This window comes from Arctopsyche grandis, chromosome 2 (genome assembly GCF_051622035.1).
Source record: "Arctopsyche grandis isolate Sample6627 chromosome 2, ASM5162203v2, whole genome shotgun sequence".
Taxonomy (NCBI): Eukaryota; Metazoa; Arthropoda; class Insecta; order Trichoptera; family Hydropsychidae; genus Arctopsyche; species Arctopsyche grandis.
Genome location: NC_135356.1, coordinates 11,955,177 through 12,027,265, shown reverse-complemented (window position 1 = coordinate 12,027,265; position 72,089 = coordinate 11,955,177). Strand labels below are relative to the sequence as shown.

Genomic DNA, 72,089 nt, shown 5'->3' with positions numbered 1-72,089 from the left:
TCTTATATTCCTCAAATACATAGATTACTATATGTAAAAAACGAATCAATGAAGCGATGTTTTTTACTTTATAAAATTTTCGGATGTGTTTTATTTAATCTTAGAAATTTATGGATGCGAACCGAAAATTTAAATAATGTAGCCAAAATCCCAAAATTAGTACGCCAACATGGGTGTATATTTTGCGTGAAACATCGGGAGAGTTTGCAAATCGCAATTGAACGTTTATGAGATATGAAAACATGCAATTGAACTTTTTTTTCTTATACATTTCAAATCCCGGTGCTAGCACCGGGATCCCGGGATCGGAAATTCCCAGCACCGCAATCCCGGTGCTGAAGTAACCTTCCGGGATTGGAAGCAATCGAAAACGTCTGCACATATGTAACTAGAACAGCGTTCATCAAAATTACAAAAGGACAAAAAGGTGTGTGTATTGAAATTACATCACGTGTCCTCAATAAATTCTACAATATCATAAGAAGGATGTCTTATGACAATAAAATGAGAAAGATGGCATGTCTTTCCATACATTCGCCACAAATTTAACAGCAGAACTCTGCCTAAGAGCCTCAGACTAAGAAAGAAATGAAAACATAGCACCTTTGGGATGGCGGTACTTCAAATGTGTATACCATCGTCAGGCAATGTGGAAAAATATATACGATTATCAAAAATAATCACCAAATTATCAATTAGAATATAAAAAACGAACGAAAAGAGAGGAGACGTCAACCGAGAAATTGCTAAAGAACACATAGGAGAATTCCTCGTTGGCGAAGGACAGCTAGAAACACCGGTTTTCTAACATGGAGAACCTTAAAAAGAGACTTAACTAATAAAAATTATCCTCGAAATGTGACAAAAATTTACACAATAGGGTAATAAAAGATAATAATCTCTCAGAAGAGTCAATGCACGAAATCATTCACCTATTCGGCAATGAAAGAAATCCGACTCCTGAATGCAATTCGTGGCACAAAAACATCAATTTCAAATATCGACGACTCTATCAACGAATATAACTTGTTAAAAATAAATCGTTGATACAAGTTTTAGTATTTTGGAAAATGTGAAATATTACCAAACACAAAAATGATTTGCGAATCTCCAGTTATTGGGCGCTGACAGACCTGAGAGATAACTGCTAGGATTTCTGGACTCGGCTCGACCCGGCCGGGTAATGACTTAAAACCCGGCTCCGGATGCACTAGCGAAACGCTCAGAAATTATATTAAAAAAGTTATTGAAGCTCTTTGCATTCGCCATAAATTTAACAGCAGAACTCTGCCCACGCTGTAGAAGCAGATCTTTGGGATGGCGGTACTTCAAATGTGTATACCCTCGTCAGGCAATGTGGAAAAATATAAACGTTTATTAAAATTAATCACCAATTATCATTTAGAATATAGTAAACGAACGAAAAGAGAGGAGACGTCAACCGAGAAATTGCCAAAGAACACATAGGATAATTCCTTGTTGGCGAAGGACAGCTAGAAACACCGGTTTTCTAACATGGAGAATCTTAAAAAGAGACTTAACTAATAAAAATTATCTTCGAAATGTGACTACAATTTTCACGAAAGGGTAATAAAAGATAATAATCTCTCAGAAAAGATAATAATCTCCCTCCCCAGCATTAGCTTCAGAGAAATCTACGAATAGTGGAATGCAGACGTAAACAATACGGCGTACTGAAATTTCGCTAAATTTAGAATTTCACCCATATATTATTTTTATATACTGATATACTGTAATATATTTGTATTTCTTTATTATATGTTTTTTACCTCCTTCTATAATTTTTTTCCAGAATCGTATAATGAAACAAGAATTCAAAATTTGGAAATTTTTGATTTTAATTTGGGACCCGAATCCACCGGGTTTTCAAAATTGTGGACCCGGATACGTCGGGTTTTGAAAACCCGGATTTTCAGAAACCCTAATATCTACCGCCATGACAATGACAGATTGTCTCAGGATCTAGATCCGATAATAATCGACAGTATTTTGGTTGGCTAAGCACCAGGATTCTGGCGACAATATATATTGTCTCAGGATCTAAAAAATGGTATAAACATATTTTGGGAAGTGTGACGTATAATCAAACACAAGAAACTGCCGCCATGACTGAAAAAAGACACTGTCGCAAAATACCACGAGTAGGCTAGACCAGGGACGAACGTAACAGTCATCATTAGTCACCGGAGCCTGAGGGGGCCGTGTATTGTTCAAAGGTTGTAAATGCATTGTTTAAGGTTTGCCGAACAATGAATAGCACTGTGACTATCCTACCTGTAGTCATCATATTTCGATTATGTATGAACATATGTAAATATCTAGGTAGATATATAGAAGAATCCCAGGCCCTGGAACGATAATGTAGAGCCCTATGATAAATTAAAAATAGATATTAGTATTTTTAATATGTCGAAGATATATCAAAACTATTAGAAAAATACCTCTAAACATAAAAATATGAATAAATAAAGCACTTAATGACTTTGATGATATATGTAAGTCCTTGAATTGCATATCTTCTTGATATCAGACACAATATTGGTAGGTTGTATTCTACATAATATCTGGTATGCTGTCGAGCCTGTCCCTGCACTTTGACTTCGTTGCAGCATAATAAGAAAATCGCGCTTCGCATAAATACATAGGTTGTAGAAAACGGAAGTAAAACAATAATGGCTTGTTTTAAAAAATTGGGGTACTCTTCTGACAAACTCAACTCACCCAGAAATCATTTAAAGGCTGATCTTTGTATTTTTGTTTCAAATCAGTCACTAATTAAATTAATTAGATTTTTAAGGCGCTTAAGCCTACTGGTTTAGCTGTCCCGAATAATGGATTCTGAACCCAGGAATCATACTTACGGAAAATATTGCAAGAGTTGTTTTCATGTTATACATATACATAGCCCATAGGTGTTGTAAAAATAGTTTGGAAACTTCTTTAACTTTCTCTATTGACTCAGATGTATGTTTTAAAAATCGCGCCTGTCAGTTGATTTAAATTATTGTAAGAAGACGGCCGATGAGAAGAAACAATAGTGGATTTTCTTGCCATACAAGGATGAAAACAGCGAGAATTCAAAACATACGTAGGTACATACACACAGGGAAAAATACCCTATTTACATATGTATGTAAATAAATTTTTGTGCATAACCAACACCTTCGTCTCAATCACCCTATCCCCATAATGTAAAATACAATATCTATTACACAGAAGAATAACATTGAACCACCACAAAAAAAGAGAATTACCGCAATCCTTAACCTACATACATACAATAAAATCGTCGTTGTATTGAATTGTATTATAATATATTAAACACATGAAAATCCTTATGGAATGAAAAAGAAATTTCCAACAGTTACATTTACAAGCCATCCGATGGATGATTTATTATTATTTTTCTGAGAAATTGACGAAAACTTGTAACATTTCAAACTCAATTTTATTTCATTGTGTACTAATAGATGGGAAAAAATATCATCGTTCATCATAATTCACTTCATAAATACATCATAAAACATGGCCACTAGTATTATATAATTGAATAGATGTAATATTTATATTAGAAGATACCAGTTAGGACAGAACGTCATTGACCGAAAAGAAAGGAAACAAAGACCGCGTGATTGCCGACGAACATAATAGTGTAGGTTCGTTCGCGCCAAAATGTCCTCGCCGAATGAGTAAGCCGTATCTAACGGCCAATAGGATCGCCTAACTCATCGACAGCAGCCCTCGTCAGCAGAAGGCCAGCCTCATCCAGCAGGGAGTCGTGCCGAGGCTGCTCCAGCTGCTGCAGCTGCCCGACTCCACGCCCCAACACCTTCCTCTCGACGCGGCCATCACAATAGGTTCTCTAGCCAAAATGTTGCATCGTTGGTCGACCTCGGAGTCGTGGGTGTTTTGATCGAAACCCTTCGACCGAATACCGATGCGTGCTCATGTGCCCTTTGTTCAGACTACTTGTCTGATGGTCGGCTTTCGTGGCCTTACGACCCACGATTTGGCCGATGTTTTTTGGTGCTGACCACCCTGGTCAGCGTACACGACTTGTTCGCCAACGGTCGCCGCGTAAACATTGGTGTTTACGTGGCCCACGTTCTCGTCACCGAGTCCCGATCAGCTCGGCCTTGATCGGCTGACGATACTGGAAGTACAGCTTCAGTATACGTCTGGTGAGAAGTGAGGAAACCTTGGATCGTCCACTTTGTGCAATCTACTATTAGAATTTCCCCCTGCTAAAGAACCAGTGCTTGATCAAGGTGTTGTAGAAATGTTGCGGGGACGTGAAGAGGGGGCTTCCACAATCGGAGAGAAAGACGCAGGACTGTTTTAGAAGTCGTTTATGACATTTTGGCGCGAATGAGAGATCAGGTGATTAGCGCTCGTAAACCATCGGTCCACGAGCGCCACCCACCTAATCTCTATGTTACACTAGTAGCACAAACGTGTCCTTCAAATGTGTTGTCCTATTCAGAGAACAGAGACGGCTCAAAAGAAGGATCTGATCAGACTGGTTTAAAAAACCAAAAAATGAGCTCAAAACCGTCATGTATGTACTAAATTATCCAAAGCGTCCTGCATACATCTTAACAGATTGTGATGTATGCAGGATGAAGATTTTTTTTCACATTAAAATTGTGCATTCTTTTGTAAAAGTGAAATAGGTTTGAACTAAAAAACACTTTGTGTGTGGGTGTTAAAATGTGGCCATCGAAAACGTCTGCACATAACTAGAACAGCGTTCATCAATATTACAAAAGGACAAAAAGGTTAGTGTATTGAAATTACATCACGTGTCCTCAATAAATTCTACAATATCATAAAAAGGATGTCCACTGATGAAATTATTAATATCGATCCAGCAATACGATAACACAGAGAAAGACATCAAAGAAATTGTCATTTTTCGGCTAGGGTGCACTGGCGAAATGCTCATAAATTATATTAAAAAAGTTATTGAAGCTCTTTGGATTCGCCATAAATTTAACAGCAGAACGCTGCCCACGCTGTAGAGGCAGACTAAGAAAGAAATGAAAAAATAACACCTTTGGGATGGCGGTACTTCAAATGTGTATACCATCGTCAGGCAATGTGGAAAAATATAAACGATTATTAAAACTAATCACCAATTACACTGAGCAACAAAAAATCACGTTTTTGAGTTACCAGAGCGGAGACTAGCCAATCTTTACTAAGTTTGGATATATTTTTGTATATATGGTTGTATCGCGTAATATGTTAGGTGCAAGCGAGATGGCATATAATCCACCTCACAGATCGGTCGGACTACATGCCATGACATATTAAGATGACAGACACAACTCAAATAATAGTGTCTTTAATCTCTGAATCTGGAACTTGATATAAGGTTCGAAGAATTCAATTTTTTTAAAACTGTTTCTTTTATATCTTCCCCTTTTATTATGATGACAAATTAAAATTTCATAGTACTACAAAATGGATTAAAATCATTTTCAGTTTTGAGATTAATTAACTGGGCTAACGTAAAATATGCATTATTAGAAATTAATCACGATCAAGTACTTAATTTGCATTTTAATAATATTTCGGTTCAAAAATTTTGGTCGGAAATATACGTTGACAATGAAACCAATATAAAGATTTGGCAACAATTGTTTTATTAATATTATCTATATTTCCCACTACCGTATATTGCGAAAGATCATTCAGTGTAATTGCACAAAATTTAGAAACCAGCTGACAGACGCAAACTTAGAAGCAGCAATGCGGCTTGCACTGGAAGAAAGGACTATTGAGCAATTTCCACTGCAAAATGTTAAAATTTCTTTTATTTTATGAACAAATTGATCCATTTTTTTTGTAACTTTAATTTATTTGATTAAATTTGGTGCGGCCACTAGACATTTCCATGGGATTACTATTATCACCTGTGCGGCCACGGTAAAATTTTGCCTGAGAATCCCGACATACGATGGGTCAGGTACCTCGGAGGTAGGCAGGACGACTACCAGCTACTAATTGAGAAACTCACAAAACGCTACGGCAATTCGACGTCCGTATATCAATTTTACGAGAAGGCCCGAGGGGAAGCACGAAATCTGTCGACGAGGTTGTGTGCAGCAATGCGTGGCGCAAAAATTATGTAATTTCATGTCCTCAATAAATTTTTCAATATCATAAGAAGGATGGAATGTCTTTCCATACATTCGCCCCTTTTTTGTCAAAGGGACTGTCAAAAGGGAAAAATCAAATAAATGTGAAACTTGTTTAAAGTCGTTTGCTCAACAATAGGACCTCACGATAAACAAAACAAATCACATTGGATAAAAACCATACGAATGTGACATTTGCTTAACCCTTTGTGTCCCAGTGGTGCCGTGGAATGACCACAATTTCAATATTTTTCCCTAGTGTCCCAGTGGTTCGATTTCGACACCACTTCGATTTTAGCGTTACCAGAGAAAAAAAAAAAAAGAGGTTGGGCCACAAAGGGTTAAAGTCGTTTAATAAAAATTCAAACCTTCGGAAACACAAAAAAGTAATACATATAAAATAATGCATCTAGCTTTATTGACTCAGATGAAGAATTTATTCGCAGAAGGGCCAAAGAAGCATTCTAAGACGATTGTATCGTAAAAATAACAAAAATTACGATTTGTACATCCATAAGCTCAGCTGACCCAGGTCCCCTTTTTTGTCAAAGGGACTATGCATCAGGATCAGTACCTGATTGCTCTGCAAAATGTGTTTTTGCCTTCAATAGTAGACATTACGACTGCAGGTACAGCATACCATTTTATGCAAAATAATGCACCTTGGTACATAAAAACGAAAGTAAAAAACTTCCTGGCCTTCCATAATATCCGGTTACTTCCTTGGCCAGGCAAATCACCAGACCTAAAGCCTATCGAAAATGTCTGAAGCTTTTTAAATTTAAAATAAAGAGTACTTTAACGTTGAGATTATGTGGGTGGCGGTAGATAGATAATAAAAGTATTGCAAAATCTGTCAATGGAAAAAAAGCCGCGTACTGGGCAGATTGTCACAAAACAAACTTACGGTAAACAATTTGTCAGAAGTACATTCGCGTAGCACATGCTTTAATATTGCAGTCACACCGACATTTAGAAATTATATTAAAAAAGTTATTGAAGCTCTTTGCATTCGCCATAAATTTAACAGCAGAACTCTGCCCACGCTGTAGAAGCAGACCTTTGGGATGGCGGTACTTCAAATGTGTATACCATCGTCAGGCAACGGTAAGTACTTTATTTTAATTATTTCTTGTATATTATATATTAAATATTATTATTTTATATTATATGTATATTAAATATATGTAAATCCTTATTGATTCGAAAAAATTTTCCTCAACCCCAAAATTGTTGTTTTTCAACTATTTGCTTACTAGTAATAGTATATATCTGAAATTTATTGTATTCCACAAGGATATCCTAATGAATCGAACGCGAAAAAATTCAAAAATACTCATGGATATGTATATGATTTATTGGTCAAAAATACGCGCCTCATGGCCAACGCTTGCGCATATAATGTCGGTCGTTCCCACAAAACCCACATTATATTAAAAAATTTGATTATACATATGTATAATCAAAAAAAGGATCTGATCAGACTGGTTTTAAAAAACAAAAAAGAGCGCAAAACCGTCATGTATGTACAAAATTATCCAAAGCATCCCGCAAACATCGGGCGAAACATGTAGAAAAAAGTGTTATTTTTACCATTATATTTTTACCGTTATGCACTAGCAAAATTAACTGTTAGCCGTCAAAACTAGCCGACCAAGGACGACAATTGGAGAACACTATTTAAAAATTTAAATAGGTTGACTGGAGCAAATGGGATGGTAGAGGTTCCACGGGCAACTTAAAGCCGCGATCATGTGTCACCAAGACGAAAGGTGGGGAGTGATGAGGCGACCCCAAAGAGACATTGGAGCTGTCACTCAGTCATTCGGTCCTGACTCACAGAAGCGGGCGCCAATGTCATATTCGATAAAGAACAACGCCACGGTAATCGGGACCGACGGCGAAGTAAAACCAGAAGCTCAAAAAATAGGAGGACTTCCAGTCATTCAGTCATGACTGGTGGAGGAGGAACAACCTGGTTCCCTCGAAACCCACATTATAATAAAAAATTTGAATATACATATAATCAAAATTATTATTTTGAATAAAAATACCAATAATTTTATCTTACTACCGCCATCTATGTATAAAACTAAAGACTACATAGACGTCACCAAGATTTCAAATTTGCAAACTTCAAACGCGTCTTAAACGATATTCTATCTCTATCGTAATGGCGGAGGATCCATTTACTTAAATTGATGACCAAAATGAGTAATGTGTCAAAGTATGAAAACGATCTGATAAGAGGCAAATTTTTTCCAGAATTGGAATCGTAAGTGAAACGTAAATGAGGTTTGTAAATTGATCTGATCACACTGGTTTAAAAAAAAAAACCGTCTTGTATGTATTACATTATCCAAAGCATCCCGCATAGATCTTAACAGATTGTGATTATGATTGCGATCGCATGAGTTTTTTTTTTTTTCAAAAAAATTAAATATATTTTTAATTATTAATAATTCCGCAGCTCTACTGATTCTGAAAATGAATGAATCGATAATAATCAATTCCCAAGTAATAACTCTTTATATGATTTTGACAACGAACCTGAAATTATTATTGATAATGTAACGTAGAGATTAGGTGGGTGGTGCTCGTGGACCAATGGCTTACGAGCGCTGATCACCTGATCTCTCGCTCGCGCCAAAATGTCCTCGCCTAATGAATAAGCCGTATGTAACGGCCAATGGGATCGCCCCACTCATCGACCAATAGTTTACATGTATGTGTATTGTGCCCAACGGGTATAAATATGGGGCGCTCTCGGTCTGGAAAGCATTCCGACCTGGAGCGCCAACGAGAGCAGACCAATAAACCGCTACTACAACTTCCTGCGTCTTTCTCTCCGATTCTGGAAGCCCCCACCTCACGTCCACGCAACATTGGTGTCAGTCAAGTGGAATCGGAGATGAGCAGAGCAACGAAGAAATAGAAATAGTCGGCGACCGAAGAGATCTGACGACAGCTGAGCTACTTCGTGCCATGGACAGAATGCCATGTGCCATGCATTGCATTTGGCGGCATTCAAAGGCGAGAGAGGACCACCCAGCGAGCTTACATTGGCGGGCAACGATTGGTGACATACCGTGTCAAATGGTTGTCGACACCGGTGCAGAGATTTTTCGACACCGGTGCAGAGGTCAAGATCAAGTGCATGAGCAAATCATAATCATAATCAAGTGAAATTTCGCCGTGGCCGATATCCATGACGAAGTCCTGCTAGGAGTGGACTTCGTGCGGAAAATCGGAGTTTTCGAAATTTCAACGAAAAAGTCATGAAACCAGTTGTTTCAGAATATTGTTGTTACTACATACTGTGTGTAGATAAAGTAAACAGTATCCAGAGATAGAACACTTGGGAACCGCAGGAGAAAATTCCTGAGGATTGGCGTCAGGAGGTTGCTGTCTGAGGATATCATAAAACAACCAATCATTCCTTAGTTTTTATTTAAGACTCAATCTGCTTTCGGTCTCAAACATCCAAAGCATCCCGCATACATCTTAACAGATTATGATTATGATTGCGATCGGATGAATTTTTAATTCAAAAAAATTAAATATTTTAATTATTAATAAATTATCAATTCCGTTGATCGGAATTACGATTCTATTATAATTTAATAGATGCAATATTTATATCAGAAGAGATCGTCTGAAGATGCCAGTTAGAAATCAGAATACTATAGAGCCATGAAGAAAAAAATTAACTTTGAGACACATGGTTGAGTGAAAATAATCACTTCGTGATTTTTTTTCATCAAAAATCAAATCAAAAATCAAATCAAAAATCATTCCGGTTATGAATCACAAAATTCGTAACCGAAAAGACAAAAATGTTGTGAAAACGATTATTTCAACGCCCTGAACATATTTAGATGAAAATTTATATTTGTATTCTTTTTTGGTCGGAATTCGTAAGCCGGAAGTAGAACTTTTGTCTTGTGTAAGTTGTCCTACATTTGTGTTCAATTTGTATTGAAAATGCTCATTGCCGGTATGTGTGAACGTGTAAGTACATACATACATATGTATGTTCGATTATCGAATTTTGTTTTTTATCCTTCTTATATTCCTCAAATACATAGATTACTATATGTAAAAAACGAATCAATGAAGCGATGTTTTTTACTTTATAAAATTTTCGGATGTGTTTTATTTAATCTTAGAAATTTATGGATGCGAACCGAAAATTTAAATAATGTAGCCAAAATCCCAAAATTAGTACGCCAACATGGGTGTATATTTTGCGTGAAACATCGGGAGAGTTTGCAAATCGCAATTGAACGTTTATGAGATATGAAAACATGCAATTGAACTTTTTTTTCTTATACATTTCAAATCCCGGTGCTAGCACCGGGATCCCGGGATCGGAAATTCCCAGCACCGCAATCCCGGTGCTGAAGTAACCTTCCGGGATTGGAAGCAATCGAAAACGTCTGCACATATGTAACTAGAACAGCGTTCATCAAAATTACAAAAGGACAAAAAGGTGTGTGTATTGAAATTACATCACGTGTCCTCAATAAATTCTACAATATCATAAGAAGGATGTCTTATGACAATAAAATGAGAAAGATGGCATGTCTTTCCATACATTCGCCACAAATTTAACAGCAGAACTCTGCCTAAGAGCCTCAGACTAAGAAAGAAATGAAAACATAGCACCTTTGGGATGGCGGTACTTCAAATGTGTATACCATCGTCAGGCAATGTGGAAAAATATATACGATTATCAAAAATAATCACCAAATTATCAATTAGAATATAAAAAACGAACGAAAAGAGAGGAGACGTCAACCGAGAAATTGCTAAAGAACACATAGGAGAATTCCTCGTTGGCGAAGGACAGCTAGAAACACCGGTTTTCTAACATGGAGAACCTTAAAAAGAGACTTAACTAATAAAAATTATCCTCGAAATGTGACAAAAATTTACACAATAGGGTAATAAAAGATAATAATCTCTCAGAAGAGTCAATGCACGAAATCATTCACCTATTCGGCAATGAAAGAAATCCGACTCCTGAATGCAATTCGTGGCACAAAAACATCAATTTCAAATATCGACGACTCTATCAACGAATATAACTTGTTAAAAATAAATCGTTGATACAAGTTTTAGTATTTTGGAAAATGTGAAATATTACCAAACACAAAAATGATTTGCGAATCTCCAGTTATTGGGCGCTGACAGACCTGAGAGATAACTGCTAGGATTTCTGGACTCGGCTCGACCCGGCCGGGTAATGACTTAAAACCCGGCTCCGGATGCACTAGCGAAACGCTCAGAAATTATATTAAAAAAGTTATTGAAGCTCTTTGCATTCGCCATAAATTTAACAGCAGAACTCTGCCCACGCTGTAGAAGCAGATCTTTGGGATGGCGGTACTTCAAATGTGTATACCCTCGTCAGGCAATGTGGAAAAATATAAACGTTTATTAAAATTAATCACCAATTATCATTTAGAATATAGTAAACGAACGAAAAGAGAGGAGACGTCAACCGAGAAATTGCCAAAGAACACATAGGATAATTCCTTGTTGGCGAAGGACAGCTAGAAACACCGGTTTTCTAACATGGAGAATCTTAAAAAGAGACTTAACTAATAAAAATTATCTTCGAAATGTGACTACAATTTTCACGAAAGGGTAATAAAAGATAATAATCTCTCAGAAAAGATAATAATCTCCCTCCCCAGCATTAGCTTCAGAGAAATCTACGAATAGTGGAATGCAGACGTAAACAATACGGCGTACTGAAATTTCGCTAAATTTAGAATTTCACCCATATATTATTTTTATATACTGATATACTGTAATATATTTGTATTTCTTTATTATATGTTTTTTACCTCCTTCTATAATTTTTTTCCAGAATCGTATAATGAAACAAGAATTCAAAATTTGGAAATTTTTGATTTTAATTTGGGACCCGAATCCACCGGGTTTTCAAAATTGTGGACCCGGATACGTCGGGTTTTGAAAACCCGGATTTTCAGAAACCCTAATATCTACCGCCATGACAATGACAGATTGTCTCAGGATCTAGATCCGATAATAATCGACAGTATTTTGGTTGGCTAAGCACCAGGATTCTGGCGACAATATATATTGTCTCAGGATCTAAAAAATGGTATAAACATATTTTGGGAAGTGTGACGTATAATCAAACACAAGAAACTGCCGCCATGACTGAAAAAAGACACTGTCGCAAAATACCACGAGTAGGCTAGACCAGGGACGAACGTAACAGTCATCATTAGTCACCGGAGCCTGAGGGGGCCGTGTATTGTTCAAAGGTTGTAAATGCATTGTTTAAGGTTTGCCGAACAATGAATAGCACTGTGACTATCCTACCTGTAGTCATCATATTTCGATTATGTATGAACATATGTAAATATCTAGGTAGATATATAGAAGAATCCCAGGCCCTGGAACGATAATGTAGAGCCCTATGATAAATTAAAAATAGATATTAGTATTTTTAATATGTCGAAGATATATCAAAACTATTAGAAAAATACCTCTAAACATAAAAATATGAATAAATAAAGCACTTAATGACTTTGATGATATATGTAAGTCCTTGAATTGCATATCTTCTTGATATCAGACACAATATTGGTAGGTTGTATTCTACATAATATCTGGTATGCTGTCGAGCCTGTCCCTGCACTTTGACTTCGTTGCAGCATAATAAGAAAATCGCGCTTCGCATAAATACATAGGTTGTAGAAAACGGAAGTAAAACAATAATGGCTTGTTTTAAAAAATTGGGGTACTCTTCTGACAAACTCAACTCACCCAGAAATCATTTAAAGGCTGATCTTTGTATTTTTGTTTCAAATCAGTCACTAATTAAATTAATTAGATTTTTAAGGCGCTTAAGCCTACTGGTTTAGCTGTCCCGAATAATGGATTCTGAACCCAGGAATCATACTTACGGAAAATATTGCAAGAGTTGTTTTCATGTTATACATATACATAGCCCATAGGTGTTGTAAAAATAGTTTGGAAACTTCTTTAACTTTCTCTATTGACTCAGATGTATGTTTTAAAAATCGCGCCTGTCAGTTGATTTAAATTATTGTAAGAAGACGGCCGATGAGAAGAAACAATAGTGGATTTTCTTGCCATACAAGGATGAAAACAGCGAGAATTCAAAACATACGTAGGTACATACACACAGGGAAAAATACCCTATTTACATATGTATGTAAATAAATTTTTGTGCATAACCAACACCTTCGTCTCAATCACCCTATCCCCATAATGTAAAATACAATATCTATTACACAGAAGAATAACATTGAACCACCACAAAAAAAGAGAATTACCGCAATCCTTAACCTACATACATACAATAAAATCGTCGTTGTATTGAATTGTATTATAATATATTAAACACATGAAAATCCTTATGGAATGAAAAAGAAATTTCCAACAGTTACATTTACAAGCCATCCGATGGATGATTTATTATTATTTTTCTGAGAAATTGACGAAAACTTGTAACATTTCAAACTCAATTTTATTTCATTGTGTACTAATAGATGGGAAAAAATATCATCGTTCATCATAATTCACTTCATAAATACATCATAAAACATGGCCACTAGTATTATATAATTGAATAGATGTAATATTTATATTAGAAGATACCAGTTAGGACAGAACGTCATTGACCGAAAAGAAAGGAAACAAAGACCGCGTGATTGCCGACGAACATAATAGTGTAGGTTCGTTCGCGCCAAAATGTCCTCGCCGAATGAGTAAGCCGTATCTAACGGCCAATAGGATCGCCTAACTCATCGACAGCAGCCCTCGTCAGCAGAAGGCCAGCCTCATCCAGCAGGGAGTCGTGCCGAGGCTGCTCCAGCTGCTGCAGCTGCCCGACTCCACGCCCCAACACCTTCCTCTCGACGCGGCCATCACAATAGGTTCTCTAGCCAAAATGTTGCATCGTTGGTCGACCTCGGAGTCGTGGGTGTTTTGATCGAAACCCTTCGACCGAATACCGATGCGTGCTCATGTGCCCTTTGTTCAGACTACTTGTCTGATGGTCGGCTTTCGTGGCCTTACGACCCACGATTTGGCCGATGTTTTTTGGTGCTGACCACCCTGGTCAGCGTACACGACTTGTTCGCCAACGGTCGCCGCGTAAACATTGGTGTTTACGTGGCCCACGTTCTCGTCACCGAGTCCCGATCAGCTCGGCCTTGATCGGCTGACGATACTGGAAGTACAGCTTCAGTATACGTCTGGTGAGAAGTGAGGAAACCTTGGATCGTCCACTTTGTGCAATCTACTATTAGAATTTCCCCCTGCTAAAGAACCAGTGCTTGATCAAGGTGTTGTAGAAATGTTGCGGGGACGTGAAGAGGGGGCTTCCACAATCGGAGAGAAAGACGCAGGACTGTTTTAGAAGTCGTTTATGACATTTTGGCGCGAATGAGAGATCAGGTGATTAGCGCTCGTAAACCATCGGTCCACGAGCGCCACCCACCTAATCTCTATGTTACACTAGTAGCACAAACGTGTCCTTCAAATGTGTTGTCCTATTCAGAGAACAGAGACGGCTCAAAAGAAGGATCTGATCAGACTGGTTTAAAAAACCAAAAAATGAGCTCAAAACCGTCATGTATGTACTAAATTATCCAAAGCGTCCTGCATACATCTTAACAGATTGTGATGTATGCAGGATGAAGATTTTTTTTCACATTAAAATTGTGCATTCTTTTGTAAAAGTGAAATAGGTTTGAACTAAAAAACACTTTGTGTGTGGGTGTTAAAATGTGGCCATCGAAAACGTCTGCACATAACTAGAACAGCGTTCATCAATATTACAAAAGGACAAAAAGGTTAGTGTATTGAAATTACATCACGTGTCCTCAATAAATTCTACAATATCATAAAAAGGATGTCCACTGATGAAATTATTAATATCGATCCAGCAATACGATAACACAGAGAAAGACATCAAAGAAATTGTCATTTTTCGGCTAGGGTGCACTGGCGAAATGCTCATAAATTATATTAAAAAAGTTATTGAAGCTCTTTGGATTCGCCATAAATTTAACAGCAGAACGCTGCCCACGCTGTAGAGGCAGACTAAGAAAGAAATGAAAAAATAACACCTTTGGGATGGCGGTACTTCAAATGTGTATACCATCGTCAGGCAATGTGGAAAAATATAAACGATTATTAAAACTAATCACCAATTACACTGAGCAACAAAAAATCACGTTTTTGAGTTACCAGAGCGGAGACTAGCCAATCTTTACTAAGTTTGGATATATTTTTGTATATATGGTTGTATCGCGTAATATGTTAGGTGCAAGCGAGATGGCATATAATCCACCTCACAGATCGGTCGGACTACATGCCATGACATATTAAGATGACAGACACAACTCAAATAATAGTGTCTTTAATCTCTGAATCTGGAACTTGATATAAGGTTCGAAGAATTCAATTTTTTTAAAACTGTTTCTTTTATATCTTCCCCTTTTATTATGATGACAAATTAAAATTTCATAGTACTACAAAATGGATTAAAATCATTTTCAGTTTTGAGATTAATTAACTGGGCTAACGTAAAATATGCATTATTAGAAATTAATCACGATCAAGTACTTAATTTGCATTTTAATAATATTTCGGTTCAAAAATTTTGGTCGGAAATATACGTTGACAATGAAACCAATATAAAGATTTGGCAACAATTGTTTTATTAATATTATCTATATTTCCCACTACCGTATATTGCGAAAGATCATTCAGTGTAATTGCACAAAATTTAGAAACCAGCTGACAGACGCAAACTTAGAAGCAGCAATGCGGCTTGCACTGGAAGAAAGGACTATTGAGCAATTTCCACTGCAAAATGTTAAAATTTCTTTTATTTTATGAACAAATTGATCCATTTTTTTTGTAACTTTAATTTATTTGATTAAATTTGGTGCGGCCACTAGACATTTCCATGGGATTACTATTATCACCTGTGCGGCCACGGTAAAATTTTGCCTGAGAATCCCGACATACGATGGGTCAGGTACCTCGGAGGTAGGCAGGACGACTACCAGCTACTAATTGAGAAACTCACAAAACGCTACGGCAATTCGACGTCCGTATATCAATTTTACGAGAAGGCCCGAGGGGAAGCACGAAATCTGTCGACGAGGTTGTGTGCAGCAATGCGTGGCGCAAAAATTATGTAATTTCATGTCCTCAATAAATTTTTCAATATCATAAGAAGGATGGAATGTCTTTCCATACATTCGCCCCTTTTTTGTCAAAGGGACTGTCAAAAGGGAAAAATCAAATAAATGTGAAACTTGTTTAAAGTCGTTTGCTCAACAATAGGACCTCACGATAAACAAAACAAATCACATTGGATAAAAACCATACGAATGTGACATTTGCTTAACCCTTTGTGTCCCAGTGGTGCCGTGGAATGACCACAATTTCAATATTTTTCCCTAGTGTCCCAGTGGTTCGATTTCGACACCACTTCGATTTTAGCGTTACCAGAGAAAAAAAAAAAAAGAGGTTGGGCCACAAAGGGTTAAAGTCGTTTAATAAAAATTCAAACCTTCGGAAACACAAAAAAGTAATACATATAAAATAATGCATCTAGCTTTATTGACTCAGATGAAGAATTTATTCGCAGAAGGGCCAAAGAAGCATTCTAAGACGATTGTATCGTAAAAATAACAAAAATTACGATTTGTACATCCATAAGCTCAGCTGACCCAGGTCCCCTTTTTTGTCAAAGGGACTATGCATCAGGATCAGTACCTGATTGCTCTGCAAAATGTGTTTTTGCCTTCAATAGTAGACATTACGACTGCAGGTACAGCATACCATTTTATGCAAAATAATGCACCTTGGTACATAAAAACGAAAGTAAAAAACTTCCTGGCCTTCCATAATATCCGGTTACTTCCTTGGCCAGGCAAATCACCAGACCTAAAGCCTATCGAAAATGTCTGAAGCTTTTTAAATTTAAAATAAAGAGTACTTTAACGTTGAGATTATGTGGGTGGCGGTAGATAGATAATAAAAGTATTGCAAAATCTGTCAATGGAAAAAAAGCCGCGTACTGGGCAGATTGTCACAAAACAAACTTACGGTAAACAATTTGTCAGAAGTACATTCGCGTAGCACATGCTTTAATATTGCAGTCACACCGACATTTAGAAATTATATTAAAAAAGTTATTGAAGCTCTTTGCATTCGCCATAAATTTAACAGCAGAACTCTGCCCACGCTGTAGAAGCAGACCTTTGGGATGGCGGTACTTCAAATGTGTATACCATCGTCAGGCAACGGTAAGTACTTTATTTTAATTATTTCTTGTATATTATATATTAAATATTATTATTTTATATTATATGTATATTAAATATATGTAAATCCTTATTGATTCGAAAAAATTTTCCTCAACCCCAAAATTGTTGTTTTTCAACTATTTGCTTACTAGTAATAGTATATATCTGAAATTTATTGTATTCCACAAGGATATCCTAATGAATCGAACGCGAAAAAATTCAAAAATACTCATGGATATGTATATGATTTATTGGTCAAAAATACGCGCCTCATGGCCAACGCTTGCGCATATAATGTCGGTCGTTCCCACAAAACCCACATTATATTAAAAAATTTGATTATACATATGTATAATCAAAAAAAGGATCTGATCAGACTGGTTTTAAAAAACAAAAAAGAGCGCAAAACCGTCATGTATGTACAAAATTATCCAAAGCATCCCGCAAACATCGGGCGAAACATGTAGAAAAAAGTGTTATTTTTACCATTATATTTTTACCGTTATGCACTAGCAAAATTAACTGTTAGCCGTCAAAACTAGCCGACCAAGGACGACAATTGGAGAACACTATTTAAAAATTTAAATAGGTTGACTGGAGCAAATGGGATGGTAGAGGTTCCACGGGCAACTTAAAGCCGCGATCATGTGTCACCAAGACGAAAGGTGGGGAGTGATGAGGCGACCCCAAAGAGACATTGGAGCTGTCACTCAGTCATTCGGTCCTGACTCACAGAAGCGGGCGCCAATGTCATATTCGATAAAGAACAACGCCACGGTAATCGGGACCGACGGCGAAGTAAAACCAGAAGCTCAAAAAATAGGAGGACTTCCAGTCATTCAGTCATGACTGGTGGAGGAGGAACAACCTGGTTCCCTCGAAACCCACATTATAATAAAAAATTTGAATATACATATAATCAAAATTATTATTTTGAATAAAAATACCAATAATTTTATCTTACTACCGCCATCTATGTATAAAACTAAAGACTACATAGACGTCACCAAGATTTCAAATTTGCAAACTTCAAACGCGTCTTAAACGATATTTTATCTCTATCGTAATGGCGGAGGATCCATTTACTTAAATTGATGACCAAAATGAGTAATGTGTCAAAGTATGAAAACGATCTGATAAGAGGCAAATTTTTTCCAGAATTGGAATCGTAAGTGAAACGTAAATGAGGTTTGTAAATTGATCTGATCACACTGGTTTAAAAAAAAAAACCGTCTTGTATGTATTACATTATCCAAAGCATCCCGCATAGATCTTAACAGATTGTGATTATGATTGCGATCGCATGAGTTTTTTTTTTTTTCAAAAAAATTAAATATATTTTTAATTATTAATAATTCCGCAGCTCTACTGATTCTGAAAATGAATGAATCGATAATAATCAATTCCCAAGTAATAACTCTTTATATGATTTTGACAACGAACCTGAAATTATTATTGATAATGTAACGTAGAGATTAGGTGGGTGGTGCTCGTGGACCAATGGCTTACGAGCGCTGATCACCTGATCTCTCGCTCGCGCCAAAATGTCCTCGCCTAATGAATAAGCCGTATGTAACGGCCAATGGGATCGCCCCACTCATCGACCAATAGTTTACATGTATGTGTATTGTGCCCAACGGGTATAAATATGGGGCGCTCTCGGTCTGGAAAGCATTCCGACCTGGAGCGCCAACGAGAGCAGACCAATAAACCGCTACTACAACTTCCTGCGTCTTTCTCTCCGATTCTGGAAGCCCCCACCTCACGTCCACGCAACATTGGTGTCAGTCAAGTGGAATCGGAGATGAGCAGAGCAACGAAGAAATAGAAATAGTCGGCGACCGAAGAGATCTGACGACAGCTGAGCTACTTCGTGCCATGGACAGAATGCCATGTGCCATGCATTGCATTTGGCGGCATTCAAAGGCGAGAGAGGACCACCCAGCGAGCTTACATTGGCGGGCAACGATTGGTGACATACCGTGTCAAATGGTTGTCGACACCGGTGCAGAGATTTTTCGACACCGGTGCAGAGGTCAAGATCAAGTGCATGAGCAAATCATAATCATAATCAAGTGAAATTTCGCCGTGGCCGATATCCATGACGAAGTCCTGCTAGGAGTGGACTTCGTGCGGAAAATCGGAGTTTTCGAAATTTCAACGAAAAAGTCATGAAACCAGTTGTTTCAGAATATTGTTGTTACTACATACTGTGTGTAGATAAAGTAAACAGTATCCAGAGATAGAACACTTGGGAACCGCAGGAGAAAATTCCTGAGGATTGGCGTCAGGAGGTTGCTGTCTGAGGATATCATAAAACAACCAATCATTCCTTAGTTTTTATTTAAGACTCAATCTGCTTTCGGTCTCAAACATCCAAAGCATCCCGCATACATCTTAACAGATTATGATTATGATTGCGATCGGATGAATTTTTAATTCAAAAAAATTAAATATTTTAATTATTAATAAATTATCAATTCCGTTGATCGGAATTACGATTCTATTATAATTTAATAGATGCAATATTTATATCAGAAGAGATCGTCTGAAGATGCCAGTTAGAAATCAGAATACTATAGAGCCATGAAGAAAAAAATTAACTTTGAGACACATGGTTGAGTGAAAATAATCACTTCGTGATTTTTTTTCATCAAAAATCAAATCAAAAATCAAATCAAAAATCATTCCGGTTATGAATCACAAAATTCGTAACCGAAAAGACAAAAATGTTGTGAAAACGATTATTTCAACGCCCTGAACATATTTAGATGAAAATTTATATTTGTATTCTTTTTTGGTCGGAATTCGTAAGCCGGAAGTAGAACTTTTGTCTTGTGTAAGTTGTCCTACATTTGTGTTCAATTTGTATTGAAAATGCTCATTGCCGGTATGTGTGAACGTGTAAGTACATACATACATATGTATGTTCGATTATCGAATTTTGTTTTTTATCCTTCTTATATTCCTCAAATACATAGATTACTATATGTAAAAAACGAATCAATGAAGCGATGTTTTTTACTTTATAAAATTTTCGGATGTGTTTTATTTAATCTTAGAAATTTATGGATGCGAACCGAAAATTTAAATAATGTAGCCAAAATCCCAAAATTAGTACGCCAACATGGGTGTATATTTTGCGTGAAACATCGGGAGAGTTTGCAAATCGCAATTGAACGTTTATGAGATATGAAAACATGCAATTGAACTTTTTTTTCTTATACATTTCAAATCCCGGTGCTAGCACCGGGATCCCGGGATCGGAAATTCCCAGCACCGCAATCCCGGTGCTGAAGTAACCTTCCGGGATTGGAAGCAATCGAAAACGTCTGCACATATGTAACTAGAACAGCGTTCATCAAAATTACAAAAGGACAAAAAGGTGTGTGTATTGAAATTACATCACGTGTCCTCAATAAATTCTACAATATCATAAGAAGGATGTCTTATGACAATAAAATGAGAAAGATGGCATGTCTTTCCATACATTCGCCACAAATTTAACAGCAGAACTCTGCCTAAGAGCCTCAGACTAAGAAAGAAATGAAAACATAGCACCTTTGGGATGGCGGTACTTCAAATGTGTATACCATCGTCAGGCAATGTGGAAAAATATATACGATTATCAAAAATAATCACCAAATTATCAATTAGAATATAAAAAACGAACGAAAAGAGAGGAGACGTCAACCGAGAAATTGCTAAAGAACACATAGGAGAATTCCTCGTTGGCGAAGGACAGCTAGAAACACCGGTTTTCTAACATGGAGAACCTTAAAAAGAGACTTAACTAATAAAAATTATCCTCGAAATGTGACAAAAATTTACACAATAGGGTAATAAAAGATAATAATCTCTCAGAAGAGTCAATGCACGAAATCATTCACCTATTCGGCAATGAAAGAAATCCGACTCCTGAATGCAATTCGTGGCACAAAAACATCAATTTCAAATATCGACGACTCTATCAACGAATATAACTTGTTAAAAATAAATCGTTGATACAAGTTTTAGTATTTTGGAAAATGTGAAATATTACCAAACACAAAAATGATTTGCGAATCTCCAGTTATTGGGCGCTGACAGACCTGAGAGATAACTGCTAGGATTTCTGGACTCGGCTCGACCCGGCCGGGTAATGACTTAAAACCCGGCTCCGGATGCACTAGCGAAACGCTCAGAAATTATATTAAAAAAGTTATTGAAGCTCTTTGCATTCGCCATAAATTTAACAGCAGAACTCTGCCCACGCTGTAGAAGCAGATCTTTGGGATGGCGGTACTTCAAATGTGTATACCCTCGTCAGGCAATGTGGAAAAATATAAACGTTTATTAAAATTAATCACCAATTATCATTTAGAATATAGTAAACGAACGAAAAGAGAGGAGACGTCAACCGAGAAATTGCCAAAGAACACATAGGATAATTCCTTGTTGGCGAAGGACAGCTAGAAACACCGGTTTTCTAACATGGAGAATCTTAAAAAGAGACTTAACTAATAAAAATTATCTTCGAAATGTGACTACAATTTTCACGAAAGGGTAATAAAAGATAATAATCTCTCAGAAAAGATAATAATCTCCCTCCCCAGCATTAGCTTCAGAGAAATCTACGAATAGTGGAATGCAGACGTAAACAATACGGCGTACTGAAATTTCGCTAAATTTAGAATTTCACCCATATATTATTTTTATATACTGATATACTGTAATATATTTGTATTTCTTTATTATATGTTTTTTACCTCCTTCTATAATTTTTTTCCAGAATCGTATAATGAAACAAGAATTCAAAATTTGGAAATTTTTGATTTTAATTTGGGACCCGAATCCACCGGGTTTTCAAAATTGTGGACCCGGATACGTCGGGTTTTGAAAACCCGGATTTTCAGAAACCCTAATATCTACCGCCATGACAATGACAGATTGTCTCAGGATCTAGATCCGATAATAATCGACAGTATTTTGGTTGGCTAAGCACCAGGATTCTGGCGACAATATATATTGTCTCAGGATCTAAAAAATGGTATAAACATATTTTGGGAAGTGTGACGTATAATCAAACACAAGAAACTGCCGCCATGACTGAAAAAAGACACTGTCGCAAAATACCACGAGTAGGCTAGACCAGGGACGAACGTAACAGTCATCATTAGTCACCGGAGCCTGAGGGGGCCGTGTATTGTTCAAAGGTTGTAAATGCATTGTTTAAGGTTTGCCGAACAATGAATAGCACTGTGACTATCCTACCTGTAGTCATCATATTTCGATTATGTATGAACATATGTAAATATCTAGGTAGATATATAGAAGAATCCCAGGCCCTGGAACGATAATGTAGAGCCCTATGATAAATTAAAAATAGATATTAGTATTTTTAATATGTCGAAGATATATCAAAACTATTAGAAAAATACCTCTAAACATAAAAATATGAATAAATAAAGCACTTAATGACTTTGATGATATATGTAAGTCCTTGAATTGCATATCTTCTTGATATCAGACACAATATTGGTAGGTTGTATTCTACATAATATCTGGTATGCTGTCGAGCCTGTCCCTGCACTTTGACTTCGTTGCAGCATAATAAGAAAATCGCGCTTCGCATAAATACATAGGTTGTAGAAAACGGAAGTAAAACAATAATGGCTTGTTTTAAAAAATTGGGGTACTCTTCTGACAAACTCAACTCACCCAGAAATCATTTAAAGGCTGATCTTTGTATTTTTGTTTCAAATCAGTCACTAATTAAATTAATTAGATTTTTAAGGCGCTTAAGCCTACTGGTTTAGCTGTCCCGAATAATGGATTCTGAACCCAGGAATCATACTTACGGAAAATATTGCAAGAGTTGTTTTCATGTTATACATATACATAGCCCATAGGTGTTGTAAAAATAGTTTGGAAACTTCTTTAACTTTCTCTATTGACTCAGATGTATGTTTTAAAAATCGCGCCTGTCAGTTGATTTAAATTATTGTAAGAAGACGGCCGATGAGAAGAAACAATAGTGGATTTTCTTGCCATACAAGGATGAAAACAGCGAGAATTCAAAACATACGTAGGTACATACACACAGGGAAAAATACCCTATTTACATATGTATGTAAATAAATTTTTGTGCATAACCAACACCTTCGTCTCAATCACCCTATCCCCATAATGTAAAATACAATATCTATTACACAGAAGAATAACATTGAACCACCACAAAAAAAGAGAATTACCGCAATCCTTAACCTACATACATACAATAAAATCGTCGTTGTATTGAAACCCAAAAAAGTAATACATATAAAATAATGCATCTAGCTTTATTGACTCAGATGAAGAATTTATTCGCAGAAGGGCCAAAGAAGCATTCTAAGACGATTGTATCGTAAAAATAACAAAAATTACGATTTGTACATCCATAAGCTCAGCTGACCCAGGTCCCCTTTTTTGTCAAAGGGACTATATATCAGGATCAGTACCTGATTGCTCTGCAAAATGATTTTTTGCCCTCAATATCAGACATTATGACTGCAGGTACAGCATACCATTTCATGCAAAATAATGCACCGAGGTATACGTTAAAAAAAGTACAAAACTACCTGGCCTTCCATATGTCGGGTTACTTCAAAAAAATTTTGGTCTGGCGTTTAAAAATTCAAAATTTCAAACGCCAGAACAGCATTTCAAAGTGAAAACTGAGCCTACAACGTTTAATAGACCATTATTCGATATCAAAGCTATAGTTGTTAGGGTAAAATAAATAAACAATTGAATTATTTCAAATGTGTTCGCTGCCTGTGTTTTTCCGACAAATGGGAACGGGAATGAGAACATCCTTCATCATAATGCATTTCATAAAAACCGATTCGGATACGAGATGTTGTTCAAAATCGAAAGCAGTGATTACAATTGATAAATTTAATAAGGTTAACTTGCGCTTCAGAAGAAAGAACTGGCAGCGGCGGTTTATCATATGTACATGAAAATAAGTGCACGTTTGGGGCCCCTGAAATGGGCCTTAATAATAGACACTATATCTGTTGGCCAAACACTACGATCCTCTCGACAATGACAATGATAAATTGTCTCAGGATCTAAAAAAACGTCACTGGCCAAAAAGAAAGGAAATATAGACCGGGTGATTGCCGACGAGCATAATAGTAATACAAACGTATCCTTCAAATGTGTTGTCCTATTCAAAGAACTGTTGTCCTATTCAGAGAATCATTACCAGAAAGATAAAATTTATAACGAAAATTTCAATTAAAAAGTATATTTATAAGCTTGAAATAAATGATTCATTTCGTCACCTCCCATGAGTTATCACAGAGTGTATAAATATTCCAGGTATTTTCCATGCTTATTGAATGCTAGTAGTACATATTTACATAAACCCACTTCTCGATTGTGAGTTGACTTTTTTCTTTTTAATATACATATATACATACAGGTAGAATTAAAGAACACACAAGACAAGCTGAATCCAATCGGAGGTTCTGAATTTAAGCAAAGTTATCACTTGGCTGGAATTCTAGATGGTGATGAAAAATATCCACCTCTATGTTGCTATGTTGTCTCGATTGCAATACTTTATATTGGATACATCATACGAGTATGTATGTACATATATATAATGTAAATATTTCCTATGTACAGTTTGAATATCTTTGAAAATTACTACACCATTTTTTACTATAATATTTTTGTGTTTTCAATCCAAAGTCGACTTTCTTTGGAATTTATAGACCCAAAACACTTTTACGATGTAAATCGAGGCACATACAAATAATGTGCAATTTCCAATACTATACATACATTTCTGTACATATTGTGATTTGCAACAAAACAATTCATAAAAAAATTTAAGTATTTTGGTGACTCACTGCAGTTCGATCAAAAAAATTAGAAGTCGGCTCGGGGAGTAATAATCAATCTATAAATGTATAAAAAAAAGTGGCATGTTAAATTACATTTTATAATAAGCTATTTTGCTTAAAAAAATATGTGTTTATATTTATCTCACCTCCATATTCTTGCACAATACATGTACAAAATAGACGTGCACATCTTTTGAATCGATGACGTTACATATATGCACTCGGATGTCATCTGTCATGGGAATTCATCTGGGTGGTGTCTACCAAGTTATATTTGTATTTGAATTGTAAGTTGTCATCTGCCAGGAAGAGAACGTTGAACGGACATGATGGCACAATGTCTCGGTGAGAGGTTTGGAATCCACCAAACTTTTGGCTGAAAAATAAAAGATCCGTCTTATTTTCTTTAATTCTGAAAGTCAACCGATGTTTCTACATACATCTTTTTAGCATATACAATATAAATAAAATCTATATATAATGCTCAAAGAGCTCTATGAAAAAAATCTACCGAATATGAATATGCAGTATACATAGTATGCCATTTTATTATAATGTATATTTTTACACTTTGTACCTCTCTTATGCTGTAAATTGAGTGACGGATTTATGCAAATAATGTATGTTTGATATCATAGCATGAAAAATGAGCAATTCGAAGACTCACTACGATCACGAATTCAACTGGTAGTTTGGGAGATGACATTTTCAATGTATAAATCTGTAAAAAACAATTAAAACTTGTTAAATTATTTAAGGCTATGGTACATATGTATATTAACATACATATTTTATATATGTATATTTTATAAAATTTTGTATATATCAAACCAAATATTTTTCTTTATTTCAGGCTATTTTTTACCTCGGCACCTAAGAGTCAATATGATCGTTCTTTTTTGCGTTTTCATTCCAGTCGTTATTTTCATTACGAAGGAAGCATTGGGTAAATATTTGACACGGAAAGCACATCTACTGGAAAAGACACTAGGGTGAAGATACTTTTTAAAAAATCAAAAAGTTTAGAAACTTCCCCGCTTACTTTTGGCTGAAAGATAAAATGAAACTAATAAAAAAGCTCTTCATCTTGGACATATGGGTATATCTACAAATAACTTACAACTTCACACAAAGGCATCGACAGTAGTCAACCATGATGTATGAGACTCGGGCAATACAAATGCGCAACAGTTCGATCATAAGAAGACTCCCCGGGTCTTGGACCTACGTACACATAAAATCTTATAAGCACAATTTGAAACTCAATTGGAGGTAACAAATTTGAAGGTGGGTTTTCATATTTTAAATGTAACCAAGCTAAGACGAAAATTTGCCAAAGACGAGGAGAATCTCGATATATAGAGATAAATTCTTCTAACATTTCCTTCGACATGATAATTGTCGAAGAAATCGGAACAGCGGAAGCCGGATGACTAATAAATCTTCTCGGGTCAGCAACAACAATAGTAAAAAAAGAGGTATGTAATAAAAAACAAAACAAAACACGCACGCTGGGCTGGGAGAGGGGGTATCCACCGTCTGGCGACAATACAGAATTTGGTTCGACTGAAAAAGTTTCAATCTGACGATGAATTCACCCACACACGTACGAACCGACGCGAAGGCCGTTCCAATAATCAGGAGCTTCTGTAGCCCCCTCAAGGCTGACAAAGTTGCACTGTGCGGCCCGGTCCAAAAAGCGTGACGCGTGCAACGGGCGGCCATTTTGATCGGAGAGACCTCCCGCCACGATTCCGGTACAAAATAAAAAAGCTCTTTCGCAACGTGCAAACAAACACAAATGCCAAAGAATAATAACCAAGAAACATAAAAACTGTTACGGCAAAAGTTGGCGCGCGAACTTGTGCAATCCACACAAGTCGTAGGAATCATAGGACTCGGACGAACGCGTTATCGATAAACGCTTCTGTTTGTGTCGAAATGGGTGTACTGACCTTCACCTGGAATCCTGGTTGACGATCAGTGTGAAACCGTGAATTTGCGGTCATCAAAAATGGCCGGCGGCCGCTCGAAAGCGGACGAGCGAAAACACAACCTCGAGGCTTCAAGGTCTAAGTAGAACTAAGCTCCCCAACTGTGTCTGCCCGCTCAGCTCCGCTTCTACGCTTCTCAACTGTGCCCCTTTGACCATACCAACTGCATTTAGATGAAACGCAATTTTCATTTTTTTCGCGTCGTTTTGCACGAACATATTCAAATATACATATTATAGTGGCCTGGCCACCTAAAAAAATATACGGCGTCTATATATAATATATAAACAATCCATTGTCAAATAAACAAAGTGACATCTTTTTGGCATGTTTAGTTCAAATTGTGCAATATTAACTTTTCATGAACAAAATGAAAGTTATTACTAGAGGTAGGATAGTCACAGTGCTATCCATTGTTCGGCAAACCTTTAATAATGCATTTACGACATTTGAACAATACACGGCCCCCTCAGGCTCCGGTGACTAGTTATTACATAGCATTTATTTAGTTAGAAAGTTATTACAAATTGACTAAACATAGCATTAGCACGATTCTCTAAAATATGCAAACTGTAGCGCAAACGTCGCAATTATTTATTTTATTTGGTGCCAACTTATCAATCCCTGATAAATCATCACTAGAGGTCGGAATCTGAAGGGGCCGGCAACGTGCCGCCTATTGTTCAATTGTTGTAAATCCTTTGTAAAAAAGGTTCGGCAAACCTTTAACAATGCATTTACAATATTTGAACAATAAACAGCCCCTTCAGATTCCGGGCTCTAATCATCACCGGTGATATCACTGTTCTTCAGGCCATGTATGGTAGGGTGACCAGGTTTTGAAAACGTCTCGGATAACTTGTCATACGGTTTAAATTTGAAGGCCCTTGTGGATCTCTTCGTTTGTGACAAAGCGATATGCATCGGTGATGATCCTCAGACACTGGTTTTGACATCTTTGCACATATTGGCTTCACAATTGCCTGGTATATTCATATTTTGCAGTGCAGGTCTAATTTGGAGTGTTCTCCTATTAGTCAGTACATCTCCCTTTGTTTGATTCGAATATGTTCTATTTTTACTTTATCTATGTATGTACATACGTACATAGTAACAATAGATGAAGTTTTGTGATCATGCGAAAATTCGAACTCGAGATTTTGACTGATTCGAACTCAAAATCGATTACTGATCACGTTTTCATGATCTAGAAAAAATGTGTGTGGGTCTGTGTGTTTGTGTATTTTGGGGATTTTTTGAACACCGTTCAAAAACTCCTATCGAACCGAAACTTAGTATCGGTTACTGAAATTCTTATCGACACGACGAAAATTTTTTTCAAATTTTTAAGTTGACCGGAAATGGTACCTCCCCTTATAGGTGTCCTCTTTTTTTCAAGTTTTTAAATTCAATTATCTCCCAAACCGCTAACTTAATCAGATTAAATTTTTTTTACTTGTAATAGAAATAATAATCTTTATAATTTTATAATTTTAAAATATTTTTATCTGAACCGGAAGTAGTACTTTTACTCTAAAGAATCAAGGTTTTTTATGTTTTTCTCAGAAACCTTTTGGTTTATTGAACTGAAATTTCATGTCTAGAAGTTTAAGCGTAATAGCAAGTTATGAATAAAATTTGGTAAACATCCCTCAACCGGAAGTGGCAGTTTACTCTTGTTCGATTCTTCTTCCACTATTTTTTTCGACTCTTTATACATGTGTGATCTTCATGAAAAAATTCAAGTATAATTCTTCGATCAATGTGATGAAAACCAGAAGTGGGATTTTCTCCTCTTAGAAAGGTTAAAAATGTTGTCGCCTGAATCCTGTCCACACCCCTGGACGTATTAAGCTGAAAATTTATATTTGTTATCTTTATGTACTAACTTAGAGTTTCTAACGTTTTGGTCAGAATTCGTAAACCGGAAGTAGTATTTTTTTTTAAACAATATTTCATTATTTTTTTTTTACTTTTTAAATTATTTTTATTTTCTCGAAATTTAATGTGTATAATACTGATAGTGATTTTAAGTTATAACAAAAAATTGAACAAAATCCGACAACCGGAAGTAGAACTTTTGTCTTGTGCAAATTTCCATACATTTGCGCTCAATTTGTATAGAAAATGGTATCTTAGCTATTAGTATTTCATAATGCTGCCGGTATGTGTGAATGTATCTGTACCGTTCAATATAGAATTTTGTTTTGTGACTTTCTTATATTCCTCAAATACATAGATAAAGTCATGGGTTGGTCACACCCGAATATGATGCCTCCATGTAAGCGTTGAGTTAAGATGCAGTCCTAAATATTTGGCTGAGAAAGCTTGTGGAAATTGCACCCCGTTGATAAAAGTCTGAAGGTTGATATAATTTCGTCGCAGTGTAAATGTGACTTGTATTGATTTGAGCTCGTTCAGTTTTATCTTCTAATCCTTGGTCCGAATCAAAGTTATGTGATATGAAACTTTAGGATCTCTACTTTTATTCAAGTAAAACAGTTTGCCCGAATTTGCACATTAAAAAATAATCAATAATAAGTAAGCGTACACAGTGGCGGACTGGCCATACAAGCGTACATGCCCGATGGCATGTGGGCCCCACTATCCGTTAGAAAATATGGGCCCTCAGTAAAATTAAATAACTTTTTAATTTAACTATTTCACGTGTTTAATAGTTTGGGTATTTCAACAAAACAAATTTCTTACGATATACACAAACAACTAATGCCTGCTTTAACAGCCCAAGGATCGGTTAACTTTTTTTATTAGGCTCGAAATGTAAGTTTCAACATTTGCGTGGGCCCTTTTACCGGGCCCATTTCCAACCTCAAAATTATGCATATACCAATACCTATGTAACAACTACCTACTGAAATAAAAATGGGAATAAACAAATTTCCCTGAATAATATAAACTGAATTGCTTAAAACAATTTTGATAGGACGATTCATCATCAACCAGCGATTTAAATTTACTTCATACATACTTTCAAAATAACATTTGATTATACTTCGACGATATAGTAAGATTTAAATACACAATTTTAAACAGTTTCCGAATATTAAATCTATTCCTAATCTAGACAAATCCATGTATATAGAAACATAGGATAGGGGCCCCCTCCCCAAAATCCTGATTTTCGATTAACATTAATTGAAAATATTATGCATTTTTTGTTTTCAGGGACGTAATTTGGGGGGGCACTCGCCCCTCTAAATTAAGGAATAGTGTGAATTTAGAAAATATTATGGATTTAATGATTAATGAGATACTATGGATCTATGAATGCTGCGTTTATTTCTTATGTACATATGTTACTTTTGGGTAACTAATAAAATAATCGCTGCTATGTGCTTTGAAAAAAAAAGATTTTATTATTTTGAAGCAAGTATATTTTGGTTTTTAAGTGGTATGCCATTAGTAACATTCTAAGAAATTGTTCATCCCATGGAGCGAATCGTTAGAAAGGTCCCCTTTACTTTATTTTGTCTCAAAAACAGATGTGTATCGTTTATTTTTCCGAATGTTCGTATATTTTTTGATATAGTGATACATCTAGATGGTCGATTTTTGTTAACCATGTGAAGATTTTTGGAAAAAAATTTTCGCCTGCGGTGCTTTTTTGGCTTTTTACATAATATTTTTTTATAATTATTTTTTCAAAAATAAGCTTAATTTTTTCATATTTTATATTTTCCATTTTTATTCCGATATAAAAAAGATTTTTTGAAAAAAAATTCAATTTGACCAATCTTTGCCTGCCTCCCCAAGAAAAAGCTGAAATGACGTCCCTGATTGTTTTCTACCGAAAGTAAAAGCCGCTTTTATGCCGCATTCTTTTATGATGCATTATATGACAAGGATTAAAACGAAATATACAATGTAATTTATGGATCTATTTTGCTTTTGCCATTTTTCTTGTACCTAAATTTGTTTATTCCCATTTTTGAAAATTTTATTTATTTTTTGCCCTTGATTTTTAGCGTGATGGAAAGAAGAAAATTTTGTTATATGGGGGGGGGGGACAAATTTTTTTTAACCCTGGGTGGGGGCCCCCTTTGACTCCTGGCATGCACTGATTTCAGTCCCAGTCCGCCACTGAGCGTACATACTTTTGGAAATCCAATTTCTTATTTATTTTCATTCTTTCTTTATATTCCAGTTTCTAGGGATTCAGCCATGTCTATGTTCCGAAAGCATCTACAAAAGCTATAAAAGGCAGCACCGCAAGGCTTATCATTTAAAAATTCAAAGATTGAGAAAAAAAAACTAGTATGTAACTGTTATAAGTAAAGCCCGGACCCAGAGCGTGCCGCGTATTGTTCAAATGTTGTAAATGCATTGTTTAAGGTTTGCCGAACCTTTTTTACAAAAGATTTACAACAATGGAACAATGAGCGGCCCCTTGGCTATCCTACCTCTGGTTATAAGGTGCCCTCCTGCGAAACTTGATGAATTTCGAATTATTATCAACAGTTTTAAAATTGTTTAAAATCGGCAATAGCTCGCATGTAATAAGTACAGAAAGCTATTTTCTGGCAACAAATGAAAAAAAAAAATTTTGGCCAGGTTTTCAGGCCAAATACCAATTTGTACGTCGACCAAAATTAATTTTGAAAAGATTGACCTCCTCAAGAAAAGCAATAATTGCATCTTTACACGTTATGAGATTTCATTATACGTTATAACATTTTCCTTGTAATTGTTTGTTTGGCAAATTAAATTTCTCAAATTTACTATCTGATAAATAAAATATACCGCATTTTACACCAGCCATCTCTTTCCCAAATTGGCTGTCACTCATAAAGGGCACAATACTGTTCCAAAGTACATATAACGACACGATTAAGACAATTGGGTGAAATCCCACAGGAAGGCATGCGGCGCGCGGTTATTTATGGTACTTAACATGCGAAAAAAATGCAGCAAACGGCAAACCCATATTTGAAGAAATATAGGGGAAACTTGTCGTAATAATAACATCGTAAGAATCAACAATGAAATAGGAACGCCCTTTCCTGACACGAAGCCATGCCGTCCGATGCACCTGCAGAATGCTTTTTTTTTTGTTAGATCGCACGTATGCAACCGAGATCGCGCACATTTTTCTCCAATTGCAATCACAGCTTTCTTGAATATAAAAAGTATAAATCAAAAATACTTTGCTATTAATATAAAAAGTCGTTAGTGAAAGTAAGAAGAGGTTGTTAATAAATAAAAATGGACTCGCTGTAAACGAATATGTTATTTTATCGACTTGTATTTATTTTATTTCATTTATTTTTATTTTTATTTCATACCAGGAAGGCATTACAGGTAAACCCCAATGCGCCTTCCTGGCCAAATTACAAACAATACAGCATTTTTTATTATATAAGTCGCTAAATTACGAGACACTGACTTAAACTCGACAATTAACGAGACATCTATGAATTGTACATACATTTTTATTGTAATATTTACATTAATCATACTCAAATAGTGGTGACATAGTGGGTAGGAAGGATTTTTAGCCAATTTTTAATCGGGAATCGTTTCAACAATGAAATCAGAGAAAATTGGCAAACTCTGATAGGAAACGATCAACCAGGAGTCACAAATCCTGGTCTGACCAGCAGCATTACAGACTCAGAAATTTTTTTTTTCAATCGAGGTCAGCTCAAGGGATCGAACTCGGCGCCTCTCAGTGTTAAGCAGAAGCTTAACGACCGAGCCACGCTGCTGGCTGTATGTATGTATGTATGTACATACACATATGTAAATGCATTCAGTATCAATTAGCTGCAATCAATATTGAGAGCACTATATTTTAGAGCCCTTTACGCAAAAAACCTCTTTGTCTATAAAAATCTAATTAAAACTAAGTACATAATTAACTCGGCAGTTTTATTACAAACCACATCAAAACTTTGAAACGTGGTACTTATTTTTGCGTTGTACTGAAAGAAATCCAGACGCAAATTGTTTTATTTTTTCGGAATGCTCGAAAGCGGCTCGGTAATAAATAACATTCTTTATTGCCAAGTCAATATTCTCGACTCGCTTCGGCCTTAGTTTCGTTAAAATGGCGCACATTTCAACGACCTGCAGTTTCTCTGTGTTTAACATATTATTTTATTAATATATGAATATGTAAATACTGTAAATATATACATAGGTTCATTTAAAATGAACATGAAACATATATGAAATTAATAATACTTAATATAATCGATGAGAGCAACCATTTGAGAGCAACCTTGTCAACTGAATGCTTTTTTTTTGTATACACACATTACTCCTTAATTTATTGTGTGACTTCTCGTGACCATATAAAAAAAATCAGACCCTTTTTTTTCATTATGCAAGAAATGCATCGAGTGTATCCCATAGACGTAGAATAACATCTTCTACATCTATGGTGTATCCTCAAAAGAGTGTTATCAAGTGTATCCTCAAATTTATAATACATATTAACATATTTCTTTGTTTTATTTAATAAAATACTCTCATTTTTTTTACCAAAACCGAAAAATTGATAGTGGGACAAGCAATATGGCAAGGTACATACTGTTGGCACCTACCTACATAAGTTCTCCGTCGAAACCAATATGCTCACATGTGGTATGAGCATTAAAGAATTAATAATAAAAAAATCATGTTTTTTACCAATTCATATATTTAAATATAGATTTACAACAAGATTTGTGTATTGAGTACCAAAATTTAAAATGAACAAACCTTATATTATATTATATATATTATATATGTACAGTCACTTTGTAATTTAACATATTAATTGATTAAAAAAATCTAGTATTCAAATTAAGTAAAAATGAGTTTAATATAGTTTCAACTGATTATTTTCATCGATGGCAGCTGATTGACCACCATTTCGCACAACGAATAAATTTCCATCGTAGTGCATTCTGCGATCGCCTTTTCTAAAATTGGACAAAACTCATTTACAAACTAGAAACATCTCAAACCATTAACATTTTAAGAAAGAGACGTACCTCACGAACAAATGCCCGTTTGAGATCAACGAGGCAGTACATTGAAATTGTGGATTTTTGATCGAAACGGCCCCTTGAGTCGGATTTAAACATATTTTATACGTATGGGCGTCGTGATAAATCCTAAAAGAATCGTACATAGAGTAAATTTGATAATTTCATCGCAACAATTTCGACCGATTTTACCAACCTGATGCTTCCATTCGACGACTGGCTTATACGAACGTTGCCGACTTTCCAATTTTCCTGATCGAAATCATTGAACCAGTATTGAGATCCGTGCATAAGCGACACAGCGTCACTAACGGAACCCCTGCCATATTGAGAATTGCTGGAAACGATACACAACGTTATTAATGTTCTCAACTATTTTGATCATACATAGCTGAATTTCATACAAATAAAATGCTTTCGAATTGAGATCGTCCTCCATTAATAAAAACCAATCCACAGTGGTTTTTGGACCACCAGCATCCAGTAAGAATGTTACGGCGCGGTCATCGGTAGTGAAAGACACGCCTTTCTTCCACATTTTTGCATATCTAAAACGTTTCGCACACGCTAGAAACAATATCTATTACTTTTTAAAACGACCATACACACATGATTGGTTTTACCTAATGCCTCTTTTGTTAGCAGCTTGTATTTCTACTTTCGATGTGTATTCGAAAACTTTTCCTTTGGGATGTTCCATGGCTGACATGGTTCCGCAAGCGGAAATTGCCACTTTTATGCCGTATTCCAAATTCACTAGATACACTCCTCCATCGATGGTTAATTCAAGTCTGAAATTGTCATCGTATAATTAGTCTAAATACGGTGAGCACAAAGAAAATTGATTAAGATGACTCACATGTGTCCTTTCAAAAGTAAAAATATTGTTCCGTGTTGTGAGACTTGGACTCCCGGCACCTAATAGAATTCAATATACAATTAATTTAGTACAATTTATGTGTAAAAAAGTATTGATACTTATTTGCATATTCTTTGTATACGGTGCATATTCTTCCGTCGTGCGACGTTGAATGATAAATCCTTGAAACGTTGAAACCAGTGCATGCCAGGAGTCAAAGGGGGCCCCCCCAGGGTTAAAAAAATTTGTCCCCCCCCCCCCCATATAACAAAATTTTCTTCTTTCCACCACGTCAGGGACGTCATTTCAGCGTTTTCTTGGGGGGGGGGGGCAGGCAAAGATTGGTCAAATTGAATTTTTTTTCAAAAAATCTTTTTTATATCGGAATACAAATGGAAAATATTCTTTGCATACACCTTATTGAGTTATAAAATATGAAAAAAATAAGCTTATTTTTGAAATAGTAATTATAAAAAAATATTATGTAAAGAGAAAAAACCGCCGAAAAAAGGAAAATTTTTTTCCACAAATCTTCACATGGTCAACATAAATCGACCATCAAACTGAGTCATCAAAAAACTATCAATTAACTTAATTTTTACCAACTGTCTTTTCACTTTATCTATGTACATGTACGTAATAACAATAGATAAAGTTTTGTTTGTTTCTCTTCAAAGCACATAGCAGCGATTATTTTATTAGTTACCCAAAAGTAACATACATAAGAAATAAACGTAGCATTCATAGATCCATAATATCTCATTAATCATTAAATTCATAATATTTTCTAATTTCACACTATTCCTTAGTTTAGGGGGGCGAATGCCCCCCTATGGCCCCCCCAAATTACGTCCCTGAAAAAAATGCATAATATTTTCAATTAATGTTAATTGAGGGGGCCCCTATCCTATATTTCTATTTACATGGATGTGTCTAAATTAGGAATAGATTTTATATTCGGAAACTGTTTAAAATTGTGTATTTAAATCTTACTATATCATCGAAGTATAATCAAATGTTATTTTGAAAGTATGAAGTAAATTAAAATCGCTGGTTGATGATGAATCGTCCTATCAAAATTGTTTTAAGCAATTCTGTTTATATTATTCACGAAAATTTGTTTATTTCCATTTTTATTTCAGTAGTTAGTTGTTACATAGGTATTGGTATATACATAATATTAACGTTGGAAATGGGCCCGGCAAAAGGGCCAACGCAAATGTTGAAACTTACATTTCGAGCCTAATAAAAAAAGTTAACCGATCCTTGGGCTGTTAAAGCAGGTATTAGTTGTTTGTATATATCGTAAGAGATTTGTTTTGTTGAAATACCCAAACTTTAGGTCCCAAAGTTGCAATATCCTATAAATAGTTAAAAAGTTATTTAATTTTACTGTGGGCCCATATTTTCTAACAGATAGTGGGGCCCACATGCCATCGGGCATGTTCGCATGTATGGCCAGTCTGCCACTGATATATATATATATGTATATATATACAATTATACGATATATATATATATATATATATATATATATATATATATATATATATATATATATATATATATATATATATATATATATATATATCGTATAATTGTTGAATACATTTTATGCCTGCCCGGAACTAATGCAGCCGTAGAAAGAGTCTTTTCACAGATGAACAAGTTGTGGACGACCGAAAATACGCAATTGCAAGTCGTAGTTCTTAAAGCGATGTTGTTAATTAAAATCAATTTTAAGAAATCCTGCCAAGAATTTCATTCTTATTTAAAAGCAAACCCAGTAATACTTAAGAAAATTTGTTCATCAGAAAAACATTCTTCATCAACATTCCTGTTCTTTTTATTAATAAATAAAAACTATGAAAAAATACGCGTTTTCTTGAATACACATATGTACTATTACGTAAAAATTGGTAGATGTCCCGTTTTGAGGAATACAATATTATCGGCACATTTAGCAAATATGTGATTTTGTTCCTTTATTACTATCATTATTATTATAGGATTTTGAAGTTTTCCAAAAAATATAATGAAAACTACATATACTTATTTTCGGTCAAGAATAAAACTGATTTTTTTAAGAGAATTACAAGAAATAATTAAAATAAAGTACTTACCGTTAACGAAATCAGATATGATAATGTTGAAACGATTGTCTGAGTAGTCTAAGGCAAAATTCTACATAATAATAAAAATCGAAAGCTTACTTCGCTTTCGAAGAGGCAAATGTGTACACTGTATACGGGTGAAATTCTAAATTTAGCCAAATTTCAGTACATACGCTATATTGCTTTCGGTACCTTTCCATCGCTCCCAGTTTGCTCAGAGGTCAAAAAATCAAGTTCTCGAGCAAATAAAGGTCATACATATGTACATATATGAATCATGTACATAAATAACACATATTTGGATATTTTCAACGTATCGACTGAAACTCATTTTGAATTTTTACGTTAACCATCGAAATTTTAAATACATACCCAGAATCCGGGTTTTAAGTCATATGTAGGCCGATGCTACCCGGCTGGGTCAAGTCCAGAGTGTTACGGGGACAAGTAGGAGATGGTGTAGAATATTATAGTCACAGATTTTGTCAAATGATTATATTCTTTAATTAGCAGTAAATATAAACAAGACTAATATACAAGTTTGTATTACAAGTTACTAGTCTCGATGTCCTACCACAAGTTACTAGTAAGGCAGTTTAATTATTAAGTGAGGTTCAATAGATCTAACATGAGCATTTATACACAAAAGAATGATAAGCTTTAACCAATCACAGAATTTTGGTAAATAACAAAGTGATTATGATACAGAGCAACATCCGTGTGTAAGACAGTTTTAATATTTGATTTATGTATCCTTTGAGAGTATCGAGACATTTTGAGTAGAAACACAATTTATCATAGAGATAAATAGAGATAATAATATTTTAGGGTTTACACGTATCGTGGGACAAAATGCAGCTATAGCAATAAAGATTATTAAAAGTAATACTTTGTATTTCAACAGGTCATTAACTGTGTCGTCTTATATAGCAATCGTGTTAGAAACTCGCATAAATTATAATAGATAAAAGTTAAGTAGATAGGATTGAACAGAATAGTTGATTGTACAGGATGGAAGCAATAGAGATATTGAAAGTCTCATAATTAATGAGGGATAGCTTTAAGAGATTACATCATAAGTAGTTAAATTAGAAACAGATGTTCAAACTTAAGGTTAAAGGGTATTATACATAAGTATATACATAGGTTGTAAGATCCTACCACATAACAAGAGACCCAAATTCAGGTCATGGATGGGACTCGGACTCGAAAAATTGTTTCGGCTTGCCCATGATAGGGAGGAATTCGCACGGGCCATAAACGATGTCTGCTCGTAGGGGACGAGTAGGAGATGGTATAAATTATGAACAATTTCAATGTTTATATTGTATTTCCAAAAGAAGCAGTTTGTATGTACATATAAACGTTATCTATGTATGCAGATATGATTAATGTGACGATTTATTTTTGTCCTCAAAACGGGACATCTACCAATTTGTACGTAATAGTATGTGTATTCAAGAAAACGCGTATTTTTTCATAGTTTTTATTTATTAATAAAAAGAACAGGACTTTTGAACGCTTGTGCTAACGTTATTAAAGAAATTAAAAATACCTAATAAATATGCATTTTTAGCACACTAATCATTATTCTGGAGATATTTTACAAAAGCATTCATACCTTAATTTCGGAAAAAGATAAACAATTCATTCAAAGTTTTATGAAGGCATACAACTTTACCCCTACCACCTGACTCGAATGTGAAAAGGCAAACATTTGTACTTATGTAGCTTCCATAACAATGCAAAGTTTTTTAAAAAATGTGTGTTTTTAACGGTCTCGATTTGATGAAATTTATCTAGTATAAGTTTCAGTGATGCTGGTTTTTTTTTAACTAGATGATTCTCTATTTAATAAAAAAAAACTGTGCGAAGATATAATATTAGGGCTTATTGTCTTTGCAAGAGACCAAGGGTAACAAATACTTTAAATAACCCTAACCATTGACGGAGCACCATCCGTACACATACATATGTAACTCCTATGATATTTTAAATTGTTCTAAATATGAAGAAACATAATTTTATTATAAACATCTTGTCCTGTCGTACGCTCGCTAGTTATTTGCAGCATAGATATTGATTCACTATTTTGTTTTAATTTATGAAACGAACGAATCCTATTTTTACTATTTCGCGGATTTTCTGTTTTTATCATTTTTTTTGCGTTGCACCGGTTAAAAACTACTGGACTATAATATAACTGGATACTGTTAGTAATATTGACTGTGTTGAAAGCCCCTTCTCGCGTATATACTTACACGGGTTAGTATGATAGTCATCGTTAGTACGATGGACTTTTCGGCTGAAAGATGTTCCGTTATAGAGATTTTAATAACTTTGTGACCAATAATAATCACCGAACCATTTGAATGAGTGTACATATATGTAAATACATGTTCGGGGAAAAACCGACAGCATATGTAATGTATTCGACAGCCAAAGATTCAATTTCCAGCCTGGGCGATTATAACTTTTATAGTATGTGATTTTATTAATTCAGCGAGTATTATTTCATTATTAATGTATTATATTTATAGAGATAACGCCCGATGAAATTACTCGTCATCGCACAAGCATGGCTTAAAATTAATTTGAATCTTATTTTTCTTTAAAATTTCACCCAACTCTTTATATGACACCTTAAAATTCCGTCTTGCCATCGTTTTTAAAGTAAAAATTCTCTCTGTTTTTGTATTTAAGTGGGAGAATTGAAAAGTTTAAAATGTTATTCTTAGCTTTTTGGCTCTGTATCTATCATTTCTCGTCTCGGTGATTACTGGTCACAAAGTCACTAAAATCTCTATGACGGAACATCTGTAGGCCGAAAAGTCTATCATACTAACTATAACTATCATACTAACGAGAACTTGAGTGCCGAATATTGTGTATTCGCGATTTTAATGGCAAAAATTGTCTTTGTGACTAATAATTCAATTATCCATTTCTCACATATCCATGTATGTACTTGTGGGGGAATCCTAGGATTGCGGAAACGATGCATACGATGTTTGCAGCTACGTATTTTGTATCGATGTACCCATTAGTTAGATTTTAAAAAATTCTTTGTAAACCAGGATTTACAGACTGCATTTCGGAACGCGGGACTGGTTACTAAATCGGGACATTCCCGTCAAAATCCGAATGACTGGCAACTTTGATGGTTAAAGTTTGTACTTTGTTAAACGTCGTCACCAATTTCGTTAACTTAACGTGACTTATCAGCACTGAACGAGTCATTAGCTATCATTGCCACAAGTTCTTTCACGGATCGAATCCTACTCGTATATTGTAGATATAAATAGAACAATTTCAATTAAAATTAAAAAAATAATTAAAAACCGGCTTTTGTTTTCCTGATTATAATAAAAACAGATATTCAATAATTCATTCTGGTTTCAACGTTTAAGGATCTATCATAGGATGTCGTACGACGAAGGAATATGCACCATAGTATGCAAATAATATAAGTATCAATATTTTACACATGAATTGTACTAAATTAATTGTATATTGAATTCAAATAGGTAAAAGGGAATACAGATCTCAGAACAAGGAACAATATTTATACTTTTGAAGGGACACATGTGAGTCATCTCAATCACTTTTCTTAGTACTCACCGTTTCTATTCTAATTATTATACAATGACAATTTCAGCCTTGAATTAACCGTCGATGGAGCAGTATATCTTGCGAATTTGGAATACTCCAGCGCCGCCGACGCCTCCGGCGCCCCCAGCGCCCCCAATGCCTTCGGCACCCCGGGACCTGAAAAAACTGGGAAACTGAAAAACTGAAAAAATGAAAAAAATGAAAAAAATGAAAAAACTGAAAAAATGAAAGATATTTTTTGATTTTTAAATGCTTTTTATTATTACGAAATTATGTTCACAATACATCTTATATCTATTTTAATAGCTACTGATCATTTTCTATTTTACAATTTTAATTTAATTTGGTTAGTAATCACAGTATTATATTATTCTAGTGTTAATCTAAAGCATAATAGGAAAAAGAGCTTAAAAACCAACTCAAAATAGAAAAATATGAAAAAAAAAAAATTTGTTCCCCATACCGGTTGACGGTTGATCGTCCGTCACATATATACAAACATAAAAAGATACAAATATATATATTTAGCGACAGTCCGTTTTTATATATCTTCTTATCTTCTAATATATAATTTGGAAAGAGACTTTGTATGTATGTATGTATGTATGTAAGTATCCTTCGTCGTCGTCCGTATATCGGTGACGTCATCGAACACGTGATTCGATTTTTTTCGATCCATAGGCGCCGATTTGTTTTTTTTCGATTCAATGGATTCACCCCCCGTGGGGCCCCGAAGGGCCCGCAGCCTTATGGGGCCCCGAAGGGGGCACAGCCCCATGGGGCCCAAAAGGGGGCGCAGCTTTATGGGGCGCAGCCTTATCGGGCGCAGCCTTATGGGGCGCAGTCTTATGGGGAAGGCTTTGCGCCTTTCGCAGATATAGTACATGCAAATAGCCAATAATTCGCAGATATGGTACCTGCAAATAGCCAATAATTCACAGATATAGTACCTGCAAATAGCCACAACCAATAATAAATGGTCAGTCTCCAAACATAAACGGTGAGTATTAATGTTAAATGGTAAGTTTTATTTTGAAGAATGGCCAATATTACTTTTTGGCTGGTATCACTACAAGGTTAATACGATCTGGATAGACAATTTCATCCAACAGGCATTGCAGTTATTCCACTTGTTATTTATGTTGAAGATAGATAATATAATAATGACCATTTTACTAAAAAATAATCACAAATTAGTCAAATTCTGCCCCTCCCCCCTGGAAAAAGCTGAAATGACATCCCTGTACTAGGTATTTCTACAACAAAAAACAATGAAGTATACAATTAAAATAACTTTGATGATTTCTTTATTAAATTTTTTTATTCTATATATCTACTTATCAGTAAATTTAGCTTTGCCCAATTGTCACTCATTTTGCTACTGGTGTTGAGGTATTGTCAACATAAAAAAAAGTTTGTCTTGACGTCTCGGGTCAGTTGTCACTTGGACATTTGTATTTACAACAGCATGGAGTGCAGACTTTGTCTGTGCTCTGCTCCACTCGATTCTTCCGTCTCCATCTATGACGACCCTCATCCACTGGTTCAGCGCATTCAGAAGTGCTGTCAGATGCCGGTCCGTTATGGGCATTTTTAATCCATTGCTATTAAAATTCGTTACCATTCGTTGTTATCATCCTCATTTGCAGGTTGAGAAAGGTGACAATTTGCCAGATACGATATGCTTGAGGTGTGTCAAAAATCTAGAATTAATTAACACTTTCCGAAACGTTTGTATTCAAAGTAACGAAACGGCGAAGCTGAGGTTAGTTGAACGTGTGCAAATTAAGACGGAAGAAGTTTTACTTGAAGATTTTAAATGGAAAGATGAGGTAAATATTCGTTTTATAGAAAATATAAATTTAGCGCCCAAGTTAACTATAGAGGGGGCTACATACGCTCCGGAATACCTGAGAGGTCTACCGTGATGTTGACGCAGACCGTAACGTGTGTAGGAAGATTCACCTTGAGGTCGAAGAGCGTACAGGTCACCTGACATCGTACCAAATTCTGTTCATTCGCCTGGGTAGAAGTATGGTTTACTGTCTCTTTATCCGGGATGTTCAAGGAGTTGTTCTGAAGTCTTTCAACAAAAATAAGTGTGTTGTAGAACTCCTCCGTCCGAAAATCTTCCATTAGTTCTGAAATTACACATGATAAATGTACAATTTGCATCCACTAATGCCATTTACACTAGACTGTGGCGACCTTTGTAGTTATAAAATTGCGAACCACTTCCACTCGGGAGAATAATATTAACCCTTTGCCCGCGGCAATATAATAGCGAACAAGCCCTGTACGCGGCGGCACCTTTTTCGCGAATTTGGCAATCGAGTTTTCGACCTTAAATACAGATTTTAATATTTACTCAAGTAACCAGATATGTTAATTAACACATAAAGTATTATTTTAAACAATAAAATACATAATATATCTCGTAGTTTTGGCTTAATTGTCAAATAATCATTGTTCATAAAATTGAGAGGTATCGTCTCAATTGTATGAAGACGTGACGTCACATAAACGAGGTTTCAGTATGGTTCCACAAAAAACTAATTTTGACTGGTGTATATTCATTTTAAGCAAATTGAATAGATGGCATTCAACTCTCAGTAATATATTCAACCAATTTTGAACCTTAAAACGGTTGAAATAGGCGCATATAAGCCTCAAAATCCCGTGCAAAGTTCAGAAATTCTATGGAAGACAGCCGCGCTACAGACTTGTCGCCCAAAGCATCCATAGAAGACGGCCGCAGGCAAACGGTTAACATGTTATCCATCCAAGCTGCCGAGACAGTGCGGGAAATTCCAATTTTCTTCAAAATCCTTTGCTATGCTTCTCCATTCTTCTGTCGTTTACTGAAACTGAAGAGAACAAATATAAACAAAAATATTGCAGGAGGGGACCTTACTGTAAACTCTCCAGCATCGACATCTATGCCCCACACAAGAACAAGACCACCTAAACGACCTTATTCTAATACAGCACTGGTCACTGATGTACTGAAGACAGTTAAAGAACATTTTAAGTGTAAAGAAGATCGCCACGATTTTTACGCCAAACATGTTGGCAATGTATTACGGGAAGTTAAATGAAACCAAACGGGAACCAAAATGCAACGAATCATGGCAGAAAAACTAATTGGTGAAGTTTTGTTTGAGGCTCAAATGGGCACTTTAAATAAGTCCCATACATTAACCAATCAATGGTCATAATTCCACACCTACTTCTTCCATTTCAGCAGATCCAATGCAAACTCCCCAATATGTCTACTCCCTCTTCATAACACAACTCATCTCCGTCTTCATACCTGGGAAATACGGATGATTTGTATTGAGTTTTGAAAATTTGTTCAAAAACCATTATAGACGGTATTAATACTACACGACTCATATTCACATTACTTTTTGTTTATTTTACATGCGTGCCAGTTGGCGTAATTTAAAACAATTTAAAAAATAAAAATTATTTGAATGTATGTATATGTACATTCCTTGTGTAGAAACGTTTCGCAAACTATGTTCCGAGGAACACCAGTGCTCCGTGACAATTTGGAAAGGTTTTATACACTGCAACACATTTAAAGTTATTCATATTGAAAGGCGAGTGATGATCAATCTCCACTGATGTTTAAGTTAAATTTTAAAGTAGATGAAGAAGTTTCCAAAGTATTTTTAGATCACTATGTTACATATGTACCTTGAAAACAACTCGTTTGCAATATTTTCCAGAGGACGAGTTCTGGGTTCGGAATCCATTTTCCGTGACAGCTAAACCAGTAGGCTTAAGCGCAAGTGACTATGAAAATGTAATTGATATAATTAGTGACTTCGATTTGAAACATAAAAAATACAAAGATCAGCCTTTAAATGATTTCTGGGTGAGTTTGTCAGAAGAGTACCCCAATTTTTCAAAACAAGCTATTATTGTTTCACTTCCGTTTTCTACAACGAATTTATGCGAAGCGGGATTTTTTTATTATGGAACGAAGTCAAAGTGAAGGAACAGGCTCGACGCCACACCAGATATTTATTTATTCACATTTTTATGTTTATATTATATTATAGTTTTATATCTTAAAGTAATTACTAAATAAATAATGTGTTTTAATAAAACAAAAAATTATTTTTACTAGTAGAAATTACTCAACCTAAAAAGTTAGTGTTCCGTTAAAATTTCCATTGCAGAAAAAGTTTGGGAAACCCTGGTTTATAGAATCCATTCAAAATATTGTGTTTCCTGAATTTTTACCATATTTTCTGATTTTCTTTATTTCTTTCATTATTAATTTTATATTATAAGATTTCATTAAATGTTTTTATTCTTTTTTCTTTCATTGTTATTTTTATATTATAAGATTTCATTATGATGTGGCGGCTCGCTATACGACATGGTCGAGTTTGGTCACCTTCCTGCGAGTGGGGACCAACTCGATTATGTTCGGAGCTGGCCACCTCACTCTGCCTTCAGCTGTCATAAATAAAACACGTGCATTAACATGCCAGTCGTCTCATTCGTTCATCCCCCATTATATGTATAATATGTTTTTATTATGTTATTTTCTTAAATGGGTTTTTACCTGTATAAATAAATAAATTAGATTCGCCATGTTTACGCCGTTTATATTACAAATAGTGAGCGAAGCCGGGTAAAACAACTAGTGTTCAATAAATATGGCGTGACCATCTCGTTCGTAAATGGACCTGAAATCTGGACCCCAATAATTGTGAATACAATTTAATAAGTTTTGTTTGTTTGTTCAAAAACAGAAAACAGACAAAAATTTTAGGAAATACGTAAATCATTTTAAGACTTTTGCGTTAAGTTCTTAAGGTGTGTAAAATCTGAATCGTCGCACTGGCCACGGTTCAAAAATCGCTCTGACATTTAACGTCAAATAAGTGTAATATGTACTCCAAAGCAGCTGTCAAATTGATGCTAGTCACTGCAGCCAACGTTCTCATAATACGACATAAATCGTAATTCGTAAATTGGGTAATTGGACTATTCGTCACTTTGCCGTGGTCATAAAGACAATTTTTGCCATGAAAATTGCGAATACACAATCTTTGGCATTCAAGTTCTCGTTAGTATGATGGACTTTTCGGCTGCCAGATGTTCCGTTATAGAGATTTTAGTGACTTTGTGACCAGTAATCACCGAACCGTAAATTGATATACGTCTTTTTTTCAAATATTACATATTAAAAACATCTAAGCACTTAGAATTTTAGTCTATTTTTGTTAATATAATAATAAAAAAGGTCAGTATAAATAATAAATGGTCAGTCTCTAAACATAAACGGTGAGTATTAATGTGAAATGGCAAGTTTTATTTTGACGAATGACCAATATTACTCTTTGGCTGGTATCACTACTGTTGCGTAGGGGTGAGTGGCGGATCCAAGTAAAAGGCCAAAGTCGTGTCACAGCATTTATTGATGATTAAGGAGATATGTACACGCACTGCCAGTTCTCCGTCCAAAATGTCTTGATATCGCCTAAATACCGCCTTATAAGGGGCAGGTCTCTCAGAGCATCTTCGACGTCCGATTTGTTTACCTATTGTTATGGTCACGTACTGGATGTGCCACGGAAGTTTCCCACGCTATCGCTGTGGATTCTGAGAACTCTACCGGACTGCGACCGAGTTACTGCTACCCCCGCTAATGCATTCAGGGGAGATAATCCTCGAAACCAATTACAACGGTCACACAGTCTCTGGGATGCTACTTGGCCTAATCCGATCGCACTTACTCGGCCTAATCCGAGTGTACGTAACACTACAAATTTAATACGATCTGGATAGACAATTTTATCCATCAGGCATTGCAGTAAGTTTTGGCGAATGTACGTCAAATTTTTATACTGTCTACTTGTTATTTATGTTGAAGATAAATAATATAATAATGACCATTTTGACAAAAAATAATCACAAATTAGTCAAAAATTGCCCTCCCTCCTGGAAAAAACTGAAATGACATCCCTGTACTAAATATTTCTACAACAATACACAATGAAGTATACAATTAAAATATCTTTGATGATTTCTTTATTAAAATGAACATTTTTTTCTATATACTACTTATCAGTAAATTTAGCTTTTGTCCAATTGTCACTCATTTTGCTACTGGTGTTGAAGTATTGTCAACATAAAAAAAAGTTGGTCTTGACGTCTCGGGTCAGTTGTCACTTGGACATTTGTATTTACGACACCATGGAGTGCAGACTTTGTCTGTGCTCTGCTCCACTCGATTCTTCCGTCTCCATCTATGACGACCCTCATCCACTGGTTCAGCGCATTCAGAAGTGCTGTCAGATGCCGGTCCGTTATGGGCATTTTTAATCCATTGCTATTAAAATTCGTTACCATTCGTTGTTATCATTCTCATTTGCAGGTTGAGAAAGGTGACAATTTTCCAGATACGATATGCTTGGTGTGTGTCAAAAATCTGGAATTATTTAACACTTTCCGAAACGTTTGTATTCAAAGTATCGAAACGGCGAAGCTGAGGTTAGTTGAACGTGTGCAAATTAAGACGGAAGAAGTTTTACTTGAAGATTTGACATGGAAAGATGAAATGGATGTAATTTCTCCATCAAACATTTGCGATTCAATCGTTGACAATATGACTAATGATTCTGAGGTAAATATCTGTTTTATAGAAAATGTAAATTTAGCGCCCAAGTTAACTCTAACTGTGCTTTTAAAGTGTCTCAAACGTTTAATATTGTATGACGTTTGTCTTATTTTACAGAAAAACAGAGAAAAGTTTATTTTGGGCAACTATATAACAGAAATGGTGGACGATATTGAAATTCCACATTCCGCACAATTTGGAATGGACCATCAGATTAACATTCAAAATATGTGTAATGACATAGAATCCCACTCTAGGATAAATCCACATGAATGTAATATTTGTTTTAAATCATTTACTCGGAAAAGAAATCTCGTTGCACATATTAAATCTCACACTGGGGACAAACCATATAAATGTGATATTTGTTTTAAATCATATTCGTTAAAAAGTCATCTTGTTGTTCACGTGAAATCTCACACTGGGGAAAAGCCACACAAATGTAATATTTGTTTCAAATCGTTTTCCCTAAAAAACAATCTTGTTGCACATGTGAAATCTCACACTGAGGAAAATTCGCACAGATGTGCTGTTTGTTTCAGATCGTTTGCTCTAAAACGCTATCTTGGCGCGCACATGAAATATCACACTGGGGTTAAGCCGCATAAATGTGACATTTGTTTCAGATCGTTTGCTCAAAAGTCTTTACTCTTGAGACATGAACGATCTCATACTGGAGAAAAACCATATAAATGTGATATCTGTTTAAAATCATATTCTCTAAAAAGTAGTCTCTTTGACCATTTGAAATCTCACACTGGGGAAAAGCTGCACAAATGTAATATTTGCTTTAAATCGTTTACTCGAAAAAATGGTCTTGTTTCACACATGATAGCTCACACTGGGGTAAAATCCCATAAATGTAATATTTGTTTCAAATCATTTGCTCGGAACTATGACCTTTTAAGACATGAAAGATCCCATACCAACGAAAAACCACATAAATGTGATATTTGTTTAAAATCATATTCTCTAAAAAGTCATCTTGTTGTACATATGAAATCTCACACTGGGGGAAAAGCCACACAAATGTAATATTTGTTTCAAATCGTTTGCTAACAAATCTCTTCTTTTGAGACATGAAAGATCTCATACGTAAAAAGTTGTATAAATTATGTGATTTTTTTTGCTTCAAATCTTTTTTTGCTCGAAAAAGTCATCTTCTACATATGAAAAAAACTTTTATTTAGTTTAATTTTTAAAATCTTATTTTGTTTTTGATAATTTGCTCACAAATTTATTAGTTTGGTTCGTAGTAATGTGAAGTATGCCTCAATCATTTGGTCTCCTTATTACCAAACTCATATTGAGCATTTAGAAACAATCCAGAAGCGTTTTTTGCGTCATTTATCCTATAAGACTGGTCTTAAAAACTGTTTCCATCTTATAATGACAGACTTTCTTTTTTCCATATTGCAAGTTTGTCTCAGCGCAGAAGGGTTTCTGATTTTTTAATATTATACAAGATTGCTAATGGTACTCTTGACACATGTTTTAAATGAGACTAACTTTAACGTTAATGCCCGATTCACCAGATGCACTAATCTTTTTTATCCACCAATTTGTCAAAGCAACATTTCTTTCAATAGTGCAATCGTTCGTATGTGCCGTATTTACGATAGCTTAGATCAGTGCTTCCCAATTACTTTCATGTCCCGACCCCCTAAATCAGAAATAATTAATTCCCGGCCCCTAAAAATTTTTTTTCTAGTTAAAAGGTTTATTTGGCAGTAATTATTACAATTATAATACACATATTTATATTCAACACAAAATTATAGGAACTTGCTTAAAAACATTTTTTTTAAATAAAAACTATGCACACATGAAACAATTTAATGCGATAGTTGAGGTCGCATGTTTTTACATAACAAATCGATATCGGGTTCAATGTCAGAATCTTCCAAAGTTTCCGTGGAAAGGCATGACCTTTGCTTATTTTTTAATATAATGACGAAAATGTTGTTTCGCATAGGTACGTAGTCGCGAAAGGAATAAGAGTTACCAGGGCTTCTTTTCCAATAGCAGGATATTCTTGCTGTCGCCTTAACCAAAATTTTGAAATACTTTATTCATTTAATTCCACTTCAAGCAAATTATTTCAGCTGATATCGATCAACTCTTCTTGGGCTGTCCACGTAATATGATCATATTTTAAGGACTTGGCAAATTGTGTTATTATCCAATTGTACCTTTCATCCTCATTCAAGTTTGGGAAATATTTCCTTAAATATATATATATACATTCCCTAAATATGTAATGTGGAAAAATATTCATAAATGAATATTTGTACTGTCTACTGAATATTTTCACGGCCCCCGCGAGAAATCCTACTGCCCCCCCCAGGGGGTCGCGACCCCCAATTTGGGAAGCACTGGCTTAGATGATTGTACCAACCTCTTTAGTGACTCTTTTAGTATTTTTAGGACAAAGGTGAAGAAAATAATCTGTGGTTGATTTGCTTCTTCACCTTCTTTGTCTATCTTTTTCTCTTTTACTTTATCTGTTTCTTTTTTTAAAATCTTGATGTTTTTGTAATTTTACTTTTTTATATTACCATGTGGTGCTCACTGTAAATGGAATATTATATTTTTATTTGTGTTTATTATTATTTTTTGTCTCACCATACAACTTTCTTTTTATATTTTATTCTGTATGTGTGCCTATTTTAATAAATAAATAAATATCTTGTTGGCAAGATAAAAACTTCCACTAGTGAAAAATTCACATGAGGCAAAAACCCCACTAGTGTTACTAGTTGTAAATAATTTTGTTCTGTTAATTAGTTCTAAATAATTTTGTATTGTATAGCCTATTTGAACATGGAAAGGGGTTTGCTACAAATGGTTGCAAATTACGCCACTGCATGCTCATTTCGATTGAATTTTGACTGTTTGAATTTCAGCATGTAAGAAAGACAAGATATTCATGGGGTTGCGCCAGAGAAATGTAATATTAATAGAAGTGGCTTTAGGTGTTATATTGTTGTCAAGTGACGGTTGTCCACAGACAATCCTAAATAATTTTAGTATCAGTTGTATTTGACGCTTGGTGCTCGACATATGTCCGAAAAAAACTTTATATTACTTGGAGATGGTCCATTGTCCTGAAATTTGCCCTAAACCCTGCCTGTTCTGTCGGTTGGTTTTCATTGAGGATATTCTTCAGCCTTTGTGTAATAATCTTTGTGAAGATCTTATAAAAAGAGACAAAAATTATTTTATATATTATGGGAGGAGGATATAACAGAACCTACATATATGTATAATTTACAATAAAAATACCAAAGTGTGTGGGAATATTATCAACAATAAAGAAACACAATTAATTATTAACATTTTGTTTATTTTTCATATACAATTCCACTTAAAGATCAATAAATAAATAAATAAAAATTACATGAAGAACATTTTTTATTACAACTAAGCACATACATATGTACATATGTTAAATAGTAATTTGTAAAATATAAAATGATCAAAAGGTCAGTAATTATAATAATAATAACTATTTATTATATAAACTTTAAAAATAATTTCCAAATCAAAAGGTTATAACAATGTGGATAAACACAAATCAGATGTTGGTCAGTTGTTATGAAACTTTTGAAATTTTACAAAAATAATTGAACAATAAAATAAATTGTACATTAAATTTGGTAATTTCATTCGTTTGAGACGAGTGAAAAATAATATTTTTAATAAAAGCAGCAATTAATATTGCATAGAAATAAAATTCCGTAGGAATTTTTTCTCAAAAATAAGCATGGAAAAAAACCGGTGACTTTTTCATCGTAAACGTAAATGAGGTTTGTAAAAATGATCTGATTACACTGGTTTTAAAAAAAACCGTCTTGTATGTATTACATTATCCAACGCATCCCGCATAGATTTTAACAGATTGTGATTATGATTGCGATCGCATGAGTTTTTTTTTTTCAAAAAAATTAAATATATTTTTAATTATTAATAATTCTGCAGCTCTACTGATTCTGAAAATGAATGAATCGATAATAATCAATTCCCAAGTAATAACTCTTTATATGATTTTGACAACGAACCTGAAATTATTATTGATAATGTAACGTAGAGATTAGGTGGGTGGTGCTCGTGGACCAATGGCTTACGAGCGCTGATCACCTGATCTCTCGCTCGCGCCAAAATGTCCTCGCCTAATGAATAAGCCGTATGTAACGGCCAATGGGATCGCCCCACTCATCGACCAATAGTTTACATGTATGTGTATTGTGCCCAACGGGTATAAATATGGGGCGCTCTCGGTCTGGAAAGCATTCCGACCTGGAGCGCCAACGAGAGCAGACCAATAAACCGCTACTACAACTTCCTGCGTCTTTCTCTCCGATTCTGGAAGCCCCCACCTCACGTCCACGCAACATTGGTGTCAGTCAAGTGGAATCGGAGATGAGCAGAGCAACGAAGAAATAGAAATAGTCGGCGACCGAAGAGATCTGACGACAGCTGAGCTACTTCGTGCCATGGACAGAATGCCATGTGCCATGCATTGCATTTGGCGGCATTCAAAGGCGAGAGAGGACCACCCAGCGAGCTTACATTGGCGGGCAACGATTGGTGACATACCGTGTCAAATGGTTGTCGACACCGGTGCAGAGATTTTTGTTCTAACTTAGAACTATATCAACAACTCCCCAGAAACCGGTATTAAGTGCTGAACGAAAAAAAGGAGGAGAGCGAGACAGGCGTCAAAGTCTCCTTCTTACCTACACATCGTAAAATGGATCGAGGTCAAGATCAAGTGCATGAGCAAATCATAATCATAATCAAGTGAAATTTCGCCGTGGCCGATATCCATGACGAAGTCCTGCTAGGAGTGGACTTCGTGCGGAAAATCGGAGTTTTCGAAATTTTAACGAAAAAGTCATGAAACCAGTTGTTTCAGAATATTGTTGTTACTACATACTGTGTGTAGATAAAGTAAACAGTATCCAGAGATAGAACACTTGGGAACCGGAGGAGAAAATTCCTGAGGATTGACGGCAGGAGGTTGCTGTCTGAGGATATCATAAAACAACCAATCATTCCTTAGTTTTTATTTAAGACTCAATCTGCTTTCGGTCTCAAACATCCAAAGCATCCCGCATACATCTTAACAGATTATGATTATGATTGCGATCGGTTGAATTTTTAATACAAAAAAATTAAATATTTTAATTATTAATAAATTATCAATTCCGTTGATCGGTTGTCAAATGGTTGTCGACACCGGTGCAGAGATTTTTGTTCTAACTTAGAATTATATCAACAGCTCCCCAGAAACCGGTATTAAGTGCTGAACGAAAAAAAGGAGGAGAGCGAGACAGGCGTCAAAGTCTCCTTCTTACCTACACATCGTAAAATGGATTGAGGTCAAGATCAAGTGCATGAGCAAATCATAATCATAATCAAGTGAAATTTCGCCGTGGCCGATATCCATGACGAAGTCCTGCTAGGAGTGGACTTCGTGCGGAAAATCGGAGTTTTCGAAATTTCAACGAAAAAGTCATGAAACCAGTTGTTTCAGAATATTGTTGTTACTACATACTGTGTGTAGATAAAGTAAACAGTATCCAGAGATAGAACACTTGGGAACCGGAGGAGAAAATTCCTGAGGATTGACGTCAGGAGGTTGCTGTCTGAGGATATCATAAAACAACCAATCATTCCTTAGTTTTTATTTAAGACTCAATCTGCTTTCGGTCTCAAACATCCAAAGCATCCCGCATACATCTTAACAGATTATGATTATGATTGCGATCGGATGAATTTTTAATACAAAAAAATTAAATATTTTAATTATTAATAAATTATCAATTCCGTTGATCGGTTGTCAAATGGTTGTCGACACCGGTGCAGAGATTTTTGTTCTAACTTAGAATTATATCAACAGCTCCCCAGAAACCGGTATTAAGTGCTGAACGAAAAAAAGGAGGAAAGCGAGACAGGCGTCAAAGTCTCCTTCTTACCTACACATCGTAAAATGGATTGAGGTCAAGATCAAGTGCATGAGCAAATCATAATCATAATCAAGTGAAATTTCGCCGTGGCCGATATCCATGACGAAGTCCTGCTAGGAGTGGACTTCGTGCGGAAAATCGGAGTTTTCGAAATTTCAACGAAAAAGTCATGAAACCAGTTGTTTCAGAATATTGTTGTTACTACATACTGTGTGTAGATAAAGTAAACAGTATCCAGAGATAGAACACTTGGGAACCGGAGGAGAAAATTCCTGAGGATTGACGTCAGGAGGTTGCTGTCTGAGGATATCATTGTGGCGGCTCGCTTATACGACATGGTCGAGTTTGGTTGCCTTCCTGCGAGTGGGGACCAACCCGGCTGGGTTCGGACAGCTGCTACTCACTCTGTCTTCAGCTGTCATATAATAAACACGTGCATTAACATGCCAGTCGTCTCATTCGTTCATCCTCCATACTGGTGACCCCCGACATCGAGCCACGCAGCCTCGATCAATTTCAACATGCCGCTCATCCCTGCCTCGCCGAGCCAGGCGGGAAGCTACCCGCCGCGCCCCCATCGCCATCAACAGAGTGCGTCGCGGCCCGCGGGTGACAATAAACGAGCAGACACGGCTACCTACCTACCTACCTACCTACCGACGTCCAGCCAACGTCGATGACAGGTGCTTTAAAAAATGGGGGAGCGAATGAGACGACGATCTTGACAGCTGGATGTGGAGTCATGCGCGATCCACTACACATAGAACGGTCATCCAGCACCACAAGACATACACCACCTCAGCACCATCATCATCATCATCATCATCAAGGCCCCGTCCGTCCCCACGAGCGTCGTCACGCCGAGACGGGCGGTAGCGCTACAACACCTCCACGAGCCACAACGACTCACAGTCCAGCTCGGAGTATCATCAACCACATCGATGCCCCTGCCGCCCCCGCCGCCCCACCAACCGACATCAGCCTCGGAAGAGCGCCGCCGCCGCAGCATCGCATCGCGCGACCATCGGACCACCCACCGTCCTGCTCGCGACGTCACCGCCCTCGAATCTACCGACCATTCAGGGCGGTACACCTATGTACACAGCGGATGACCCACGTCAACATTTTTTTTTCTCCCCACGTAATAATTTTTTCTCTTTGTGTAACAACAATTTTTTTTCTTTTGTAAAATTTGTTTCTTTGTAATTTTGGTATCGCTGATGCTGGGGGGGGAGTGATGTGGCGGCTCGCTTATACGACATGGTCGAGTTTGGTTGCCTTCCTGCGAGTGGGGACCAACCCGGCTGGGTTCGGACAGCTGCTACTCACTCTGTCTTCAGCTGTCATATAATAAACACGTGCATTAACATGCCAGTCGTCTCATTCGTTCATCCTCCATATCATAAAACAACCAATCATTCCTTAGTTTTTATTTAAGACTCAATCTGCTTTCGGTCTCAAACATCCAAAGCATCCCGCATACATCTTAACAGATTATGATTGCGATCGGATGAATTTTTAATACAAAAAAATTAAATATTTTAATTATTAATAAATGATCAATTCCGTTGATCGGTTGTCAAATGGTTGTCGACACCGGTGCAGAGATTTTTGTTCTAACTTAGAACTATATCAACAGCTCCCCAGAAACCGGTATTAAGTGCTGAACGAAAAAAAGGAGGAGAGCGAGACAGGCGTCAAAGTCTCCTTCTTACCTACACATCGTAAAATGGATCGAGGTCAAGATCAAGACACAGACCTGTACGAGTTGCCAGAGAGCAAAAACCACGAGTCATACACAGACACCGATAGGAATTTTCACCACGCCAACATCAAGGTTCGCTCATGCTCATGTGGACATAGTGGGACCATTACCACCATCCAATGGACACACATACATCTTGACATGTGTGGACCGCTCGTGTGGTCGGAAGCCATCCCAATCCCGGACATAAAAGCGGAAACAGAGGCAAAACATTCGTTGTAGGGCTGGCCCGTTTTGGAAGCCCAGAAACGATTACGACTGATCAAAGGAGACAGTTCGAATGTTAGCTTTTCAATGCCTTGAGCCAGCTGCTGGGTACGAAGCACAACAGGACAACGACGTACCACCCACAGGTAAATGGACTAGTGGAACGATGGCTTCTAGCACTGAAAGCAGCAATCAGATGCCACGCAACGGGGGCCTGGACGAGAATAATAATCCCGACATACGATGGGTCAGGTTCCTCGGAGGAATTTCTGGCGAGATTCCGATTCACAGCTCGACTTGAGGGAGCACGAAATCTGTCGACGAGGTTGTGTGCAGCAATGAGTGGGCGCGGCCATGAACTTCGTCTGCCGGCTTCCACAGGATACGCAGGACGACTACCAGCTACTAATTGAGAAACTCACAACACGCTACGGCAATCGGAAGTCCGTATATCAATTCTACAAGAAAGCCCGAGGGGAAGCACGAAATCTGTCGACGAGGTTGTGTGCAGCAATGAGTGGCGCGGCCATGAACTTCGTCTGCCGGCTTCCACAGGATACGCAGGACGACTACCAGCTAATAATTGAGTAACTCACAACACGCTACGGCAATCGGAAGTTTGTATATCAATTCTACATGAAGGCCCGAGGGGAAGCACGAAATCTGTCGACGAGGTTGTGTGCAGCAATGAGTGGCGCGGCCATGAACTTCGTCTGCCGGCTTCCACAGGATACGCAGGACGACTACCAGCTAATAATTGAGTAACTCACAACACGCTACGGCAATCGGAAGTTTGTGTATCAATTCTACATGAAGGCCCGAGGGGAAGCACGAAATCTGTCGACGAGGTTGTGTGCAGCAATGAGTGGCGCGGCCATGAACTTCGTCTGCCGGCTTCCACAGGATACGCAGGACGACTACCAGCTACTAATTGAGAAACTCACAACACGCTACGGCAATCGGAAGTCCGTATATCAATTCTACATGAAGGCCCGAGGGGAAGCACGAAATCTGTCGACGAGGTTGTGTGCAGCAATGAGTGGCGCGGCCATGAACTTCGTCTGCCGGCTTCCACAGGATACGCAGGACGACTACCAGCTAATAATTGAGTAACTCACAACACGCTACGGCAATCGGAAGTTTGTGTATCAATTCTACATGAAGGCCCGAGGGGAAGCACGAAATCTGTCGACGAGGTTGTGTGCAGCAATGAGTGGCGCGGCCATGAACTTCGTCTGCCGGCTTCCACAGGATACGCAGGACGACTACCAGCTACTAATTGAGAAACTCACAACACGCTACGGCAATCGGAAGTCCGTATATCAATTCTACATGAAGGCCCGAGGGGAAGCACGAAATCTGTCGACGAGGTTGTGTGCAGCAATGAGTGGCGCGGCCATGAACTTCGTCAGCCGGCTTCCACAGGATACGCAGGACGACTACCAGCTACTAATTGAGAAACTCACAACACGCTACGGCATTCGGATGTCCGTATATCAATTTTACGAGAAGGCCCGAGGGGAAGCACGAAATCTGTCGACGAGGTTGTGAGCAGCAATGCGTGGCGCAAAAATTATGTAATTTCATGTCCTCAATAATTTTTTCAATATCATAAGAAGGATGGAATGTCTTTCCATACATTCGCCCCTTTTTTGTCAAAGGGACTGTCAAAATGGAAAAATCGAATAAATGTGAAACTTGTTAAAAGTCGTTTGATCAACAATAGGACCTCACGATAAACAAAACAAATCACATTGGATAAAAACCATACGAATGTGACATTTGCTTAACCCTTTGTGTCCCAGTGGTGCCGTGGAATGACCACAATTTCAATATTTTTCCCTAGTGTCCCAGTGGTTCGATTTCGACACCACTTCGATTTTAGCGTTACCAGAGAAAAAAAGCAAAAAGAGGTTGGGCCACAAAGGGTTAAAGTCGTTTGATAAAAATTCAAACCTTCGGAAACACAAAAAAGTAATACATATAAAATAATGCATCTAGCTTTATTGACATATTTTTAAAATCGCGTCTGTCAGTTGATTTAAAATATTGTTAGAAGATGGCCGATGAGAAGATCCAAGGCACAGTAGTGGATTATCCCAATATGAAAAGCACAAGTTCTTGCCATCAGAGTATGAAAACAGCGAGAATTCATTTGTCGGATGAATCAGGCGTTGTAATTTCTCCACAAATGAGAGAATTTGTTCGCAGAAGGGCCAAAGAAGCATTCTAAGACGATTGTATCGTAAAAATAACAAAAATTACGATTTGGGCATCCATAACATATGGACCATAAGCTCAGTTGACCCAGGTCCCCTTTTTTGTCAAAGGGACTATGCATCAGGATCAGTACCTGATTGCTCTGCAAAATGTTTTTTTGCCATCAATAGTAGACATTACGACTGCAGGTACAGCATACAGTGGCGTAACTACCGCGCCCGCAGACCCCGCAATGCGGGGGGGCGCCGCTAAGCGGCGCGTCTTTTTCACTAATTTTTTAACTTTTTCTGTAAATTTTTTTGTGACAATTTTTCAAACACTACTTTATTTTTCAACCTATTCGCATCTCGTTTTATGTTATGTACATATATCTGAGAATTCTCTCCTACTCTTGTACATATGTATATATATAATTTTTAGTGTTAAATCAATAACACAAAATTAAATGAGGCGTGAAAACCAGTAAAATTTTACAACTTTTTATTTATTTTCGAGAATAGCATTGAAATCTCCGACCAAAATTATTTCATTACAGACCGTCATAAAAGTCAAAAGCATGTCGGTTTTATAATGGGTCGACCTTTTTTTCAACATAAGTATAACGTCTTTCCATTAATAAATCATAGAACGCGACCAAAATATGTCAATTTTACAACTTTACTCATAAAATCATTGTGTTCGTTCAGACTTTGCGAACTTAACTGTTGCAGAAATTCAATCGACTGAGTATTTCTGGTGAAGTGGTCGATTCATTTATAAGGTTCTTTCTTCAAGAAAAATATCCGACTGACCGAGGAAATTACACAAAAGAGGTGACAGAAAATGACACCAATCTGAGGAAATTTATATTGAATCACGGTACTTGCCAACCTGATCTTGTATCTTTTCCTCAAGACCTCGTTGAAAAAAGATGCTTTTCTAAAAAATATTTTAAGTGGACCAACCAGTCTGGGATTTAAATACAAAGGACGTGGCTAGGTTACTCGGTAAAACTGAATAGAGCGTACTGTGAACCGTGTTGGCTTTTTGCTGACAAAAAAAAATAAATATTATAATTCCTCTTGGGTCGAAGGCATACAAGACTGGAGAGGACTTTCAAAACAAATTTCAATTCACGAAAAATCTCAAGTACACACTAAATCCTGTTTTACGTACGACTTGTGGAAAAATTTTGAGACAATTGATGAATATATCTCGTCAGAATTGAAAAGTCGTGTAAGCCACTGGCGTCAAGTGATTCATCGTATTATTAATGTAATATTAACATTGGCTAAATGTAATTTAGCATTTCGAGGCCATCAAGAAAATTTCGTGTCTTCTAAAGATCCTGGAAATTTTCTTTCTTTTTATTAAACTTCTGGCAACTTATGATCCACTTTTGGAATCATTGATAGCCAAACATAAGGCAGGTTCTGTGACGTACTTGAGCGCGAAAATTCAAAATGAAATCATCCAACTAATTTCGACACAAATAGAAAATGAAATTTCTATTTGTGTCTTCGCCTTTCTATTCAATCATAATTGACGGTACTCAAGATTTAAGTAAAATTTAGCAAGTGAGTGTTGTTTTTCGATACATTGTTGTTCAAAAAGATGAAATTAAACGTCCAATTGATGTTGAAATAAAGGAATCATTCGTGGGGTTCTTTAATGTTAAAAACAGAAGTGCAGAGGGTTTAAAAAAAGTTATTTTGGACTTGTTGACAAGTAAAGGACTAGATATTGCGAAATGTAGAGGACAGGGTTACGATGGTGCCAGAGTAATGAGTGGTGCATACAACGGTCTACAAAAGAAGATAACTGAACTCGAACCAAACGCTCATTACGTTCACTGTGCAGCTCATAATTTAAATCTCGTCATTAAAGATAACGTATCCGATGTGCCAAAAGCTTCTTATTTTTATGATGTGGTTGAACAAATTCATAAATTTTTCGCTGTCAGCATTAACAGGTGGGAAGTTTTTAAGGAAAATTCACCATCAGTTACTTTAAAAAGATTGAACCCTACTCGTTGGTCTTCAAGCCTAGATTCCATCAATGCACTTCGAAATTCATATACAGATGTTTTAAAATGTCTTTCAGAAATAATTTTAAAAAGTAAAAGAAAGAATGAACAAAACACAAAAAAGTAATACATCTAAAATAATGCATCTAGCTTTATTGACTCAGATGTACATATTTTAAAAATCGCGTCTGTCAGTTGATTTAAACTATTGTTAGAAGATGGCTGGTGAGAAGATCTAAGGCACAGTAGTGGATTATCCCAATATGAAAAGAACATGTTCTTGCCATCAATGTATGAAAACAGCGAGAATTCATTTGTCGGATGAATCAGGCGTTGTAATTTCTCCACAAATGAGAGAATTTGTTCGCAGAAGGGCCAAAGAAGCATTCTAAGACGATTGTATCGTAAAAATATCAAAAATTACGATTTGGGCATCCATAAGCTCAGCTGACCCAGGTCCTCTTCTATGTCAAAGGGACTGTGCATCAGGATCAGTACCTGATTGCTCTGCAAAATGTTTTTTTTCCTTCAATAGTAGACATTACGACTGCAGGTATAGCAAACCATTTTATGCAAAATAATGCACCATGGCACACAAACAAGAAAGTAAAAAACTTCCTTGGCCAGGCAAATCACCAGACCTAAAGCCTATCGAAAATGTCTGAAGATTTTAAAATTTAAAATAAAGAGTACTTTAACGTTGAGATTATGTTTGGTGGCGGTAGACAGGTAATAAAAGTATTGCAAAATCTGTCAATGGAAAAAAAGCCGCGTACTGGGCAGATTGTCACAAAACAAACTTACGGTAAACAATTTGTCAGAAGTACATTCGCGTAGCACATGCTTTAATATTGCAGTCACACCGACATTTAGAAATTATATTAAAAAAGTTATTGAAGCTCTTTGCATTCGCCATAAATTTAACAGCAGCACTCTGCCCACGCTGAAGAAGCAGACCTTTGGGATGGCGGTACTTCAAATGTGTATACCATCGTCAGGCAACGGTAAGTACTTTATTTTAATTATTTCTTGTATATTATATATTAAATACTATTATTTTATATTATATTATACGTACATTAAATATATGTAAATCCTTATTGATTCAAAAAAAATTTCCTCAACCCCAAAATTGTTGTTTTTTCAACTATTTGCTTACTAGTAATAGTATATATCTGAAATTTATTGTATTCCACAAGGATATCCTAATGAATCGAACGCGAAAAAATTCAAAAATACTCATGGATATGTATATGATTTATTGGTCAAAAATACGCGCCTCATGGCCAACGCTTGCGCATATAATGTCGGTCGTTCCCACAAAACCCACATTATATTAAAAAATTTGAATATACATATGTATAATCAAAAAAAGGATCTGATCAGACTGGTTTTAAAAAACAAAAAAGAGCGCAAAACCGTCATGTATGTACTAAATTATCCAAAGCATCCCGCATACATCTTAACAGTTTGTGGGGGCCCCTGAAATGGGCCTTAGCAATGGACACTATGTCCGTTGGCCAAACACTACGATCCTCTAGACATTGATAAATTGTCTCGGGATCTAAAAAGAATTCGGAAAATGCATTATATAATCGAACACAAAAATAATATGTGAGTTCCCAGTGATCGGGCTCCGTTTAGATAGATTTTTTTTCCGTGCTATTTACGCGTGCACAGAGTACAGCGGTCGGACTACATGCCATGACATATTAAGATGACAGACACAACTCCAAAATTAAAACTTAAAATAATAGAGTGTCTTTAATCTCTGAATCTGGAACTTGATAAATAGCTAAATATAACAATACATAAGGCGGACTAGTAAATATCGGGCGAAACATGTAGAAAAAAGTGTTATTTTTACCATTATATTTTTACCGTTATGCACTAGCAAAATTAACTGTGAGTCGACAAAACTAACCGACCAAGGACGACAATTGGAGAACACTATTTAAAAAATTAAATAGGTTGACTGGAGCAAATGGGATGGTAGCGGTTCCACGGGCAACTTAAAGCCGCGATCATGTGTCACCAAGACGAAAGGTGGGGAGTGATGAGGCGACCCCAAAGAGACATTGGAGTTGTCACTCAGTCATTCGGTCCTGACTCACAGAAGCGGGCGCCAATGTCATATTCGATAAAGAACAACGCCACGGTAATCGCGACCGACGGCGAAGTAAAACCAGAAGCTCAAAAAATAGGAGGACTTCCAGTCATTCAGTCATGACTGGTGGAGGAGGAACTACCTGGTTCCCTCGAAACCCACATTATAATAAAAAATTTGAATATAATCAAAATTATTATTTTGAATAAAAATACCAATAATTTTATATTACTACCGCCATCTATGTATAAAACTAAAGACTACATAGACGTCACCAAGATTTCAAATTTGCAAACTTCAACCGCGTGTTAAACGATATTTTATCTCTATCGTAATGGCGGAGGATCCATTTACTTAAATTGATGACCAAAATGAGTAATGTGTCAAAGTATGAAAACGATCTGATAAGAGGCAAATTTTTTCCAGAATTGGAATTGTAAGTGAAACGTAAATGAGGTTTGTAAAAATGATCTGATCACACTGGTTTTAAAAAAAACCGTCTTGTATGTATTACATTATCCAAAGCATCCCGCATAGATCTTAACAGATTGTGATTATGATTGCGATCGCATGAGTTTTTTTTTTTTTCAAAAAAATTAAATATATTTTTAATTATTAATAATTCCGCAGCTCTACTGATTCTGAAAATGAATGAATCGACAATTATCAATTCCCAAGTAATAACTCTTTATATGACTTTGAAAACGAACCTGAAATTATTATTGATAATGTAACGTAGAGATTAGGTGGGTGGTGCTCGTGGACCAATGGCTTACGAGCGCTGATCACCTGATCTCTCGCTCGCGCCAAAATGTCCTCGCCTAATGAAAAGCCGTATGTAACGGCCAATGGGATCGCCCCACTCATCGACCAATAGTTTACATGTATGTGTATTGTGCCCAACGGGTATAAATATGGGGCGCTCTCGGTCTGGAAAGCATTCCGACCTGGAGCGCCAACGAGAGCAGACCAATAAACCGCTACTACGACGTCCTGCGTCTTTCTCTCCGATTCTGGAAGCCCCCACTTCACGTACACGCAACATTGGTGTCAGTCAAGTGGAATCGGAGATGAGCAGAGCAACGAAGAAATAGAAATAGTCGGCGACCGAAGAGATCTGACGACAGCTGAGCTACTTCGTGCCATGGACAGAATGCCATGTGCCATGCATTGCATTTGGCGGCATTCAAAGGCGAGAGAGGACCACCCAGCGAGCTTACATTGGCGGGCAACGATTGGTGACATACCGTGTCAAATGGTTGTCGACACCGGTGCAGAGATTTTTGTTCTAACTTAGAACTATATCAACAGCTCCCCAGAAACCGGCATTAAGTGCTGAACGACAAAAGGAGGAGGGCGAGACAGGCGTCAAGGTCTCCTTCTTACCTACACATCGTAAAATGGATCGAGGTCAAGATCAAGTGCATTAGCAAATCATAATCAAGTGAAATTTCGCCGTGGCCGATATCCATGACGAAGTCCTGCTAGGAGTGGACTTCGTGCGGAAAATCGGAGTTTTCGAAATTTCAACGAAAAAGTCATGAAACCAGTTGTTTCAGAATATTGTTGTTACTACATACTGTGTGTAGATAAAGTAAACAGTATCCAGAGATAGAACACTTGGGAACCGGAGGAGAAAATTCCTGAGGATTGGCGTCAGGAGGTTGCTGTCTGAGGATATCATAAAACAACCAATCATTCCTTAGTTTTTATTTAAGACTCAATCTGCTTTCGGTCTCAAGCATCCAAAGCATCCCGCATACATCTTAACAGATTATGATTATGATTGCGATCGGATGAATTTTTAATACAAAAAAATTAAATATTTTAATTATTAATAAATTATCAATTCCGTTGATCGGTTATCAAATGGTTGTCGACACCGGTGCAGAGATTTTTGTTCTAACTTAGAACTATATCAACAGCTCCCCAGAAACCGGTATTAAGTGCTGAACGAAAAAAAGGAGGAGAGCGAGACAGGCGTCAAAGTCTCCTTCTTACCTACACATCGTAAAATGGATCGAGGTCAAGATCAAGACACGGACCTGTACGAGTTGCCAGAGAGCAAAAACCACGAGTCATACACAGACACCGATAGGAATTTTCACCACGCTAACATCAAGGTTCGCTCATGCTCATGTGGACATAGTGGGACCATTACCACCATCCAATGGACACACATACATCTTGACATGTGTGGACCGCTACACACGATGGTCGGAAGCCATCCCAATCCCGGACATAAAAGCGGAAACAGAGGCAAAACATTCGTTGTAGGGCTGGCCCGTTTTGGAAGCCCAGAAACGATTACGACTGATCAAAGGAGACAGTTCGAATGTGAGCTTTTCAATGCCTTGAGCCAGCTGCTGGGTACGAAGCACAACAGGACAACGACGTATCACCCACAGGTAAATGGACTAGTGGAACGATGGCTTCTAGCACTGAAAGCAGCAATCAGATGCCACGCAACGGGGGCCTGGACGAGAATAATAATCCCGACATACGATGGGTCAGGTTCCTCGGAGGAATTTCTGGCGAGATTCCGATTCACAGCTCGACTTGAGGGAGCACGAAATCTGTCGACGAGGTTGTGTGCAGCAATGAGTGGCGCGGCCATGAACTTCGTCTGCCGGCTTCCACAGGATACGCAGGACGACTACCAGCTAATAATTGAGTAACTCACAACACGCTACGGCAATCGGAAGTTTGTGTATCAATTCTACATGAAGGCCCGAGGGGAAACACGAAATCTGTCGACGAGGTTGTGTGCAGCAATGAGTGGCGCGGCCATGAACTTCGTCTGCCGGCTTCCACAGGATACGCAGGACGACTACCAGCTAATAATTGAGTAACTCACAACACGCTACGGCAATCGGAAGTTTGTGTATCAATTCTACATGAAGGCCCGAGGGGAAACACGAAATCTGTCGACGAGGTTGTGTGCAGCAATGAGTGGCGCGGCCATGAACTTCGTCTGCCGGCTTCCACAGGATACGCAGGACGACTACCAGCTAATAATTGAGTAACTCACAACACGCTACGGCAATCGGAAGTTTGTGTATCAATTCTACATGAAGGCCCGAGGGGAAACACGAAATCTGTCGACGAGGTTGTGTGCAGCAATGAGTGGCGCGGCCATGAACTTCGTCTGCCGGCTTCCACAGGATACGCAGGACGACTACCAGCTAATAATTGAGTAACTCACAACACGCTACGGCAATCGGAAGTTTGTGTATCAATTCTACATGAAGGCCCGAGGGGAAACACGAAATCTGTCGACGAGGTTGTGTGCAGCAATGAGTGGCGCGGCCATGAACTTCGTCTGCCGGCTTCCACAGGATACGCAGGACGACTACCAGCTAATAATTGAGTAACTCACAACACGCTACGGCAATCGGAAGTTTGTGTATCAATTCTACATGAAGGCCCGAGGGGAAACACGAAATCTGTCGACGAGGATGTGTGCAGCAATGAGTGGCGCGGCCATGAACTTCGTCAGCCGGCTTCCACAGGATACGCAGGACGACTACCAGCTAATAATTGAGTAACTCACAACACGCTACGGCAATCGGACGTCCATATATCAATTTTACGAGGAGGCCCGACGGGAAGCACAAAATCTGTCAATGAGGTTGTGTGCAGCAATGCGTGGCGCGGCCATGAACTTCGTCTGCCGGCTTCCACAGGATACGCAGGACGACTACCAGCTACTAATTGAGAAACTCACAACACGCTACGGCATTCGGACGTCCGTATATCAATTTTACGAGAAGGCCCGAGGGGAAGCACGAAATCTGTCGACGAGGTTGTGAGCAGCAATGCGTGGCGCAAAAATTATGTAATTTCATGTCCTCAATAATTTTTTCAATATCATAAGAAGGATGGAATGTCTTTCCATACATTCGCCCCTTTTTTGTCAAAGGGACTGTCAAAATGGAAAAATCGAATAAATGTGAAACTTGTTAAAAGTCGTTTGATCAACAATAGGACCTCACGATAAACAAAACAAATCACATTGGATAAAAACCATACGAATGTGACATTTGCTTAACCCTTTGTGTCCCAGTGGTGCCGTGGAATGACCACAATTTCAATATTTTTCCCTAGTGTCCCAGTGGTTCGATTTCGACACCACTTCGATTTTAGCGTTACCAGAGAAAAAAAGCAAAAAGAGGTTGGGCCACAAAGGGTTAAAGTCGTTTAATAAAAATTCAAACCTTCGGAAACACAAAAAAGTAATACATATAAAATAATGCATCTAGCTTTGACATATTTTTAAAATCGCGTCTGTCAGTTGATTTAAAATATTGTTAAAAGATGGCCGATGAGAAGATCCAAGGCACAGTAGTGGATTATCCCAATATGAAAAGCACAAGTTCTTGCCATCAGAGTATGAAAACAGCGAGAATTCATTTGTCGGATGAATCAGGCGTTGTAATTTCTCCACAAATTAGAGAATTTGTTCGCAGAAGGGCCAAAGAAGCATTCTAAGACGATTGTATCGTAAAAATAACAAAAATTACGATTTGGGCATCCATAACATATGGACCATAAGCTCAGTTGACCCAGGTCCCCTTTTTTGTCAAAGGGACTATGCATCAGGATCAGTACCTGATTGCTCTGCAAAATGTTTTTTTACCTTCAATAGTAGACATTATGACTGCAGGTATAGCAAACCATTTTATGCAAAATAATGCACCATGGTACACAAACAAGAAAGTAAAAAACTTCCTGGCCTTCCATAATATCCGGTTACTTCCTTGGCCAGGCAAATCACCAGACCTAAAGCCTATCGAAAATGTCTGAAGCTTTTAAAATTTAAAATAAAGAGTACTTTAACGTTGAGATTATGTGGGTGGCGGTAGATAGATAATAAAAGTATTGCAAAATCTGTCAATGGAAAATAAGCCGCGTACTGGGCAGATTGTCACAAAACAAACTTACGGTAAACAATTTGTCAGAAGTACATTCGCGTAGCACATGCTTTAATATTGCAGTCACACCGACATTTAGAAATTATATTAAAAAAGTTTATTGAAGCTCTTTGCATTCGCCATAAATTTAACAGCAGAACTCTGCCCACGCTGTAGAAGCAGACCTTTGGGATGGCGGTACTTCAAATGTGTATACCATCGTCAGGCAACGGTAAGTACTTTATTTTAATTATTTCTTGTATATTATATATTAAATATTATTATTTTATATTATATGTATATTAAATATATGTAAATCCTTATTGATTCAAAAAAATTTTCCTCAACCCCAAAATTGTTGTTTTTTCAACTATTTGCTTACTAGTAATAGTAACTAAAAGAATTGTATGTCGTAAACAAAATTTATTGCACCGAACACGTCACAACTTTGTTGTATGGGTTTGCATTCGAAAATCGTTTCTCGGTACAAATTACAAAAAACAATACATAAGGCGGACTAGTAAACATCGGGCGAAACATGTAGAAAAAAGTGTTATTTTTACCGTTATGCACTAGCAAAATTAACTGTTAGCCGACAAAACTAACCGACCAAGGACGACAATTGGAGAACACTATTAAAAAAATTAAATAGGTTGACTGGAGCAAATGGGATGGTAGAGGTTCCACGGGCAACTTAAAGCCGCGATCATGTGTCACCAAGACGAAAGGTGGGGAGTGATGAGGCGACCCCAAAGAGACATTGGAGCTGTCACTCAGTCATTCGGTCCTGACTCACAGAAGCGGGCGCCAATGTCATATTCGATAAAGAACAACGCCACGGTAATCGGGACCGACGGCGAAGTAAAACCAGAAGCTCAAAAAATAGGAGGACTTCCAGTCATTCAGTCATGACTGGTGGAGGAGGAACTACCTGGTTCCCTCGAAACCCACATTATAATAAAAAATTTGAATATAATCAAAATTATTATTTTGAATAAAAATACCAATAATTTTATCTTACTACCGCCATCTATGTATAAAACTACAGACTACATAGACGTCACCAAGATTTCAAATTTGCAAACTTCAAACGCGTCTTAAACGATATTTTATCTCTATCGTAATGGCGGAGGATCCATTTACTTAAATTGATGACCAAAATGAGTAATGTGTCAAAGTATGAAAACGATCTGATAAGCGGCAAATTTTTTCCAGAATTGGAATCGTAAATGAGGTTTGTAAAAATGATCTGATCACACTGGTTTTAAAAAAGACCGTCTTGTATGTATAACATTATCCAAAGCATCCCGCATAGATCTTAACAGATTGTGATTATGATTGCGATCGCATGAGTTTTTTTTTTTTTCAAAAAAATTAAATATATTTTTAATTATTAATAATTCCGCAGCTCTACTGATTCTGAAAATGAATGAATCGACAATAATCAATTCCCAAGTAATAACTCTTTATATGACTTTGACAACGAACCTGAAATTATTATTGATAATGTAACGTAGAGATTAGGTGGGTGGTGCTCGTGGACCAATGGCTTACGAGCGCTGATCACCTGATCTCTCGCTCGCGCCAAAATGTCCTCGCCTAATGAATAAGCCGTATGTAACGGCCAATGGGATCGCCCCACTCATCGACCAATAGTTTACATGTATGTGTATTGTGCCCAACGGGTATAAATATGGGGCGCTCTCGGTCCGGAAAGCATTCCGACCTGGAGCGCCAACGAGAGCAGACCAATAAACCGCTACTACAACTTCCTGCGTCTTTCTCTCCGATTCTGGAAGCCCCCACCTCACGTCCACGCAACATTGGTGTCAGTCAAGTGGAATCGGAGATGAGCAGTGCAACGAAGAAATAGAAATAGTCGGCGACCGAAGAGATCTGACGACAGCTGAGCTACTTCGTGCCATGGACAGAATGCCAAGTGCCATGCATTGCAATTTGGCGGCATTCAAAGGCGAGAGAGGACCACCCAGCGAGCTTACATTGGCGGGCAACGATTGGTGACATACCGTGTCAAATGGTTGTCGACACCGGTGCAGAGATTTTTGTTCAAACTTAGAACTGTATCAACAACTCCCCAGAAACCGGCATTAAGTGCTGAACGACAAAAGGAGGAGGGCGAGACAGGCGTCAAAGTCTCCTTCTTACCTACACATCGTAAAATGGATCGAGGTCAAGATCAAGTGCATGAGCAAATCATAATCATAATCAAGTGAAATTTCGCCGTGGCCGATATCCATGACGAAGTCCTGCTAGGAGTGGACTTCGTGCGGAAAATCGGAGTTTTCGAAATTTCAACGAAAAAGTCATGAAACCAGTTGTTTCAGAATATTGTTGTTACTACATACTGTGTGTAGATAAAGTCAACAGTATCCAGAGATAGAACACTTGGGAACCGGAGGAGAAAATTCCTGAGGATTGGCGTCAGGAGGTTGCTGTCTGAGGATATCATAAAACAACCAATCATTCCTTAGTTTTTATTTAAGATTCAATCTGATTTCGGTCTCAAACATCCAAAGCATCCCGCATACATCTTAACAGATTATGATTATGATTGCGATCGGATGAATTTTTAATTCAAAAAAATTAAATATTTAAATTATTAATAAATTATCAATTCCGTTGATCGGAATTACGATTCTATTATAATTTAATAGATGCAATATTTATATCAGAAGAGATCGTCTGAAGATGCCAGTTAGAAATCAGAATACTATAGAGCCATTAAGAAAAAAATTAACTTTGAGACACATGGTTGAGTGTTAAAATGTGGTCGAGTGATACAACTGACCTTTTATAAATAGGAAGTAAGGCTTTCAATCCCGGGATCCCGGTGTTTCCTGCTACCGTGAATCAACAGTAAAGTGGCACTTTACTGTTGTTCAATTTTTTCTTCCACTATTTTTATCGACCCCTTAACATGTGTGCTCTTCACGTAAAAATTGAAGTATAATTGTCGTATCAATGTGATAAAATAAAAATAAAAATCACGTCGTGATTTTTTTTCATCAAAAATCAAATCAAAAATCATTCCGGTTATGAATCACAAAATTCGTAACCGAAAAGACAAAAATGTTGTGAAAACGATTATTTCAACGCCCTGAACATATTTAGATGAAAATTTATATTTGTATTCTTTTTTGGTCGGAATTCGTAAGCCGGAAGTAGAACTTTTGTCTTGTGTAAGTTGTCCTACATTTGTGTTCAATTTGTATTGAAAATGCTCATTGCCGGTATGTGTGAACGTGTAAGTACATACATACATATGTATGTTCGATTATCGAATTTTGTTTTTTATCCTTCTTATATTCCTCAAATACATAGATTACTATATGTAAAAAACGAATCAATGAAGCGATGTTTTTTACTTTATTTTATTACATTTTCGGATGTGTTTTATTTAATCTTAGAAATTTATGGATGCGAACCGAAAATTTAAATAATGTAGCCAAACTCCCAAAATTAGTACGCCAACATGGGTGTATATTTTGCGTGAAACATCGGGAGAGTTTTCAAAATGCAATTGAACGTTTATGAGATATGAAAACATGCAATTGAACTTTTTTTTCTTATACATTTCAAATCCCGGTGCTAGCACCGGGATCCCGGGATCGGAAATTCCCAGCACCGCAATCCCGGTGCTGAAGTAACCTTCCGGGATTGGAAGCAATCGAAAACGTCTGCACATAACTAGAACAGCGTTCATCAAAATTACAAAAGGACAAAAAGGTGTGTGTATTGAAATTACATCACGTGTCCTCAATAAATTCTACAATATCATAAGAAGGATGTCTTATGACAATAAAATGAGAAAGATGGCATGTCTTTCCATACATTCGCCACAAATTTAACAGCAGAACTCTGCCTAAGAGCCTCAGACTAAGAAAGAAATGAAAACATAGCACCTTTGGGATGGCGGTACTTCAAATGTGTATACCATAGTCAAGCAATGTGAAAATATAAACGATTATTAAAAATAATCACCAACTATCAATAAGAATATTAAAAACGATCGAAAAGAGAGGAGACGTCAACCGAGAAATTGCTAAAGAACATATTGGATCATTTATTGTTGGCGAAGGACAGCTAGAAACACCGGTTTTCTAACATGGAGAACCTTAAAAAGAGAGGTCCTGACTCGTGGGGGAGGAACTACCCGGTTCCCACGAAACCCACATTATATTCAAAAAATGAATAAACATACATACATATATAATCAAAATAAGGATCTATCTGATCAGACTGGTTTTAAAAAACTAAAAAATGGAGCGAAAAAAAAACCGTCATGTATGTACTACATTATCCAAAGCATCCCGCATACATTTTAACAGATTGTGATTATGATTGCGATCGGATGAGTTTTTTTTTTTCAAAAAAATTATATAATTTTTTAATTATAATAAATTATTAATTCCGTTGATCGGAAATATGATAATTTTCCGAGTGCACAATTATGTGCACACAGGCTTCTATTATAATTGAATAGATGCAATATTTATATCAGAAGAGATCGTCTGAAGATGCCAGTTAAGACAGAACGTCATTGACCGAAAAGAGAGGAAAAATAGACCGCGTGATTCTCCTATCCATCAAATGTGTTGTCCTATTCAGAGAACATAGACGGCTGTAACACTCATCGGCAGTGGTGTCACCCCCCCCTCCTTTTTTGTCAAAGGGACTATTCGTCAGGATCAGTACCTTATTGCTCTGCAAAATGTTTTTTTGCCCTCAATATCAGACATTATTACTGCAGGTACTGCATAATATTTTATGCAAAATAATAATCAAATAAATGTGAAACTTGTTTAAAGTCGTTTGCTCAACAATAGGACCTCACGATAAACAAAACAAATCACATTGGATAAAAACCATACGAATGTGACATTTGCTTAACCCTTTGTGTCCCAGTGGTGCCGTGGAATGACCACAATTTCAATATTTTTCCCTAGTGTCCCAGTGGTTCGATTTTGACACCACTTCGATTTTAGCGTTACCAGAGAAAAAAAGAAAAAAAAAGAGGTTGGGCCAATACATCTAAAATAATGCATCTAGATTTATTCACTCAGAAGTACATATTTTAAAAATCGCGTCTGTCAGTTGATTTAAACTATTGTTAGAAGATGGCCGATGAGAAGATCTAAGGCACAGTAGTGGATTATCCCAATATGAAAAGAACATGTTCTTGCCATCAATGTATGAAAACAGCGAGAATTCATTTGTCGGATGAATCAGGCGTTGTAATTTCTCCACAAATGAGAGAATTTGTTCGCAGAAGGGCCAAAGAAGCATTC

The 72,089-nt window shown here is 36.7% G+C and overlaps 2 protein-coding genes and 1 long non-coding RNA gene across 4 annotated transcripts; 1 reads left to right on the top strand and 2 right to left on the bottom strand.

Moving 5' to 3' along the window:
- Positions 1–34,194: 34,194 nt before the first annotated feature.
- LOC143922267 (uncharacterized) lies at positions 34,195–37,536 on the bottom strand. The gene is made up of 8 exons (XM_077445493.1): positions 37,529–37,536; positions 37,436–37,481; positions 35,223–35,281; positions 34,987–35,154; positions 34,768–34,911; positions 34,560–34,700; positions 34,370–34,492; positions 34,195–34,297 (listed from the first exon to the last, which is right to left on the bottom strand). The coding sequence occupies exons 1-8, from the start codon at positions 37,534–37,536 to the stop codon at positions 34,195–34,197; spliced, it is 792 nt and encodes a 263-aa protein (XP_077301619.1).
- A 4,704-nt stretch (positions 37,537–42,240) lies between these two features.
- Positions 42,241–45,891, bottom strand: LOC143921880 (uncharacterized). Of its 2 annotated transcripts, none has more exons than XR_013261518.1 (3): positions 45,531–45,873; positions 43,586–43,815; positions 42,241–43,089 (listed from the first exon to the last, which is right to left on the bottom strand). It is a non-coding gene; the product is annotated as an uncharacterized LOC143921880 (long non-coding RNA). The 2 variants fall into 2 exon arrangements; XR_013261519.1 differs by having other exon boundaries at positions 42,274–43,089; positions 43,157–43,815; positions 45,531–45,891.
- A 403-nt stretch (positions 45,892–46,294) lies between these two features.
- Positions 46,295–50,919, top strand: LOC143922266 (uncharacterized). Its single transcript, XM_077445492.1, has 3 exons — positions 46,295–46,340; positions 47,137–47,597; positions 47,709–50,919. Exons 1-3 carry the CDS (start codon positions 46,295–46,297, stop codon positions 48,624–48,626), a joined length of 1,425 nt encoding a protein of 474 aa, XP_077301618.1. The 3' UTR covers positions 48,627–50,919.
- Positions 50,920–72,089: the final 21,170 nt, after the last annotated feature.

Bases quoted from the DNA above. Each gene is read 5' to 3' on its own strand.
- LOC143922267 (XM_077445493.1), bottom strand. The intron at 35,282-37,435 runs GTAAGCTTTCGA...GAATTCTATTAG, and splicing joins TTTGCCTCTTCGAAAGCGAA to GTGCCGGGAGTCCAAGTCTC. The intron at 34,298-34,369 runs GTACGTCTCTTT...GTCCAATTTTAG, and splicing joins AACGGGCATTTGTTCGTGAG to AAAAGGCGATCGCAGAATGC.
- LOC143922266 (XM_077445492.1), top strand. From the start codon at position 46,295: ATGACCAATATTACTCTTTGGCTGGTATCACTACTGTTGCGTAGGG. The intron at 46,341-47,136 runs GTGAGTGGCGGA...GTCTCGGGTCAG, and splicing joins ATCACTACTGTTGCGTAGGG to TTGTCACTTGGACATTTGTA. The intron at 47,598-47,708 runs GTAAATATCTGT...CTTATTTTACAG, and splicing joins ATATGACTAATGATTCTGAG to AAAAACAGAGAAAAGTTTAT.